The 51,125-nt window shown below is 39.7% G+C and overlaps 2 protein-coding genes across 2 annotated transcripts; both read right to left on the reverse strand.

Annotated features, from left to right (window-relative positions):
* Positions 1-14,324: 14,324 nt before the first annotated feature.
* Positions 14,325-24,537, reverse strand: LOC100564195 (placenta-specific gene 8 protein). Its single transcript, XM_003221228.4, has 4 exons — positions 24,441-24,537; positions 20,348-20,480; positions 15,990-16,114; positions 14,325-14,827 (listed from the first exon to the last, which is right to left on the reverse strand). Exons 2-4 carry the CDS (start codon positions 20,454-20,456, stop codon positions 14,723-14,725), a joined length of 339 nt encoding a protein of 112 aa, XP_003221276.1. The 5' UTR covers positions 20,457-20,480; positions 24,441-24,537; the 3' UTR covers positions 14,325-14,722.
* An 8,510-nt stretch (positions 24,538-33,047) lies between these two features.
* Positions 33,048-48,533, reverse strand: coq2 (coenzyme Q2, polyprenyltransferase). The gene is made up of 7 exons (XM_003221232.4): positions 48,255-48,533; positions 44,093-44,259; positions 41,574-41,695; positions 37,552-37,637; positions 35,082-35,215; positions 33,902-34,090; positions 33,048-33,653 (listed from the first exon to the last, which is right to left on the reverse strand). Exons 1-7 carry the CDS (start codon positions 48,493-48,495, stop codon positions 33,465-33,467), a joined length of 1,128 nt encoding a protein of 375 aa, XP_003221280.1. The 5' UTR covers positions 48,496-48,533; the 3' UTR covers positions 33,048-33,464.
* Between the last annotated feature and the right edge of the window lie 2,592 nt (positions 48,534-51,125).

The following is a 51,125-nucleotide window of genomic DNA, read 5'->3' on the forward strand; positions in this document are numbered from 1 at the left end:
CATTGTCAGTGATTCCCAAAAGGTAATACTCGGGCTTTAGAGAGAAGGTTGTCTTTAGAATTTTCTGGGTCTCTATGTGCACCATTTTCCAGAATTTTTGAGTTTCCTCACAAGACCACCAGACATGAAAAAAGGATCCCACCTGTTTCGAGCATTTCCAGCATTTGTTTTGCACGTTTGGATACATTATTCCTAATTTTTCCGGCGTGATGTACCACCTATGGAAAATTTTAAACCAGTTTTCTTTCAGGTCTGTAGCATAGGTATAATTTATTTTTTTTTTCCATATTAACTCCCACTCCTCAAATTTAATTTGTCTGCCAAGGTTCCTTGCCCATTTCACCATACATGCCTTTACAGTTTCTGTGTCTGTCGACCATTCTAGTAGCTTGTTGTACAGTAACGTGATACCTTTCTTCTCACTTCTAAGCAGTTTATCCCATATAGAATCGGTTTCATTAAATCCTGTTTGGCAGTCTTTTAAATATTGCTCTTTTATTTGGGCATATTGGAACCATGACATTTTAGTATAGATCTTCTTTAATTCGTCTAGATCTTTCAAATGATACCGTCCATTGTTTTTTAAGAGAATATCCTTGTAAGTAGGCCATTTTTCCCATCCAAGAATTTTCCTTTGATTGGCCTCCAGGGGGGAGATCCATAGTGGAATTTTGAGATACATATATTTTTTATATTTTTCCCAGATCTTTATAATTGGGGATCTTATGAAGTGGTCTCCAAAATTCTTTTCCACCGTTCTTTTATCATATCCAACATATGCATGCCAACCCCGCCTTAAGTTGAAGCCTTCTAAGTCTAGCAATTTCTCATTCCTTAATAGTGCCCACTCTGTTGCCCATATTAATGCAGCGGCTTCCGAATATAGTTTTAAATTCGGGAGTCCAAATCCTCCTCGAGTTTTTAGATCAGTCATCACCACATATTTAATTCTGGGCTTTCTCCCTTTCCAGATGAATTTGGAGATTTCCCTGTTCCAGACGTTGAAAATCTTGGCATTGCGAATAATAGGTAGATTCTGAAAAAGGTAGAGCATTTTGGGGAGGACATCCATTTTGATGAGCGCAATTCTTCCCAAAATGGATATGTTTAAATTGGACCAGTTCTTGAGATCTTTGCTGATCTCTTTCCACTTCAGATAGTAGTTATTTTCTAGTAGTTGTGCGTTTTTGTTTGTTATCCAGATCCCCAGATATTTAATTTTTGACGACACCTCAGTGCCTGCTTCCTCTTGAAGGGCCTTTTGATTAGATTTTGTAATATTTTTGGTCAATATTTTTGTCTTTTTTTTGTTCAGATGGAAGCCTGCTAGGTCTCCAAATTCTTGCACCTTGTTTAGCCATTTTTGAATGTTTTTCCTGGGTTCTTCGACAATGCATATGAGATCGTCGGCAAATGCTCTCAATTTATAGTCCTTAAAATTGATTCTCGCCCCTCTTAGGTCCTTATCAGCCTGGATATTTTTTAGAAGAATCTCCAGAGCAAAAATGAAAATAAGTGGTGACAACGGGCACCCTTGCCGGGTCCCTTTCTCAATCCTAATTTCATCTGACCAACACCCATTGATTGAAAGTTTGGCAGTCTGATGGTCATAAATCTTATCGATCGCATTATAGAAGTGGAATCCAATATCCAATTCTTTGAAAAGTAATTTAAAAAAAGCCCAGTTCAATTTATCAAAAGCCTTTTCTGCGTCGATGGACAAAAGTGCCAGTTCGTTTTGGTGGTTTTTATCATAGTATTCTATAATATCCAGAATGCACCTTACATTTTCTCCTATTTTTCGGTTTGGAAGGAATCCAGTTTGTTCTTCCGCGATCCATGTACATAGGAATTCCTTGAACCTATTTGTTAATACTCCTGTGAATATTTTATAGTCCACATTGAGAAGTGATATAGGGCGATAGTTTCTTATTTCAGTGGGGTCCGAGTTTTCCTTTAGTATTGTAATAATATCAGCAGATTTCCAGGAATCTGGAATTTCATTACCTAAAAGAATCTGATTCATGATCTTTTGCAAATGTGGAATTAATTCGTTTTGGAAGGTTTTGTAAAAGCACGCTGGGAATCCGTCTGGGCCCGGTGCTTTATTGCCTTTCATTGCCTTTATTGTTCTCCTTATTTCATCTTGAGTTATTTCTTTGTTTAAAAATTCTCTTTGGTCCTCCGTAATTTTCTCTAGCTTTTGTTTTGCTAAGTATTCAGCTATTTTTGAGTAATCCACTTGTTCCTGTTTATATAATTGGGTATAAAATTTGTGAAATTCTTTTGTGATACTTTTATCAGTAGTAAAGTCTTCATTGTGGGCTCTTATTTTTGTTATGAATTGTCGTTGTCGCTTCTTTCTGATTTTCCTAACTAGCCACGTACCCGGCTTATTGGCATTTTCAAAGTTATACTGCTTGATGAATTTTAGACTTTTCGCAATGTCTTCAAGATCAATTCGTTCCTTATCTTTCTTCAGTTCTTTTAGTTTTTGGAGGGCATGTTTATCCTTGGAGTTCTGTTTCAATTGCTTTTCTGTGGTATCAATTTCTCTTTTTAAGTCGTTAATTTTTTGAAATTTTAATTTATTCTTTCTGGATTTATGCTGGATTAGGTGGCCTCTCAGGACTGCTTTATAAGTGTCCCAGATTATTTGAAGTTTAGAGTCCTTCTGGGTGTTGAATTTAAAGAATTCCTTTGTGATGTCTTTATATCTGTTTATATCTTCTTCTGATTTGATTAGGTTGTCATCTAATCTCCATTTGTGGTATGCTGGTTTATAGTTAAAGTTCATAGAGATTGGGCAGTGATCAGATTTATCTCTGGGTAGAATCTTGATCTCAATAGATTTGGTTAGAAGGGAACTCGACGCCCAAACCATGTCGATCCTCGACCATGAATCATGCCTATTTGAGTAAAATGTATAGTCTCTTTGAGTTGGGTTGTGGTAGCGCCATATGTCATGTAAATTGAATTCCTCTTTCATTAGAAACATGTTTCTAGGTAGTCTCCCACAATCGTCCTTCTTTGCTCGTTTCGTTTTCCGAGTTTTGTCTTGGGCAGGGTCCAAGACTCCGTTAAAATCGCCGAAGATCATGATATGTTCCGCCTCTGATTTGGTAATCTGGTCTTTTAGCTCCTTTATAAACTGAGTTTTAGGGCCATTTGGAACATAGACGTTGCATATCAAGATCTTCTGGACGCCCAATGAAATTTCGACTCCCACGAATCTCCCTTCTGTATCTTTAAATTTTAGTTCTGCTTCTAACCTTTCTTTGATATATAATACTACCCCTCTCTTTTTCCTCAAATCTGCAGAAAAGAATTCCCTCCCCAGTTTTGGATTTTTCAAATAAGCCACATATTTTTGTGCTATGTGTGTTTATGGGAATTGAATGTTTGCCCTATGTGTGTATAATGTGATCCGCCCTGAGTCCCCTTTGGGGTGAGAAGGGCGGAATATAAATACTGTAAATAAATAAATAAACAACAACTTTATTTTTGCACCCTGTCTCCATCTCCCTGAAGGGACTTGGTACAGCTTACATATGGCACAAGGTGCCTAAAATAATGTATAAAATAAACACATAGTACAATACAAAATAAACCACTAGAATATAAAAACAACAATTTGAACTCAGAACAGCGTCCAATAACCTATAGTGTCAGTAATGTCTGGGCAGCAAAATCAGGCAATTCCGACTGGATGTCCCACATGAGGGTCTGCCTCCAGCGGCAAACCAAAAACAGGCAACTTGGAAGTCTCTGAACAGACTCAGAAGTGGTGTTTGGAGATCAAAAGACAACTTGGCAAAGCGGCACTACCTAGAAGAATCCTTCACCTTGTGCAACTGTGGAGCAAAACAAATAACTTAGCATCTGTATGCTTGTCCACAATGCCCTGCCTCGTGCACAGAGGAAGAACTGTTTAAAGCTACAGACAATGCAGTTGCTGTTGCCCATTTCTGGTCTACAGTAGAGTCTCACTTATCCAACATAAGCGGGCCAGCAGAACATTGGATAAGCAAAAATATTGGATAATAAGGAAGGATTAAGGAAAATCCTATTAAACATCCAATTATGTTATGATATTACAAATTAAGCACCAAAACATGTTTTATAAGTCTGCCACTTATTTGGGAGGAGGGCTGCTCTTGTATTGTTGTTAGGCATGTTTGCCCGCAGCACGTTGCTGCCTAGAGAAAAGGTTGTGGATCCGGGTGGGAGGCAGACTGTGTTGGATAATACAGAACGTTGGATAAGTGAAGGTTGGATAAGCGAGACTCTACTGTAAATCTATTTAGCTGCTTGTGATAATTTTGCATCCGATCAAAATGCTACTCCTGAGCATCGACCAAGCCATAGCTACCTATGGCTTACATGGCTAAACTGAAATTTGAACTTGGATCTTGTAGTATCCCAATTCAACATTTATTCAAAAAGGCTTAGGATCAGAAATGTGTTGGATTTCTGATTTTGAAATATTTGCAAATGCATCATGATATGTAAGATCACATCATGATGTATTTGCAAAGACAGTCATACTCAGCCATGAGCGATCGCCTATGATGATAATGATATATCTTGGATGTGGAACCCAAGTCTAAATAAGATGTTTTGGAGATCAAGCCCAAGTTTCAACTAGCCTTTATATCTATGGCCTGAAGGTTATTTTATACATGCATGAAACAACGTTTGTGTACATTGAACCACCAGAAAGCAAAGGTGCCACTATCTCAGCCACCCATGTAGATAATTTTGGGTTATGGAGAATTTTGGATTTAAGCTTTAGTTTAATTATCTTTTAATAATAACTTTTTATTGTTTCTTACTTACATATGTTTATCTGTACATGTTTAAATTCCAGGGAAAAGGAAGGCAATTAGTGAAGAAATAGAACTAAAACAAGAAGTTGTTGAACTTGATAAAGTTGTGGATGACTATGATTGGTTTTTTTGTAGGCTTGCATGTTGCTTTAATGCTGATTTATACCTATATGTTAAGTAGTGTGAGCCAGTGTCAATGTATTGGTTTGAATGTTGTATTGGTTTGAATGTTGAATTTAGATTCATTAAAAAAAGGGTCTGAATCCTTGAGTTATGGAAACCCAACAGGTGACTATGGGCAAGTGGCACTCTCTCAGGGTCCTTCCACATAGTCATATAATCCAGAATATCAAGGCAGAAAATCCACAATATCTGCCTTGAACTGGGTTATCTGAGTCCACACTGCCATGTAATCTAGTTTAATGAGGATTCTATACAGCTGTGTGGAAGGGGCCTCAGTCTCAGATGAATGCAATGATAAAATTCCTAGTAATAAATATCTCCAAGAAAGCCCTATGATAGGATCACCGTATGTACAAGTCAACTTGAAATTATACAAAAGCAAATAACATATGTACCGTATATTACGTATGATTTGTAATGCCTGCATTCTGCTGCTATGTTAACTTTCAAAGAGAAAGCAGCTCAAAGCTTTAATCCTATTGTTACAGTAAGATTATTGGATCAATGGAATATACACAGAGTGTAATTAAAAGGGGCCACGATGAGACCAAAGGAAATTTTAATGGGGTGGGAAGAAGAGCAATGGGGAGCAGTGTCCTCGTTTGTCTCCGCCGCTCCCAAAAGAGAGTTCTTTTTATTGCTGTGGCTCCTTTAAGGCTCATAGTTTTGTTTTAACACTAGCTTTTGTGGATTCCCACTTGCTTCCTCTTTTCATGCACCTCTGTGAATTAATACGTTCTCACTTCATTTTTATTTTATCACTTTGGATCATATAATAAGTATATAGTGTTAATTTGTGTGCCTTCAAATCACTTGTTGATTTATGGTGACCAATGACTTTTATAGGCTTATATGCCAACGTTAAAAACTGTGGCATAGACACTGAGAACTGGGAAGCCCTGAGCCTTGAGCGCTCTAATTGGAGGTCAGCTGTGACCAGCAGTGCTGCGGAGTTCGAAGAGGCACTAATAGAGGGCTTAAGGGAAAAACCTGCCAAGAGGAAGGCCTGTCAAGCCAACCCTGACCGAGACTGCCTTCCACTTGGAAACCGATGTCCTCACTGCGGGAAAATAGGTCTCTTCAGCCATCTACGGATCCATCCCCAAGATAGCGAAGACGGAGGACCATCATCCTTGAACTATGAGGGATCGCCTAAGTAAATCCCAGGATGGCATTGTTTGGAGCCATGATATGATATTTAAACTGCTATAATTATGCAATGTGGATACACCTTTATAGACTCTTCACTTAACTCATTAATAGAAGATCACATATATGATGAAAGCTACTTTGGGTCCTGCACAGAGGGAAAAGTGGCATATGAAATAAATTAAAAAGTAAGTAATGTTATTCTTCATCCCACTTTTTAGAAAGCAAATAATATGGATAGATATTGAATACTGACGTTATGGATTTTTAACTTGGGAAACTATTGGATCCAGGCAGGGGCGGTTCAACCATTAGGCGAAGTATGTGGTTGCTGAAGGCGCCATCCTCTAAGGGGCACCTAGGGGGTGCCGTTGAGGTACCTCCGCCCAGGCGTGGCCTTCCTGCCTCCGCAGCGGCCGGGCCACCATGGCAGTTAAAAATGGCGCCGAGGTGCCTTCACTTTAAAGCAGAGGCGCTGAGTCACTTCCTTCAAGTGCTTCCCAAGCTTCGGTGGTGACCCAGGTGTTTTGGACTCCAGTTCCCACCAACTCTGAGCATCAGCCAAAGCAGTGAGGCTGTTGGGAATTGAAGTCTGCTCCCTGGGGGCATGGCCTGAGGAGGAGGCCATTCAAGTTCAGGCATGGCGGCCGCAGCTTGCTCCCAGCGCTGGCGAGGAATGGAGGGCAGCAGCATGGAAAGCGAGGACCAGGGAAATGGAGGCACCTATAGAGTGGCCAAGGTGGGCAGCCCCTTCAACCTGTGGCACTTCCTGCAGCAGCCCCAAGTCCTCGCCCGACTCCTGAGTGCCGTAAGCTGGGACTCGCGGGCGGGGGGTTCGGGAGGGGGTTGAAGGAGCTCTCTGAGCACTCCTGGGGAGGGCTGAGGTGCGGCCTGATTGGTTACTTCAGATACCTGGGCTCGAGGGAGGGAGTCACTGGCCCAAAGACTTTCTGAAACTCCCAGGATTTTATAGCATTGAGTCATGGCAGTTAAAAGTGCTGCCAAGTTGCATTTGTTTACTTTACAGCAGGCATAGGCAAACTTCTGCCCTCCGGTTGTTTTGGACTTCAACTCCCACAATTCCTAACAGCGAGGGGCAACCATGAAAACTATTTGCTCAACTATCTATGGCAGGCATGGGGCAAACTTTGGCCCTTTGGGTGTTTGGACTGCAACTCCCACAATTCCTAACAGCCGGTAGGAGTCCAAAACACCCGGAGGGTCGAAGTTTGCCTCATGCCTGCTGTAAAGTATACAACTTGGCAGCACTTTTAACTGCCATGACTCAATGCTATAAAATCCTGGGAGGTTCAGAAAGTCTTCGGGCCGGTGACTCTAAGGCAAACAATTGGCATACTAAAGCATACTGGATTCAAGTTAACTAGCAAAGAAAGTGGGATGATGGTCATATGGGGAGTCAAGGCTCTTCTGGACTCTTGGACCAGTTCTTAAACATACTTGTGGATTATCTGCCTTGATATTCTGGGTTATATGGCTGTGTGGACGGACCCTCAGCACTCTTCCACACAGCCATATAACCCAGAATATTAAAGCAGAATAACCATAAACAATATCTGCTTTGAACTTTGAATAGCCATAAACAATATCTGCTTTGAACTGGGTTATCTGAGTCCACACTGCCCTGTATCCCAGTTCAATGTTTGCTGCTGAATTCGCAAATATAGTAATTCCTACATAACATTAGCATGTATTGAACTGCTTTTTCTGTTGAATTGTTTTAAAACATGTTTCGGTGCTTAATTTGTAAAATCATAATGTAATTTGATGTTCAATAGGCTTTTCCTTAATCCCTCCTTATTATCCAACATTTTCGCTTATCCAACGCTTTTATTTTTCAGTGATTGTTCAGGGGGAGTGGTGCCAAAATTCTATTCACTTACACTTGAAAATTACCTAGGGCCAGCCCTGGATCCAGGAGTGAGCTGTATTCAGCCTTAACCTTTATATAAGTCACTTTAAGAGCATCAGCTGGATCAAGTTAAGGAAGTCCATTTAGCTTCTGTTTGGACACAAGAAAGATGACCTTTCCACCCACACTTGCACCATCCTCTTTGCACCCCATTGGAAACTGCAGGGATCTCTTTCATCCAATCCAATGTTTGGAATTGTTCAGACCAAGAGAGTATATTAAATAAGGCAGGCTAAACTAAGTAGCCACTGTATGATGTCTGAGAAAGCATGGAAGTCATTATAGTGTGTTGTTTGAGCCCCAAGATACAGTTCTGGTTTGAATCCTTGCTTAGCCGCAGAAACCTACTCAGCACCCTCTGGCAAGTTATCTTCGGCCTAAGAGAAAGGCCATAGTAAAACTCCCTCTGAAGAATTTTTCCCAAGAAAACTCTATAATAGTATTGGCATGAGTGGAGGTTGACTTGAGGACACATAAAAACAACTTATGTGAATAGGTGGGAATAGTGACTCACAGCCAGTGCTGTGGGGTAATGTCACTGTAAATATTGTTGCCATTTTATTGCCCAGAAGAAACTGTGGTTAGTGTTGCTTATGGCTTCTTGTATGCTGCTTAACAAATGGTCACCAGCTATTGCAATCTAGCAGTACTGAATACAGAGAGAAGCCATTGCACAAGGAGGAGAAAATTCCTGGCAGTTGTGAAAGCCAAAGGCTCTTTCAACTCTTCAGAGAGGAAGTTGTAGTAATAACAGGCCACTCTTTCCTGAGGGACCCCAAGCGTTGCATGCAGCAGTTACAAGAATGAGACTTCACCTTTGCAAACTGGCTAGGGCTAGAAACATGGTGAGGCAGATGTATTGCACAAGCATTTTGATAGCAAACAGCTGTAACTGCTGCCTCTTGCAAGAATAAAAAATAATTCCAGGCGAGCTCTGCTTACTGAAGTGGAGAACAATACGGTGTTCTCTTCTCATTTCCTTACATTTCTAAAAGCCAACTGGGCTGTTGGTTGGATGTTTCCTCACCATTGGGAATTGGACAGCATTCTCTATGGCTCGTGAAGGTGACAGGAAAGTGTAGGAAGGCTGGCTTATCTGCCTCTGAAGATGCCTGCCATAGATGTGGGCGAAACGTCAGGAGAGAATACTTCTGAAACATGGCCATACTGCCCTGAAAACACACAACAACCCTAAGACTAGGACCATCCAGGAATGGAAGCACCCGAGCCTGGGCAGGATGAGGCTTTTCAGGAGAAAGAGCGGGACTTAACTCTCCCCGCTCAGCTTCAACCTAGAGTTGACGCTATCCAGCTGTGGAGGTCCAGTCAGCTAGCTCAAAAGAGAAACTCACAGCTGAAAGGACTTTTCAGGAGCAGCAGAAAGGGCTGCTTGTTGGAAGCAATTGTGTTGGCGCCAAGTTCTAGTTCTTTGCTACTTCCTATGTACTAGGGAATTTGTACGTGATCTTGAAAACATACTTAGTGTCTGTGTAAAATTTGAGGAAATGAAAGTTATGACCCACTCCTGGACAAACAGCTGATTTCTAGGAGGAAAGATGATGAGCTAAATAGAGCAGAGCAAGCAGAATGAAAGTAGAGTATTTCTGCTTGAAGAATTGTTTTTGAGGAAATGGGATCACATGGATTCTGCTAACAATCATTTCTGTGCTCTATAAGGGGGTTAAAATGTTTGGAAACACCAAAGCATGTGTCTGTAGGGTATTTCCATTGGTGGGGCACTGAGAGGGGATTTGTGACTTTGTGTAACTGGGCTGTTTTAGAGATGTTAGGCACTGACTGCAATTCTGTTTGGTGCAGCATAGTTTAGCTGTTTTTCATGTAGAAAAACTACTTTGCGGCATTCTCCTGACCGACCACACTGAAGCCACATGTGCCTTGAGGGATGGTGTTTGTGTGTGTCCCTGAAGTCCATTGCAAAGTTATTATATCTTCACCTGGGGTTCATCAGTGTCCTCCAGCAGTTTCATTCAGCTAGTGTATCCTATTTGCATCTGACTACAGGGACAAAGCCAAATGTTTCTGTGGCTCTGATTCCTCCTCTCCTTCAAGCATGGAATGCTTGTTACTGAGAGAGTTAAAAAGTTATGGTAGGTCTGGGAGAGTTTTGCTTGCTGCAGGGGAAGAAAGGCAACACAAGCCTCTGCAGTGATCAAAAATTGGAATTTAACTTAACACCTGCAGATGTCACTAACAGAATGGCATCCATTTATTAGAACAGTAATTAAGAACAGAGATAAAATTGCTTATTAAGTAAAGGTAAAGGTTTCCCCTGACGTTAAGTCCAGTTATGTCTGACTCTGGGGGTTGGTGCTCATCTCCATTTCTAAGCCAAAGAGCCGGCGTTGTCTGTAGACACCTCCAAGGTCATGTGGCCAGCATGACTGCATGGAGCACCGTTACCTTCCCGCCGGAGCGGTACCTATTGATCTACTCACATTTGCATGTTTTTGAACTGCTAAGTTGGCAGAAGCTGGAGCTAACAGTGGGTGCTCACTCCGCTCCTGAGGTTTGAACCTGGGACCTTTCGGTCTGCAAGTTCAGCAGCTCAGTGCTTTAACACACTTTTTGGGGCTCAAAAAAAATGCTTATTACCGCCCCTCAAAAGCCTAATAGAGAATGTGTCAGAGGGAAAGCCTCTCTTCATTATGGCAAATGAAATGGCTTTGGTGGCTGATCAATTCCACATATTGAGGCATATTGAGGAAATAACACAGCAAGCCTATGCTGCTTAGTGATCTTTTGTTTTCATAGTCTGAAGAAACTTGCCACTACTCAGCCTTTGTTAGGTGAAAGACCTCATTGTTGGGACTATTGAAAAATACGTTTACTTCCATGAATTTGGATGACCAATTACCAAAAAGTGCAGAAATACTTCCCTTCTTTTTTCAGTCTTTTAACATTTGATGTTTTAACATTTGAGTCTCACTTATCCAACATTTGCTTATCCGACATTCTGGAAAATCCAATGCAGTCTGCCTTTTAGTAGTCAATGTTTTGTAGTCAATATTTTCAATACAGTGTGATGTTTTGGTGCTAAATTCGTAAATACAGTAATTACTACATAGCATTACTGCATATTGAACTATTTTTTATGTCAAATTTGTTGTAAAGCATGATGTTTTGGCGATTAATTTATAAAATCATAATCTAATTTGATGTTTAATATGCTTTTCCTTAATTCCTCCTTATTATCCAACATATTCACTTATCCAATGTTCTGCCGGCCCATTTATGTTGGATAAGTGAGACTCTACTCTACTGGTTTCAGCTCTCTCGCTTTAATACTGGAACAAACTATTGACTTTGTGGGATATCTCTGGTATACTAACTTAACGTGTTTTGTTTTTTTAGTGTCTTCAATCTCTTTCTGATTTATGGCAACCCTATCATAGGGTTTTTATTGGTGACATTTGTTCAGAGGGGTTTTGCCACATTCATCTTCTGAGGCTAAGAGAATCCAAGGACAACCCATTGGTTTCCAGGCCAAACAGGTATTCGAATCTTTGTCTCCAGAGTTATAGTCTAGTGCTTAAACCATTACACTACAGTGGCTTTAGTTTATATTAGTTTTCATTCTCATTTCCACATGAAGAATAGCGGAGATCACAACTGAGAGTGAAAATGCCGCAAGATTACTTTTTAATGGCGTTCACTCCATCCCATCTCTGTTATATGCTTGTCTGATGTGTCTGAAAGGGCCTTCTTGGTGGTTATTCCCAAACACTGGGGTTTTCTCCCACGGGAAGCTAAACTAACCCTTTCTCTATTGTGTTGTCGATTCTGCCACATTCCATGCACTGTGCTGATATGTAGACATATTTGGTCTGAATATCTTCCAACTCACAAATCCTCAGACTCTATTCTACACTTATTTGAATTGTTTGCCATTTTATACACAGAAGCCATTTTACCATGCCATTGTATATAATAGGATTTGAGTATCTGTGGATTTTGGTTTCCACAGGAGTCAAGGAAACAAAAATCAGTGAACACCAAGAGACCATTGTATGCATACAGTTATGCAATGTAGATAACTTTTGGTCAGTTTTTTCAATAAAATTGCCATTACTCTTTAGCTGTACTGTACTTTGTTTTAATCTGTGAAGTGAACTGTCTTGGTTCCTATGTTGGAAGAAAAGTAGGATCTAAATAAGATAGATGATACAGATTGATGATAATGATAAGGAGCTCCCCAACGTTTTTCATGCAGTGACAGAGTCCACGTTTCTTTAAGGAGAGGGAATTATTACTAGTGTCATGTCTACTTGAAATTTCAAACTATAACTAACAACCTGTAGCCTCCTTGAATGTTTGATATTTCCTATTTTATACATTTTAACAAATGGTTATTTTTTTAAAATATGTTGGAGAAGTATTGCTGTGTTCATGCTGTAAAAAGACTATGGGTGTGTTCCTGACATAATGAACTCCGGGCACAAACAGCCAAAACAGCTGACTTGGAGGGATTGATGGGACCAGATCTTAAACATCAAAAATCAGATCTTAAACCAAACCCTGAGGGAAAAGTGACAGGAGACGGTGAGCCTCATCTTTGTGTTGATTCATCTCTCCAGAATGAGGGTGGAAACATTTTTGTGATTGCCCAAATTGGAAATGAAATAGGTCAGAGACTTCACATTATGGCTGGAAGCCTGTGGAATGGGATGGGAGAACTGGATTGCTTGGTTTAAAATAAGAGGAAACATAAAGCAACTTAAAGTTGGAACACGGCTATCCCATGAGATACAGTCTTCTCAGTATAGCAATTCAACAGGAAGGACATTGAAAGGGATGTGAAGAGTGTGATTTCTCCATATATAAAAGTGCATTATGACATTGAAGAAAGCGGACACCTTTGAAACAGAGGCATTTTCATTTACAGAATCACTTTGGGTGCAGAAGAAAAGCCTGAAAGGAGACGTAATGGCCATGTATAAATATGTGAGGGCAAGTCATAGGGAGGAAGGAGCGAGTTTGTTTTCTTCTTCCCTGGAGACTAGGACACGGAACAATGACTTCAAACTACAGGAAAGGAGATTCCACCTGAACATTAGTAAGAACTTCCTCACTGTGAGAGGTGTTCACCAGTGGAACTCTCTGCACCGGTGAGTGGTGAAGGCTCCTCCTTTGGAGGCTTTTTAGCAGAGGCTAGATGGCCATCTGTCGGGGGTGCTTTGAATGGGATTTTCCTGCTTCTTGGCAGGGGGTTGGACTAGATGGCCCATGAGGTCTCTTCCAACTCTATGATTCCATTACTGTACCTGATCCAAAAGGTTTTCTAATACCAGGGATATGCTGAATTCAGTTATCAAAGCATTAACTATATACACCTGTATGTTCTGTGAGCTTTTCATACTATAGGTAAAGGTTTCCCCTGACGTTAAGTCCAGTCATGTCTGACTCTGGGGGGTTGGTGTTCATTTCCATTTCTAAGCCGAAGAGCCGGTGTTGTCCGTAGACACCTCCAAGGTCATGTGGCCGGCATGACTGCATGGAGCGCCATTATCTTCATACTATACAGTTATAATATTATTATTCTACTTCCACTGTCATGGCTGCATCCTACGGAATCCTAGGATTTGTTATTTGATGAGGCCCTAAATCTTTCAGACTAATCTGATACTCTTGATTGAATGATAAAGTCCAGAATTTCGTAGGATGGTACCATAGCGTAATCATAGTGTTAAATTGGTGTGCTGGAAAAGGACCCCCTCTCAGCTCTTCAAACTACAAGCCCAAGGGTTCCATAGGATGCAACCACAGCAGTTAAAGTGGAATGATACTATTACAATCTGCTAGTGTTAGCGGCACAGAAAATAGTGAAACAGTTCAAATAAAATCTAGAGATATGTCCTCTCAGTGAATTTCCAGGTCCTTCCTAGAGATACGTCCTCAGTGAATTTCCAGGTCCTCCACTGCAATGTTTTGGTCAACTTTCAGCAATGTTTTGGCTGTTAGGAATTGTGGGAGTTGAAGTCCAAAACACCTGGAGAGCTGAAGTTTGCCCATGCAAACTTAGAACATTTTAGCCAAATCCATGAATAATCAAATCTGCAAAAGTCAAACTTGTAAATGCGGAGGGCTAAATGTCTATGTGTGTAGTATGAAAGGGCCTTTAGGTAACCTTTTTCAATACCTTAAACAGCTAAGCCACTAAGTGATACCCGGGACCTATTGTGAGACTTAAATGTAATTGAACTGATTAGAAAGAGTGACCACAATATTATTGAATTTTATTCATATTAAAATTACCACATAAGACCAGTACTGTTACATTTCACTTCAAAACACACATGTTCGGGGGGGGGGGTATAAAGGGAAATGGAGGGAAAAGTTAAGAGGAACAGTTTTCTGGGGAAGGTATATGGTTGCTTGAACCAAGTAATAATAGAAGCTCTGCTAGAATATGAAGCATCAGTCCAGAGAGATGCCACCAACAAAGTCTGGGATGATACCAGGATAGAACATTTTTGAGAAAACAAGTCTTCCTTCAGAAAATGAAAAAACAAAAAGAAAGCCAATCAGGCAAAAAGATTTCCAAAAAGAAATTAGTTGCAAGTAACACTGAAACAAATTATTATAAGTAGTATAGAGATAATCGCAACGTGCTCTAGAATATCCCTAATTGTTTCCTTCTGTTGATATCGCTCTTCAGCTGGCAAAGATTACAAGGAGCGCAGCAAATGGCAACGAGGCAGTCTGAGCAGAGGGATCCCTGCAGAAAGTAAACACACAGAAATATCATTGGCCTTCATGTCCTCCTGAGCAATAATTTCAGAAGTCTAGAGAGGCTGCACACAGGGGAAAATGTTTGTTGTGCTGCTTGTATACTGTTGCATAGAAATGTCCCAAGGCATTCCCAACTACAATGATAGCAAACTGGAAAACAACTTTGGAAAATCCAATCTGATCTTATTAAAAAGAGGAGAGGAGATCTGTCTGAGGCAAAGCAGCCTCTATTGGTAAATGACAAATAGATTATTTGAAATTTAAATCTTTAAATCAACTGTCAGAAAATCTGTTGAAACAGGAGTAGATATGTTGAAACAGGCTTAAAATCTCCTATGTGTCCAAGGCACAGCAGATGTTAGATGAGTGCTCCGCAATCCCAATGCTGTAAAGTTTGGTGAAGCATCTTGCACAATTGAGCAATAAAAGTCATATGTGTTCACATGTATACACCATCTAATTGGTTGATTGCTGTTTGTGTGTAGTGAAAGATCTTGAAATGCCAAAATGTGCTAAAGCCAGAAGAACATCGTTCAAAGAGAGTTAAAAAAATGGACAATTCATAATATTAAGAAGCAACTGACAAGTCCAATTCATTTCAGTGGGTCTACTCCAGCAAAGACTGAAATTTTGTTTTGCGTAAAACATTGGGCCCGGGCTGTGGCGCAGGCTGGTGAGCAGCCAGCTGCAGCCAGCTGCAACAAATCACTCTGACCAAGAGGTCATGAATTCGAGGCCAGCTCAGAGCCTGCGTTTGTCTCTGTCATTGTTCTATGTCAAGTCATTGAATGTTTGCCTTATATGTGTAATGTGATCCGCCCTGAGTCCCCTTCGGGGTGAGAAGGGCGGAATATAAATACTGTAAATAAATAAATAAATAATAGCAAGAGTAGCCAGCTTCTTCATTCTCTGGAAGTAGTCATTCTATTCATTAGACACTGGTCAAAGTATATTATGCAGATCAATGTTGATCAAATGAACCACCACCATACAGGCCGTGTAGACAATAATTGATCCAGACCCAAGACTGAGTTTTATGGTAACTTCAAAAATAATCACAACATAAACTGGATTCTTAAAGAATTATACTATAGTTTCAAAAAATTGTCCACTGGATACAAAACTGCAATAATGATTGAGTAAATTACCGGTATCCTGTACAAAGTTCGATAGCGGGTCCTCATGGCCACAGTTGGACCACAGCAGCAGCATTCTTCCATGTCTCTGGCAATTTTGCATCCCAGGCAACAGAAGCAGAAGGCTCCACAGAGACCTAGAAAGAGATCGAACAAAGTTCGGCCCTTTTCTTTCACATCCATACAGCATCTCCAGGTAGGGATGGAATAGGCTCTTTACTGAAATCTTGCCAGTCAGTGCTGAAAATATTGCGCTACACGAAGATTGAGCAACCATGGAAGGAGTTGCATTAGTCTCCTGGGAAGGTTGAAATCCCTGCCACACCCCTCCTCCTTCCAACAGCAGTAACAACAAGAATTATTATTATTTTGGGAGAGTTCTCAAATGCACCCTAAGGAGCATTCTTGTGTTTTCAGATCTTCCGCTACTATTTGGGGCCTGGAAGTCACTTCCTGTTTCAAAAAAGGCATCTCTTTCCCCTTTAAGTTAAATTAGCCCAAAGTGGGCCCAAAACATGGTGAGAATGCTCCACAGAACTTTCTAGGGGCCAACATTTTTTAATGCTGTATGGCCATGTTCCAGAAGTATTCTCTCCTGACGTTTCACCCACATCTATGGCAGGCATCCTCACAACCTCTAAGGATGCCTGCCATAGATGTGGGCGAAACATCAGGAGAGAATACTTCTGGAACATGGCCATACAGTCCGAAAAACATACAACAACCCTGTGATCCCAGCCATGAAAGCCTTTGACATTTTTTTTTTAATTTTGAATTTTTGTGTGTCTTATTTCCCCTGGGGGACATCCAAACATTGTGGAAATCCCTTCCAAACGAAAGGGCTTCTGTGCTTTAGATGTCCCTGGGCAAGATGAACTAATGATGCCATACAGTATAATATAAATTTCTATATTCCTATACATATTAAAAAAATGCCTACCATCCTGAAAGGGGAACTGCATATTGCAGTGACTCATGGAGGTTGGGTGTAGAACAAGATTTGTATATAAGCACACACTGGAATAGAAGCTCAAGACAGATGGAGGGTCCCTTGGCCCCAAATGCAGCATTTCCTATAAATGAGAGGTTACAATTTCTTTTGATGGGAGTAGGGAGTGCATGTGATGCTATAAAATGAATCTGAGGTTTGGGCAACCTACCATATGTACCAGGCATGGGCAAACTTCGGCCCTCCCTCCAGGTGTTTTGGACTTCCAGCTGTTAGGAATTGTGGGAGTTGAAATCCAAAACACCTTGAGGGGCAAAGTTTACCCATGCGTGGTCTATATTCATCTAAACGTCAAACTTGTGTATAAGTTGAGGACAGATTTGGGGGACAAAATTACGGATATTGATGTGACTTATGAGTTGTGAGTCATTTCATGGAGAGGGGAAAGCACCTGTTTTAGGAAGTGAGCTACCTAGCCAACAACTATTACCATTTCCCCATCCAGGCATTTAAAAAGGCTAGAGGTGATACCAAAGTGCAAAGAGTAGATGGTGATGGTGTTTCTTGTAGATTTTCATGGAATGGACGAAGTTCTTGTCTTTCACTACTTTACTCAGAGAAGGGGACAGTTCATTTTTTCCCTAAGAATTAAAGTATCCACATTGACTTGTGAATAAGTTGTTCTAGGCTTTGGGGGCTGTTTTTTGACTAACATTTCTAGGCTTATACATGAATATATCGGTTACTTTCTATCTCAATGGGGCAGTTTTCAGTGTAACAAGACAGACTCTAGAACTGATTGTTGGTGGTCTGCAACACATTTAGATAATAGCCAAAGAAAAATGTATTGCAGCTCTCAACAAAGCTGGATCAGCTGAATTGAGGAGCCAAAAGCAGGCAAATTGATTATATGCATTGTTCCTTCAAGCCCGGATCCTCAGGTTAAGCAATTTGACATGTGAATCCTTTTGCTAGAGACTCACATGCCTCAGTCGCTAACAGTTGCCAAGTTTCCAAAGCAGCGACAGAGATAGTCAAAATTCATGACTTGAAAGCTGATGAGGAAGTAAATGTTAATATGGTGTGATCTGTCTAAATATTCAATAAAGGTTAATTTAGTTGTTTGTTAGAGTAATATAGTCTCCACACTCTCATCAACATACATTATGTGATGAACAAACTTCCATTTTTATGAAAATCAAGTTGTAATGTGGGTTAAAAACTGAATCTATTTTAACCATATCAAGAAAGGCTTGACGACTATGATTAAAAATGGGAGTAACCCAAACCTCAGATTTGGTTAGATTTTTACAGAAAATCTGTTTATCTCTCAATTTTGTTCCTCTTTTCTTTGACTTTTTAAATTCTACCCTATTTGAATCTGAGTGACAGAATGCAATATAAAATGAGTCATGTCATAGCTGTTGATCATTGGGAATGGATGAGCTTTGGATACCCCTTCCAACTCTCCAATTCCATAGAGATACATGATGAAATTGTAAAGTCCAGTTTAACTATAAAGACCAAAGTCACCATGAACCAATTATAACCTGCTAGTTAATCTACCTTACAGAATGTACAATAAGAAAGCAGTTGCCAAAGCAAACATAACTCTACTCCCCTCTTGCCCAATTTGATTTAATAGTGGGACACTCAGAAGAAAAATCCACTAGCTTTAATCAGAAAAGAAGTGGATAGGGTTATAATGGTGCATATTAGTTGTGAATTCCAAACATGCTTGCTTGCCCCAGCAAAGTAGATTAATCTTTTCTTAACAGGTCCATGACAACAAATCATTGGATTTTGGGCATCTCATTCATTCTACATAAAGTGTTGGGTTTCCAGCCATCAAATAAGGAACATCCCTTAAAATACTTGGTCAACTCATGCCATTTCCTCTACTTCTATAACCAATTATCAAAAGAAAGAGGCATGAAGATATAGAGTTAGTGTGGACAGAGAATTGAAAATCTAAGATGTATCAAAGTGCATGTTTTGGGCCAGTAGTTCTCTAACACTGAATCTCTAAATACTATGGACTTCGGTTTCCACAATCCCTGAAGACCAAAACCCTTTGTGTACCAAAGTTTGGGAACTACTCTTTTAAGCTCTTTAGGGTTGACTGAACCACTTTCTTCATGAAAACAGATTAGACAGTGTTGCACATTAGATTTGCACTCATGTGCTTGTCTTTCATCTTTGTGGGCTGACAAATCCCCCATACATTCTCTGTTTTTCTGTTGCTTCCATGTTTAGCACCCATTTTTGGGGAGGGAGGAGGTTTGCAATACTTCGCTGCAATTGTCTCTGGTTTTTGCCGAATCAGGAACTTCTTGTCCTTCAGAACTTCTTGCTGGACTTCCCCATGGGTTACATCTCTTTCTCCAATGGGGGAAGCTTCAAAACTATCCAAGAATTGATTTGTTTCTTGGGCACATTAAGGCAGGGGTAAGCAACTTTGGTATGCTAAAGGGCCATTTTGTTTAAATCCTGGAGGCCACACAGTTTGACAAAAATGTCCAGAAAAGAAGGAAGAAAAAACTAAATTGAACAGGAACAACTCAGAAAACATGTATATAAAATATAGTATGACTTATTTAAAATATGAATGGATTCTCCAGGGTGCAAAACAGAGTGGATAAGGCTACATATGGTCTTGGGAAGGCAATTTGCCTACCCTTACATTCAAATTTATGTTGGGTGTATCAGGGCCCCCAGAGATGTTATTAGGGTGGTGATGACGTGGAGCTCAACATTGGTAGGAAAGTTGTTATTAATAGGGAAATTGTTATTAATTTTGCCTTATTCCCAGTACTTGCAGGGAAAGGCCAAACTCCTTTCCCCACCCATTATCACTGAAATATCCTTACATGTAAAGGCTCTTACCAATACAATGTGTACTTAGAAGTATCCTCAGGGTCACTTAAAAGGTAAAGGTTTCCCCTGACATTAAGTCCAGTCATGTCCGACTCTGGGGGTTGGTGCTCATCTCCATTTCTATGCCAGCATTGTCCGTAGACACCTCCAAGGTCATGTGGCCGGCATGACTGCATGGAGCGCCGTTACCTTCCCGCCGGAGCAGTACCTATTGATCTACTCACATTGGCATGTTTTTGAACTGCTAGGTTGGCAGAAGCTGGAGTAACAGCGGGCGTTCACTCCGCTCCTGGGATTTGAACCTGGGACCTTTCGGTCTGCAAGTTCAGCAGCTCAGCGCTTTAACACACTGTGCCACCGGGGCTCCTAAAGGTTTCCCCTGACGTTAACTCCAGTCATGTCCGATTCTGGGGGTTGGTGCTCATCTCCATTTCTAAGCCGAAGAGCCAGCGTTGTCCGTAGACACATCCAAAGTCATGTGGCCGGCATGACTGTGTTATAAACTCCACAAAAACATCAAATCCAAATCTTAGCAATAACTCACAGATGCGACAGTCGTTGCCACAGTCACAGAGCTCGTTCTGCCATTCAAAGCTCCGCGTGCATCGGTGAGCTTGCGGCTGATGGACAATGGGATGGCGAGACATTTCCATCACTGCGATGTCTGATGTTATAATCTAGTGGGAGGGAAAATACACATTTTCACTACCTTACAAGATGTCTTTGTATCATGCGTAAACATGGGGTAAGATCTGGGTAAACAACGGGAACAATTAATAGAAACTGGAGATACTACTTGGGGGACAGCAACATCTATCCCAGGTTTTGGGCCGAGGAACTATCCAGGGTGCTGAGTATATTTGAGGGATGAAGCCCAGCACCTTAGTTGACAGCTCAGTTGACAATAAAGCCACCAGCTTTCCCTGGTTCATAGCAGAGGGAAATAAGCAGTGAGGCTCTACAAAGTCCAGTGATGGAACCAGAAACGATCTAACTTTCTAATAAATTATTTTTATTTAGGATTGACCACAAATATGTCCAACTTCACATATGTACTAGCAAGGTATCCTGAACTGGTGACACCAGGTTATGCAAACAGGGAACGAACATTGACAGGTTCTATCAATCTGGCAAGACTTTGTATCCAGCTCCAACAGCAAGTTGGGTGCCTGCTATTAAGGGCCAGCCTAGATAAGTACAGAGACGGTCAATGCCAAAGCATAGACAGGTTACAACAGTTAGCAATACTTGCCACTTGCCTTGGTGCAGTAACCACCTGCATGGATGAAATCCTGGCAGTTCACTCAATTCAAGATCAAGGTTGTATTCTTAGAGAAGATGGCTTGTTCTGTCCCCATATGTTAAAATAATTTGGCAAACTTTTGGTAAAATATCGCAGTTGGCTTCTCTGTTTCAGACACCAAAATGCCCTTGATGGTGGGAACACTGAGCTTTGGGAAGTTACAGTTTTTGAACCATAACTCTGAGAACCCACCTAGCAGCTTGGCCATAAAGGTGCCTAAAAGGTAATATCATATCGCTTTGGATGATTTTTTCCACAACCCCTGATTACCTTACTGTGGAAAATGGCCTTCAATGAACCCTGTGAAGTTGAAAGTCACTTTCTGACTCTGTTGTAGGGATTGACTTCATCAGGAAACTATGGGGTGAGCCCAAACCATAATAACAGCCTCGGCACCTGGTAACATTTTTACTCATTGCTAACTGGCATCCTGCGTGTGACCATTTTTGCCATCATACCAATTAGCACTGACAAAGTAGCTTTCCTATCATCTGAGCTGAGTGGTAAGATGCTGTATAGATGTTGAGTTAATATATCCCGAGTTGAGTTGATGTAACCTTGTAAATTCCTGTGACTGAGAATGGGGGGAATTTTTATGTTTCGTCACTGCTTCCAGAACATGTTGCAGGCTGGAGTTTTGCCATCAATGTGAGGTTGAGATTTTTAAAGAACAAAACAAGAACTAGAAGTCCACTTCAATTTTAGCCCTACTTTAACCCCTCTGGTATTAGTTAATTCCATGACACAATTGTTGCTGACTTTTAATCAGTTGAATGTCACCAGTACAAACAAGGAAGGATTTCAATTCACTTTTAATGCTATTCTAACTGAGCCAGAAAGAAGTCAAGATTTTTAAAAAAAATCAGAATAAAGTATCCTCATCCCTAGCTAAAATATTGTGAGAAGCAATATCAGAACTAATGAATCCATTAGTGGGGACACAGTTTTGATGGGCACAAAGCACACATATTTTAAACAGTTACATGGTGCAATATACTATTTTTTCTCTGTCTGCCTTCTTTTTGTTTGCTAGCTTTCTTTTTAGTATCACATCTGGCAGCAATCCTATTACCACCTGAAACTGAAACATTGGAAGCTGACAATGTCATTGAAACCCCAAGTGTGCTATGATAGCCAATCCTGCAACATCTAACCTTTTTTGGGTGTCCGGATTAGGAGTACAAATAAAATAGTTCTGTTTGCTTTGGCTGCAGCAGCATTTCAAGAGATCCAGCCAATTGTTATCACTATTTTATTCAGCAAAAAGCCCAGTGTGTTCCAATTGCTTAATATCCAAAATACTCCAAAATTCAAAACTGGCAGACACAGTTCCAATAGTATCTAACAATTCAATGTACTCAAATGATTTTAAATAGTGCATATAAAATTATCTTCAAGCTGTGTTTGCAAGGTGCATATGATTCATAAGTGAATTTCACTTCTAGACTTGGGTCCCTTCCCTAGAATATTTCATTATGTATATGCAAGTATTCAAAAACCAGGGGGGGAAAAATCAGAAATACGTAGCACATCTGGTACCATGCATTTTGGATAAGGGATATTCAATCTGTACTATGCTTTCCAAAGAAGGAAATGCATTCAAAAGATCAAAAACAATTTGAAACTTGACAATTTGCATTCTGATCTGTCTTCTTTATAGATTCCTTACTATAATATAGAATAAGTCTAATGTGTTTGGCTGCTAGACAAATAATCCAGCCCTGTTTTCTGCCTTCTTTCACATTTTGGATCAGATGTGTTCTCTCCTCATCATTGTTTTAAAATGGACAAGAGATGCAAACGTTTGGAAGCCACCAAAGAAAGATGGCACAGGAAAGAAAATATCGTTGAATTGAGACCCAAGGAGAAGTCAACCCCAGCTCTAGGTTCCTCTTCCTTGGAGACGATGAATTTGTGGAAGTCAGGGTGGCTAAAAAACTTGTCACACAAGAGCTTAGGTCTAGCACACCCTATATTTTAGATGCTATGTTAGGAAACCAAAAGTGATTCACAGGTAATGCAATGCTGAGGAGTGCGCTCTCCTGACGCTAATTTCCTCTGAGGCTTCCTGGCCTGGCTATAATTGCAAGGTCATCAGCATGCTTTGAACACAGGGCTTGCCTTTGTTCCTGGGCTAATCCCTGACACAACGCCAAGGCTGAAGTCCAGAATATACAACAATGGTGCAATTCGAGCAGGACTTTGAACAAATATCCAGGGCTCCATTCAATAGAATAAACCTGGGATTTCATCCCAAGTGTGTCAGGGTTCTTAGCACACCTTAAAATGAGTGAAATTATACATATAGTTGGCCTTCTGGGCTTAACTTTTGCGTACTTGATTACCCTGTCCACCACATATTTTGGTGCCTCAAATGTTAGTCCTTTTCTGGGTATATTTGACCTGCTGATTGACACCAGCTTTCCCCTATCAGCTCTAGTTTTTGAGATACAGAACATGTGTAATCTACCAGTCATCATCTGCTTGCCCACAGAAAACCATGATAACCATATCTAAGAAACTAGAGGTGTTGCGGCCTATCCAATGCATATCAGCACCCCAAGTAGCCCCAGAACAGGCCTAAAAACCAGGTCACCAAATTTTTTAAAAATGCAGAAAACAGTTGTTCTTTTGGACTATAATTTCCAAAATGCCCCAATGACCATGCTAGCTGGGTCATCCTGTTAGTTGTAACCCATTTGCCATCTGCTCACCATGATACAATTTGTTGCTGTGTGCCTTCAAGTCATTCTGACTTACAGTGACTTTGAGGCAAACCTATCACAAGATTTTAGCATACTGAATTTAAAATCTGATTCTATCGATTGCCTGTATTGTCTTCTCCAGTACTGGGAGAAAGCTGGAATATAGATGAAATAAAAACATATATTCAGCCAAAATGGTAAGCTAAGTTAACTTTAAAAAAGATCATTTTATATACAATCCTTACGAATGCACCGATTAGAGAACATTATGGGCACAATCCAATAAATATCCATCACAACTAGCAGTTTACAACTAGTTTTAATTCTTATTTATATGGTGGGTACATGGCTGAAATCTAAATACTTTCTTGGATGTATGAACTTACTTCAGGGTGAAATGTTTTAATTTGAAGCATTAAAAATAGCAAATAAATAAAATTAAACACACAAGCTCAGGCTTCCAGTTGTTACTAATGGCTCTTGTTGAGTTGCACCTATTTTCCCATATACTAATGTATTTGCTGATATGAATACATTTAACATTCTATTTATACAGTACTAATAAATCTGGAGATTTAGGAGAAAAACAAAAATCAGAGAGGAAAAGTCCCACTCCATTGTCTACATACCCTTCTGCTGAACGATTCGAAGGAGAGTGTTTGTTTCCTCAATGAAACTTCACTGAGGTGTCACTTATATAGAGAGCATTAGCATTGTATCAAGACACTGATATTTTTCAGAAACTGTCAGCAGCTATTTATGCTCAGGTAATTGCTGATTACAATATTAGATCTTCCCTTGCATGAAAACAGTCATTAGTCCTGCATGACAAAGTAGTAAGTTGGATACTGAAGTCGTTCTTCATGCACAACTTGGGAAACATCAAGGCTTGGCCCTACATTCACCAATGGATTACACACTCAGAAATGCCTCCAGGGCAATGTGTTTCTATATTTAGAGATGTTCAACCTGCAGGTCTACTATTGTGAGAAATCTAATAGGAAAGCAACAACATTAAATACATTAAAAATTAAAATAAGTTTGCATAACTCATTTGTCAGCATATGTCCCACCAATGAGCTATGTTGCTTGCACTGAAGATTTGGTTAGATGTTATTGTTTATCATGACAACCTTGTGACTAATGTCTAAGAGTCCCTGCCATCAAAGCCCTGCTTAGGTCTTGTTAATTCAGGATTGTGGCTTCCTTGATTGAACCAATCCATCTCTAATGTGTTCTTCCTCTTTTCTTACTGACTTCTATTTTTTCCAAACTCTTAGACTTTTCTACTGAGTGATGTTCTCTCATGAGATGTCCAAAGTATGATGACCTCAGTTTACAGATTTTTGCTTTTATGATAAAACTTGACTTGCTCTTGGGCACATTTGTCCTTTTGGAGAAAGTATCTGTACAACTCTCCTCTGGCAACATACTTCTAATGGGTTGATTTTCATTCTGGCAGCAATTCATCACTACAATGTAGAGTAAATATGTGTTAGTAGAGTTATGCCAGGCTAGTACTCTACAACTATAATAAAGAATTGTAACATTGTGCAGCCCATATGCACAATGTTAAATCATAGGCACAGACAAAATATATCATTTTCTGCATCACTATGCGCAACAGTTTCATGTGTAGAAATCAATTTCTGACAGCAAGATACTTCTGCTGGACAATATCAGAATAACCACCCTGCATGGTGTGTGCAACTTCTTTTTGTGTATGTTACTAACAAGATGAACACTCATCTGCTTTCTTTACTGCCCAGATTACACAACTATACAGAGAACCAGACATAGAATCATAGAATCATAGAATAGTAGAGTTGGAAGAGACATATATTATTTTGCTAAATTAGCTTAAAAGCAATAACAGTAGCACATGCTATCCAATCAAAAGGTACTCATAACAGCAACAAATATTACTTGAGCTTTTATTAGGGTGATGATCACAGCATCATAGAATCATAGAGTTGCAAGAGACTCCAAGAGCCATCCAGTCCAATCCTCTGCCATGAAGCACACCCCAAAGATGGCCATCCAGCCTCATCTTAAAAACATCTAGAGAAGGAGACTCCACTGGACTTTAAGACAGCACATTTCACTGCAAAACAGCTCTTACCATCAGGAGTTCTTCCAAAGGTTTAGATGGAATATCTTTTCCTACAATTTGAATCCATTGCTCCATGTTCTAGAATCTAGAGCAGCAGAAAGGAAGCTTGCCCCCTCCTCAGTGTGACATCCTTTCAAACATTTAAACATGGCAATCATTTCCCCTCTCAGTTTTCTTTTTTCCAAGCCAAATACACCCAGCTTCATATGCTGCTTCTCACAGGAATTGACTTCCAGACCTTTGACCATTTTGGCTACCCTTCTCTGGAGACATTCCAGCTTGTCAATATCCTTCTTGAATTGTGGTGCTCAGAACTAGACACAGTATTCCAGGAGAGGTCTGTCTAGAGGAGACTAGAGCGGGACTATGACTTTATTGAAGTCCATTTGTGTTTAGAGGACATTTGATGAAGACCTGAGAGAGGAGCTTCCTTGATTCCAGAAGCCCCTAATGAGGCAGGGATGCTTCACATCTTCACTTATGGAACTTATGGACTTATGGAACTACTCTTCATGATTTGCTTTTAAAAAAGGTTTTGCTCCCCCCCCCCCATTTTTTTCTGGTTACGGCCCTGTTTATGATCCAGTCTGCTCTACAGAATCATATTTTCTGTGTCCTTCCTAACTCTTTTATCTTTGTTGAACATTTAGTTTTTCAACCTGAATTCCATTTTTGATTGCCTCCTTAAAGCAGAGGGGATCGGTAGAAAATTAAAGCAGACATCCAGCTGCTCACCTCCTCTGCCTATCTAAACCCTAGCCAATCTGCCTCTGAGTGATTCACTTTTGCGTTTGAGTAATTAACTTTCCCATTATTAAAGGTATGATTAAGCTACATTGCACTTGTAATTTAAACTTCCAACACATGGAAAAGTTGCTTTTTAAAAATAACTCCCCAAATACTATACATAATATGGCAAGCTCCTATCCAGGCAGAAGAATTATGGTTGTTAAATGGCTTTTCCTGATTTTAATAACGCTACATTTCTTGCACTGTAACTGTATGTTTCTAATTTCTCTATGGTTCCATAGTTTGTGTTGCACCTTATGCTGGTGCATTTAATTGATTTTAAACTAAAAAAAATTGACTGTAATTATCCATGAAAAAATTGACTGTAATTATCCATGAATAGGAAAGAATCACTACTTTTTACAATATATAACTGTAATGACAACCAATGGCTTCTGGGGACTTAGATTAAGTAAAAGCTATGTTTGTGCAACTGACTTCATGGATTTCAGCCAATACTGCATTCTATTTAATCGATCGCCAAAATGTAGATGTACAATCAGGTGTGGAATTCACACCTAATATGCACCATTATAACCCTATCCACTTCTTTTCTGATTAAAGTTAGTGGATTTTTCTCCTGAGTGTCCCACTATTAAATCAAATTGGGCAAGAGGGGAGTAGAGTTATGTTTTTTATTGTAAGAACAATTCTGTGAGGTAGGTTAACTAGCAGGTTATAACTGGGTCATGGTGGCTTTGGTCTTTATGGTTAAACTGGACTTTACAATTTCATCATTGTATCCCCTCTTAGCCTTGAAAGTACAAGTTTCATTTAACCCAATAGTTAGATCCATGTGCCACCCAAAACTGATTTCTGGCCCTAAATCATTCTTCCTGGATTAGTGGTAATACCACAACATCTCCCAGAACTTACCTGATCCTAACCAATTTCAGGAGCAAAGCACTTTCATGTCTAGACAGTACTTGAGACACCAATTTTAGGTGATTCTAGGGATATTCAAATAGGACTAGAAAAGGAATCCTGGCTGAAACCCTATTGCCAGACTGAGTTGACATTATAGGGCTGGATTTACCAATGGTCCAACTCAGTGTAAGCCACCTTTCTGTGTTCCAAGTCAAATATCACACAGTGGAGCAGGGTAGCTGAAAATTGCTTAGAAACACAACATTGTAATACCCCACAACCTATAGAGAGCATTTTATGACCAGATTTGTAATGAGAAAAAAATTATACATAGGAAGCTAATTGTTATGAGTAAAAGGAAGTATCTCATTTCCCTTTCAAAAAAGATTAACCACAATGATAAAGATCTAACCACTGCTTACATATTTTTAACAGTCAACATACATAATATTGCTTTAGTAAAATTCAACCCACTAAACTGACTCCATGACTTGTTGAAGATAAGATCTTTGTGCTTTTCCAAAGACTTTCTTGAAATTTAAGTCAATTATACCCCCCTACAATTTTACTACAAAATTTTGGGAATTTTTGTAGTATTTCACATGTAAATTAATAGGAATGGTTCCCTTTTGTTAGCAATCTCCTATTAAAAACTAGTTCTATGAATCAGAACAACTGGTAAGTGGAGACATTTTATTCTAGTAGACCGTTTCTGTAACCACTTTCATTGCACAAAAGACGTGAAGTTCTTGTAGGAAATCCAGAATCCACCCCACAGGAAAACTGTTCCCGTCTGAAACTACAATATATATTTCAAGATACAGAAATACAATGTTTGATTTCTTCTGTTAAAAATATCTCAAGCAGCATTTATATATAAGATATATCTGAGATAGCTTCAACTACACAAGTATTATGGGCATAGCATGTCTATGATGTCACAGTTTCTTGCTCTTTCCAGTCAACAACTGAAAAAATTTCAAATGTTTATTTCGAAGTTGAAAGTGTTTTTAAATGAAAAATAATGTATACATAAACCACCACTGATTTTGCTTTGGTGTATATACATGTAATGTTACTTGATCATTCCTGACGTTTTTCAATCAAATGCTGTAATGAAGAGCTGCATAGAGGAATAGCCATCTATGTATGCAGTCCATACAGTTTCAGGTGTGACTTCTTGTAAATTTCATTAATGAAAACATTTTGATATGAATGGATATCTCTATCTTCTTGGCAGGCAGTAGAGCTAGAACAGGAATTCCTAATTGTCATTTCTTTTGATGCTAAAAGGTCTTCATTGATGCATCAGTGTAAACAAGGGAGGTTTCAAAATCTTTGTGAAACATAAGATTTGACAATCTGATGTTCCACTGATGGTGTGTGGCATTTACTATTATATGTGAGGGGGCGGAGGTGAGGAATGACGTAAAAGCAATGACTGAAACATTGTGAAAGGCTGTGAAATCATCATCCACTTAAAGAGATATTGTCAATGAGGTGTCTGATGGGATGTGTTATGTGACGCCAAGGCAAACAGACAGAAAGGCATAAAGGGAGACAAAAGAGCAAGTCTACAACTCTTGGTTTAGCCCTTTCTGCATCACAGACAGCAAAGGGTGCATCAGGGTTTTTTTTTTTTTTTTTACAAGACAGCACACCTGCTTTGATCAGCTTCAGCAGCAAAACTAGTTAAGCACTCCAGGAAATTGTACAAACCCAGTAGAAGAAATTCCCAGGGATGTAGTGATATCATTGCGACTCCAAGAAGAATGCACCTGCCACTCCCCAGACAAAAATTACTTCCAAGAACGATTGGGCAACATACAACCTCATTATGCAGGACAGCTCCAGCAGAGTGGGCGGTGGGGCGAGGCACATTATTACCAGAAATATTTATTCATATTTATTCATTTATATCCAGGCTACTGGAATGACGTACAAGAAAGCAGCTAGGTCCAAAGTCAATGAAATATATAGGCCTAAATCTAATTTGTTCCAGCTTAGAATGGACACACTAAATCACCAAAATGCTGACTTTCTATTTTCTTATCACTTCACTGAGCCTGCTTTAATTGGGATTAATACCTGGATTTAGGCAATTAAATACATTCTTCAAAAATGAATCAAAATAGCTTGGATTTGTTTTTTAAACCCATCATCAAAGTGAATATGAAATGTGAAATTTCCTGAGCTCGGTCTCTAGAGGCCTTACGCTGTCTTATGCTACTGAAACACTGGGACAACAGCCTTACTGAAAGCATAGTTAGCTCACAAAGCAAAGAACAAATTACTATACCAACCACATAATAGCTCAGGATTAATTAATCCTCTTATCCTTTCACCAGGCATAAAATACTTAGCTCCGAGAGCTACACGAAGGGTGCCTGAGATGAAACAGATTATTGCTTTTAGTTAAAGTAATATCTTCACTGGAGCCAGCGTGGTTTGAAGACTGGACTATGACTCTGAAGAAGAGGGTTCAGATTGCCACCCAGCTATAAAAATCCTTGGGCAAGTCACACACACTTAGCCTAAGAAAACCTCTTAGGATTGCTGTAAGCCAAAAACAACTTGAAGACACCCAACATCAAAATCACTTAAAGCAATGAATACATCTGCTCTGATGTTAAATTGTGAGCTTTTAATCTAGTCATTTCAATTAAGAGATTTCAGTGCTCAAGGTCTGTTCGGAATAACTGAAATCACCAGTTAGAGCAGTCACTTTGGGTTTTTTCTTGGATATGTGGTTATTGTTTGAACAACCATAATTTAAGGTTCGTAAGGCAACAGTTTGCGCTGCTAGGTGGCACAGATAAGAGAGAAATTTGATAATGCCTCTACAAAGGGAACAAAAGGTAACCTCTTTAGGCCACAATAATGCAAAATGCATGGATGAGACCACACATTTTCTCTCCTCTCTTTACTGTGTTCTTACTCCTCTGAAGACACAATTTAATGTTGTGCAGAACAACTCTTTTAGCAGTAAAGTCTTCTACAGCCCGCTAAAATTGCATCCTCATCTAGAAAACCTAATAAAAATACAGTAGAGTCCCACTTATCCAAGCTAAACGGGCCGGTAGAAGCTTGGATAAGCGAATATCTTGGATAATAAGGAGGGATTAAGGAAAAGCCTATTAAACATCAAATTAGGTTATGATTTTACAAATTAAGTGCCAAAACATCATGTTATACAACAAATTTGATAGAAAAAGTAGTTCAATACGCAGTAATGTAATGTTGTAATTACTGTATTTACGAATTTAGCACCAAAATATCACGATATATTGAAAACATTGACTACAAAAATGGCTTGGATTATCCAGAAGCTTGGATATGCGAGGCTTGGATAAGTGAGACTGTTATGGTTGAGCCTTCTGGCTCCGGTACTAGGAGAAGGGGTCGTAAGACTCCTCGAGAGTCAGACTCTTTTGAGGAGCGTGAAAGGAAACGGCTCCGGGATTTATTTGCAGAACCAACAGATGAGGAGGACTCATTTGAGGGTTTTACCGAGGGAATGGAGGAAGACATGGTCAGCTCGGAGGAGGATGACATGGAGTGGACTCGTGTGAGGGAGGATTTGGGTGTCACCGGCAATGAAAGCATGGGAGGCGATTGGCGGGTTGCAGGATCAGACCCATGGACGGGCTGGAGGGATGGAGCGGGATCCACAGCTGGGGATGCTGTGGGGCGTAGTCAAAGGTGTTTTAGCTCTGATGAGGATGATGATGATGGGGCACCTGGAATTGGGATGGCAGCTGACAGCGATAATGAGTTTGAAATGGGATAAAATGGGGTTTAGGATCAATGTCTAATTGCGTTGGGCAAGGTAATCTGGACGAACGCTTGGGCTCTTGTTGGGGAACTTCCTGAAGACGGGTGTGATTCGTTGCTGGATACGTAAGTTACCAAGGACACTGGGCATAGACGGCGGGAGGAACTGTGTGGGGTTTTTCTGTGCAACTTGTGTTTAATCTTGATAGCTTGGACCTCCGTCGTCTTTTTGACGGACATTAATTACCTACACTGGATTGACGCTGGACTGATTGACTTCGCCCCCGGATTATTCCTTCTGTGGCTATCGGTGAGACTTGTGGAATTCTAGACGTCTGCACTTGGCTTTCGACCTTGGACCGGATTGGGACCCTGCTGACCGCCGTTGCCCTGATTGATGTGCCTGGACCCGGATATCGCTCGTTGCACGGAGGAGTAAACAGCCTGATTTACTCATCTGTAGTTTTTGAGTAGCAGAGAAGAATCTGCTGCCAGTTTATTGTTTTCATCCTGATCTCTGTTAATCCTCTTTTGTTTGCTTTATTTGCCAGGCTGAAGTAAGCACTTTTGATTTAATCCGGATTTAACTCCTGTTTAATCCGGTTTATTCCTTGAACCGTTTTTAGCTCAAACGGAGCTGTTTTTTTGTTACTTTTTGCACTGAAGTCAAGTGTTTGCCTTGTTCTTTGTTTCCTACGGGCATTTTTAGTTCTGTAACCTCAATAAACTGAGTTTTACACTATTTGGTGGCGTTCTGTCTTTGACAGAGACTCTACTGTAGCTATAAAAATAAAAATGCATCCTCATTGATTGCAGCTTAACATCTGGCTCCTGGTGTAGCTCCATCAGTCACAATAAAAGTGATAGAAACAGCATAAAGTTGGCTAATACCAAAAAATCCAGGTTTAATATGAATAAATACTTTCACCATTTATCTCTCTCTACACAAGAGAGCCAAGCAGGAAATAGACTATTGCTACCCACAACATACAAATGTAGAACTGCTGCTAATAATTTAAGCACAAGGCAGGATTCAATTTCAAAGTTGGCTCAGATATCTTGCTTATTTGAAAGGTATATAACCACAGTTAATTGCAGTCCCTTAACTTGGTTTGCAACTTATACAAATGGAAGAGAAAAGCAAATGAGTTCATTCATATTATTACTTATAAAATCAAAATCTGATCATCTCATGATTGGTTCTTTTTAAAATTGAAAGAATAATACATCCAAAGGAAAGACAACAGCCAGGATTACATCAGCATGGCATTAGATTACACTAAATATATATTTTTCCAAAAACAAAAGGCTTCTGGAAAGCTAAGCTCTCATTGCCATGTATAGTGAAATAAATTTTATCAGGGGGAGAAGAAACATGAAATGTACCTGTTGTATACAAAATTTACATATTGTACTTGAGAGTCATAATTTTACTCAATACACAATCAAAATCAAGAAAGAATGGGGGGAGATTGTATCTTCTAGAAAGGGTTTGACCTCTTATACCTTTGATTCCTCAAAGTTTAAGATTTCTTTGACTCAAAAGAAAGACTGTAAAACGTACACAGAAATTTGTAAAGACAGAGACTTTTATCATCTATTAGCCAACACATCATTACATTTAATATCATCCTCACGGACTGCAAACAAACCACTGTCCTGGGCGAGATATAAACCAAATGAAGAATCAATATTAATCAGTCATACCTTTATTGGACATTCAAGGTATTCCAAATGAAAACATCAAGGAACCAAATATCACCTTGATGACTGTCACTACATATTTTAGTTTTAAATAAGTTATTATATACAAAACAGTTTCTGAGTCACAGCACTACAAAAATTATTTTCCACAAGTAGCCTTATAAACAGGGAATTGCTCACAGCCATGATAATTTTACAAGGTTTACAGGACAGGCCTTAAGACTTCACACCCATCAATATTTCAGCAATTAAGTTCTTGAAACAGTTTATTTATTTCCAAGATCCTATCATGACAGTAATAAGTTTAAAGGTAAAAAAATATAGTCGTTTCAACATGTCTCCTTTCGCATTGTATATTAAATATGAAGAAATCTCTTAAAACTGCACACATTTTTATACATCTTAATTATTTTTCCTGTGCATCAGTATTCATTTTTTTTGAACTGCTCGCTAAGGGTTTCTTCACATCTTCTGTGTTTTTCGTTTTCTGTAAGTTTCCAAATACAATTCCTATAAACAGTAAGAGTCCGACTGTACGGTTAGAAGAGAACTTTTTCCAGCAATCTTCAGGACTGTGAATGTCTAACGTGTATATCTGGGGAAGGAGACAGAAGTTTATAGAGGTTATTGTAATTCAGAGCTACAATATGACAATATCATCTCCTCAAATTCTTTTATCATCTCCATTTGTTAAAAAAGGACTTTAAATTCAATAAAGCCAAACTTATAAAACACAGCTGAGATTTCACTAACATGCAGCAGTGAGATGGTTAGGAATTTAACCCAGGTTTAAGCCACTGTTTGAAGGAATTATATAAATAAGCACCAATACTGTGATCTAACCTGCCGAGCCAAGTGGAACCCAACAGCAGTCACAGCTGCATAGTATGGGAAAGTCTGGTCACAATTCATTCCTGTCACAGTCAGTCCCAAAAGCATCATGGTGCTGAAGCCGCTGAGCCACTGCTTGGTGTTTTCCCTGAACCGGAGCGCTGTGGATTTTACCCCTATGGCAAGATCATCCCTTCGGTCCTACAACAAAAGGTTGCAAACAGTTAGTAAGACAGTCCAGTAAGGCAGTGCTCTTCCTCCCTCTTCTGAATATAAAAGGGACTGAATAATATAGAACAGTATGAAGGACAAAATGGTACATATAGGCAAGATCACAGAATCAGGATACAATTTTCAATGGCATGGTTTAGATTTACTGCTGCTTGTTATGTAATCCAAATGTGACAAAATTAATATGGCTCATCTGAAAGGAAAACAGCAATTTCAACAGATAATATACGCAACTAGCTTTGTTAAACAAACCAGCTTAGGATGACACATTCCATTGCAATTAGGCTGGGGAATGATATGATTATCCAGATGTTGTTGCACTGCAACTTACAGCATTCCTTACCTTTCATTTTGGTGTAGTGTTACTGGGACTTACAGTCCAACAAGATCTGGAGGGCCCCATGATTCCCTCAAGGTTGGAGCAATTGTGAAACCAGTTAGTTCTCATCCCCACCCTCCCATTTGAATGGAGGGGACAGTAGCACAGTTTTTATTTACCAAGTTATCAGTTTTGCAGAAGATGAACATGAGCAAGGCACTTTGATCTTTTCTATTTTTGTTTATGGACAGCAAGCATTACTAATGAGGTTTGGAATCCTTGTTCCCAAACTGGGGGGAAAGGTATGCCTATGCATTATTGAATGCTCACATTATCAAGAAGAAGAAGGGAAACTCCAATAAAAAATAAAAAAGAACTCCAAACATGGACAGATAGTGTTTGCTTTTCTTTTCTTTTCTTTTTTAAAAAGACTGGTTCTATGTCCAAATACATCAGATAACAAGAGCAGAAAAAGAGCAACAATGAAAACAACACTAAAGTTTTTCAAGCAAACACAATTTAAAACTCATTTCCAAGTTCAACAGAAACAATAATGTCAAAGCAGTGCAATTCACCAAAGCCACTCAGCACCAGCCCTCATTTCAAAGGCCTATTTATTAAGGAATAATAAAGCTACATTACCTGGTGAGCATAAATAGTGTCATACGTCAATGTCCACAAAATCCCTGAGAAATAGAGTGGCAAACAAACAGACCAGTTGCAAGAGCCTTGAATAGCAGACCAGCCAAGTAAGGCTCCCCAGTTGAAGGTGAGGCCTGAAAGAAAGACTGAAATGTAACACTGACCTAATACCGAGATTGCAAAAAATATGTTTGAAATCTAGATATGAGGTTTAAGTGCAAGGCACTTAGATATAAGTTTACTTTAAGAGTTTACTTTAAGGACAAGATATTTATTTTTAAACTGAGCAATTCTGAAGCAAGAAAACAAAATGATCCCATAGCAAACATAACACATATGGTTTTATTGTAGGGTAAGATTTCTTGGTAGAAATGTATGACTTCTTTTTTATAGCCTTTATGTTATAAACTAAACAGAAATACCACATACCCTCTCTAAATTATGTAGGATATGTATTTCCATTTGCATCAATGGATGGATGTAACGTAAATCTTCTGGAAAGGTAGCACATTATTTTGAGTGCTTCAGTCTGCCACCTGAAGGTCACAGCATTTCCTCCATATGAGAAACAGGAGATTAGGAAAGTGGTGGTTTTCAAAACAGCATTCTGGAAATTGTAATACAAAAATGAAACTTTCCCAAGCTCAAAAGGAGACACACAGGGAGGCGTATGGGCAAGGACTTCCAGTTATCTCTACTGACAGTTTTGTGAAGGAATGTAGAATTTTCCACATTTCTGGAAGAAACATATCCTAATCCAGAAGATAGGGAGTTATAAAACAGGGACTCCAGGTGAAAACAGGGATTCCAGGTGGAATATATATCACTACAGTGTTCAAACATAGTTGGAACTCTGTGGAAGAAAAGTGCATTTTTTTCATAGTACATCCTCCAAGTGAGTCAGATTTACGCACAAGGAAGGTTATTTGCAACAGGAAAGGTGTTATTACATTTCTGGCACTCCCATTTCTGAACCCTGTTTGCATGTGCTGCAACGTTTTATGATAAGCAGACACAAAAGACATAAAGGACAGCTTACCTTTAATGGCAGGGCAAAAGGGTGAAGTTTGGCCAGCTATAAACCGAATGTTGGAAGCAACTGCACTGAACATTCCTTCTTCCAAATAACAATTAAAAGGTACAGAAAGCTTACATTTTGCTCAGTCACCATAGTGGGTGGTGTATTTAAAAAGGGCAACATTATGGGGAGTTTTAAACTGAAAAATTTGGAAACAGCAAAAGATTCCTGAACGCCACCTAGTGGCTGTTTTAGACATTTACACAAATCTGTTGTACAGATGGACTCTGAAGAAGCTGTTCTTCGTAAAAAGGAAAACCGGCCTGCTTAGCAAACCTTGCAAATGTTGGGGTGTTGTATGTTTTCCGGGCTGTATGGCCATGTTTCAAAAGTATTCTCTCCTGACGTTTCGCCCACATCTATGGCAGGCATCCTCAGAGGTTGTGAGGTAACCTCTGATGATGCCTGCCATAGATATGGGCAAAACGTCAGGAGAGAATACTTCTGAAACATGGCCATGCAGCCAGGAAAACTCACAGCAACCCAGTGATCCCTGCCATGAAAGCCTTTGACAACATCTTGCAAATGCTGATTTATTATCAGTAAACATTTGATTTTATACCTATTTTATATACATATATACCCAGGTTCTTGTAAACATTTCTTGTGTGGAAAGGGGTCACAAGTGGGGAAGTTTAAGAAGCCCTGCTCTAGGCTAAGCTCAGCTCAGCTCTAAAGATTACATTGCCCAATTACTTTTGTGTTACTGTGGGACACAATCTTTTGTAATGCATGTAATACTTTAAGCCAGTGTGGTCCAATCTTTAGTTACCTGAGGGCCAATAGCATTTTAGTATAGGAATGTGAGGCTTCAATATGGCCGTAATATGGCAGTTTATTAAAAACTTAAAGCAGTAAGAAGGGTAAACGATTTTTTTCCAAATGTTAAATTAATTTTTTTCCCAGAAAGAAGGGCAGGGGCCAACAAAAATGAATTGATGGGCCGCATGTGGGCCGCAGGCTGGACCACACTGCCTTAAGCAATTTGACTACAATTCAACACAAGAACCTTGCTTTGACTTTTTCAAGGGAGCATAACACATGACAAAATTGGGTGTCAGTACCACTCCCCTCATTAGTTTTTCCACTGCCTCTCGAAGTATGAATAGTGAGAAGTCTGAAAATGAGAACTTCGTATATCTGAAAGGGTTCTCCAGGTAGTTTTCCAGGATTCTAAATTGCATGGAGAATGTCTCCATGTAGCAGAGGCTCTCCAGTTCAGACCTTTCACCTTCCAAACATACGAAGGTGACAGAAATGATAGAGAAGGGAGTGGAACTAACATGCCCCCTCTCTTCACATGAGTAAGCACGCATTTAAACTTCTGAACTGGACTAAAGTTAAGACAATCAATATTTATGAAAATGAAACTTCTGGACTAGAACAACTCACCCAAGAACAACTGTGGCCAATATGTTACTCTCTTCATAAGGGGGTAAGTCACCACAAGAGATAAGGAGGCGGCTCCTAAAGCAATACTGTGAAGCAAGAAAAAACATATTTCAGAAAAAATTGAATGCACACACTTTGCTTCCCCAAAGACTATTTTATGGTGTCTCACTTGGCACCAGAAATCTGGGGAAGACCAGATATATCTAGATAGAAGGTTCCTAGTGGCACAGTGAAGCTATTTCTTGAGAAGCCTTTCCTAAAATGATTTCTCTTTCTTTTTTTCCTGAACAGATGTTCCTCAATTAAAAACAAACAAACAATGGACTGAAGTAGTGGGGGGAGGGAGGATTGCTAGTGGGTAGTGACATCATGTTAAGTCATTTTCTAAAATTTTAGTAAATGGAGGGATGGAGTTACCCAACAAGTATGGCTATCTAAAATGAGAAGTCCTACATCTAGGTATTACATATCCATTGAGAACTATAATCAAAATACATTAAATTTAATCCATTCTACATTTTTCTGTGAGGTATGCAGTCTACTCAGGTAGGGTGGAGGTGGTGAAAGAAAAAAGATTGTATTATTCTAGCTCAAATTGTCTTACATCGAAACAAAACAAGCAAAACTTAAGAAAGGTAGAACAGTAATAACATCAGCAATGACCCACTTTAATTAGGGAAAGGACAGACCTGTTTCAAAGACATCAAGACCTTTCTGCCTCTTTAAAACCATGAGAAGAATCAGTTTCTTCTGACTTCTCTGATTACAAGGCTATCAAACTTAGCTAAATCAGCAAGTGAAGGCCATCTCATAGTAAGGTCAAGTAAACAAGATAACTAAAGTTAACTCTACAACTTAATCTAAAGGGCCTAGAAAAACTGCAATTGCACGTGGAATTTAAGGATCAGTGAAATTCTAGAAACAAATGAAAAAGAAAATAAATTTCAGTAAACGAGGCACAGCGTCACTCTTCACTTAGTGGAATCCCTGGTGGCGCAGTGGGTTAAACCCTTGTGCCGGCAGGACTGATGACTTGAAGGTTGAGTTGCTGACCTGAACGTTGCTGGTTCGAATCCAACCCAAGGAGAGTGTGGATGAGCTTCCTTTATCAGCTCCAGCTTCATGCGGGGACATGACAGAAGTCTCCCACAAGGATGGTAAAAACATCAAAATATCCGGGCATCCCCTGGGCAACATCCTTGCAGATGGCCAATTCTCTCACACCAGAAGCGACTTGCAGTTTCTCAAGTCGCTCCTGACACAAAAAAACCCCTCTTCATTTGGAATAGTTTATAATCTCATGTTCACCAATAAATATGGACTGTAACATGCAAAATATATTTCAGTAGAGTTAGAATGGTTTCAAACACATTGTCTGACATCTTGTTAGTGAAATATAAATGCACACAAAGCACATGTATATTATTTTATTTCAAGATGCATCAAAAGCTTCCCTGTTTTTAGCTGCTGAGCCCTGGGGAAAGGAGGAGACCGGCTAGTGGAAACTCATCTATTTCACTGTGCATTGCATGTGGGCTCTCAGCTAATGTTGGTCTTTGAACAGGGACACTTCATTTCTCACATTGCTCAGTCTTGATACCTATTTGGTGGCCTTGAGCTCTCAGCTTAATGTAACTTACAGAAGTCTTGGAAAAATCAATTGGATCAGCTTCATGTTTGCTGTCCAGAGCTGTAAAAACAACAAAATTATTCAATCTAAGCTAAACTTAATTGTGCTCAAAAGTGATGACTGCAACATAATGTTGTAGCACAAAGCATTCCTGTTTAGCATTTCAGTGAACCAGCAATGTCCTGCCTCAATATTACATGCCAATGAGCTGATTTACATGGCAATGAATTTTTCCAAAATATTTTCGTATTTCTTTAAATCATGTGAGGGATCCAGTGCCATGCAAGGCAAAGCCACACCACCTCTGAACAAATCTTCCCAAGAAAACCCCACAACAGACTTGCCTATCTGACTTAAGGCATGTTTTAGTGTTGCCATAAGTCAGAAACAATTTGAAGGCACTCAACAAGTCACCTGATTTATTTAAAGGTGCTGGTACTACTTGTTGTGTATATATCAAGTAGTTTTGCGTAATTAAGGGTCAGTACCAAGACTTCTTTAATAGTATAAGTTTTTAACATACAGTGGAGTCTCACTTATCCAACCTTCGCTTATCCAACGTTCTGTATTATCCAACGCAGTCTGCCTTTTAGTAGTCAATGTTTTTGCAGTCAATGTTATCAATACATTGCAATGTTTTGGTGCTAAATTCATAAATACAGTAATTACAGTAATTACTACATAACATTACCATGTATTGAACTGCTTTTTTTGTCAATCTGTTGTAAAACATGTTTTGGTGCTTAATTTGCAAAATCATTACTTAATTTGACATTTATTATTATTATCCAACATTTTCACTTATCCATCGTTCTGCCAGCCTGTTTATGTTGGATACGCGAGATTCTACTGTATTTTAATTTTTATTATTTTAAAAATGCATTGTTTTTTATTTTATCACTAGCATAACTTTCCAGTAATAATCTGTCTGTCAGTCAATGTATGTCTGTCTATATGTTGTCTGTACCACAAAGGCTGTCGCTACATGACCATTCAGTGGCCCTCTGTAATGTCACTGGGAAAGAAAGGTGACATGTGTATGAGGGAAAGAGAAGAAGGAAGGAAAGAGCTGCCAAAAATATTTAAAACTAATTGAATATTTTTAATTACAAAAATGTGAGTCGAGCACTGAAAGGGTTAAATGAGCTAGCATCGCTCTGAGGAGAGTGAATAGTCAAAGCGTGTTATTGGTGGGCTAAAGCTACTGTTGTCCTGAGGAGGGTGAGAAGGCCTCCATGTGAGAAGCTTCGGTGAGAGAAGCCCCAGATTGAAGGCTTCTTTGTAAAGCTACTCTGTGAAGCTCTTGTGTAAGTCTGGTATGAGAGGAGGCACTGTGAGAGAGAAGCTGTTTATCTGCATGAGAAAGAAGCCCAGTATGGAAGCAAAGAAGGAAGTATAAAGAACTCTATTTGTTTTATGGAAACCTTGTTTTTGTAAATAGTGCAACCATATTATTTTGCTACAAAGAAAAACTTCCAAGGGAAGATATTACATTGGTCTGTGTGTTTTGTTCTTTTTATCACTTTTGGATACTGGTGCTGGGTCACACTGCTGCTAATAAGTTACTCTATTGTGCATTTATGGGGAGGGTCTTTTGTTAATAAGCCCACTCATCCTAGGAAAAGCCACAAAGAAAGCCATGTTGCCATGGATACATTGTGAGGTAGGCCCTCTTAGAGATGGAGAGGGTAGAAAGGGGAGTGGAAGGGAAAGTAAAGGAAGGGAAAAGGGGGGGAGGGGGAAGAAAGAAAAAGAAGAGAAGGAAGGAAGAGAAAGGAAAGGGGGGGAAAAAGGTATAATGGGTGTGAAAGAGAAAGAAGGGTTGAAATCAGGAGGGCAGTAGCCCCTATGATATCAGGGCAACACCAAGTAGATATGCTAGCAATGTATAACTGAAATACAGCAAAGTACAATCACAACAATTTTCCTTTCCAGCAAAATTGTTCTGAATGCAATCCTTCACTCTTAGCCTTATTTTTCTGCTTTTGCTGCTAGGATTTGGGAAAACATTACCTGACCCAAATATTTCCTTTAAAAATCCACATGTATCCATTCAAATGCAACTATTTCTGCATTCATGTCTCTGTCAGAATGATTCCAAAATCCACACCCCACGAAGGCAGCCTAAACAGAAACGCCCTAAACAACCAACTATTCATTTCCTTGAAAAATATACATAATATTAAGCTGACAAACAGCAACAGTTAGCCGTGTAATACAAAGATTAATTTTAAATACAGCTGTATACAAAACAATTATACAAAATGATTTCCAAAACATAACTAATTTAAAAAAGATGAGGTCAAAACAATTGCTTATATGTGGTGGACTATGATATTAATCTTCTTGATTTATTAGTATGCTACAAGGGGCCTATTCATTTTCAACTTACCTATAATAATTCAAACATAACAGGACACATAAGGCCAGACTAAGCTGTCCCCCAAGAAAAACCAGGGAATGAAAACTTGAAATCTCTCCAGCTGCTAGTGGCCGACTTGCAGTTCTCTCAACCTAAAATACAGCACATTATTTCAATCATTGACAGTATTACTAAATGAAATATATAATTGAAAAAATGCAGACTTTCAAGATATTTAAGTCATTTTGGTTTTCTGATGCATTGTACCCTCCCACCAATGTATGTTGTACACTTGAAACACTAGCTATGTATATTTGCACACGAACCATGGTTTCATTTTGTGAAGATGCATAAAACTTTTGTGGTCACACTTTCCCTTCCAACAGAACTGCAAGGAATTTGGAATCTTCTGCTTCCATTTTAGATTAATTGTGGATTATTGTGATGTCTGAACCTGGGAAAAATAGCTAGCTTCATCTATAGATTAGAAGAAACATCAATGTCAAATGACAGTTAGAATTACGGAACCAAAGATTTGAAAGGGACTGCAAGGGCCATCTACTCAATCCCCTTGCCACACAGGAATACACAAAAAGGAATCTAACACTCTTCAAGGTGACCTATTCCCCTGTTGGACAGCTCTGACAGGAAATAGATGAAATCTCTTCTTACAGTATGATTACACTGATTTGTGTTTTAGAGGACCCTAAAACAATCTCACTCCATCTTATATGTGCCATCCCTCAGGTTATTTCAATATGACCATCATATCCTTTCACATCATGTGACATGCAGGGCTTGATGAATCCAAGGCTGGAGTTAAAATTGCTGGAAGAAACATTAACAACCTTAGATATGCAGATGATACCACTCTAGTGGCTGAAAGTGAGGAGGAGCTGAGGAGCCTTATCACCAAGGTGAAAGAAGAAAGTGCAAAAGCCGGGCTGCAGTTAAACATCAAGAAAACCAAGATTACAGCAACCAGATCGATTGATAACTGGCAAAAAGAGGGAGAAAACGTGGAGGCAGTGACAGACTTTATATTTCTAGGCATGAAGATCACTGCAGATGCAGACTGCAGCCAGGAAATCATAAGACATCTACTTCTTGGGAGGACAGCAATGGCCAACCTCGATAAAATGGTGAAAAGCAGAGACATCACACTGGCAACGAAAGTCTGTATAGTTAAAGCAAAGGTATTCCCCATAATAACCTATGGATGCAAGAGCTGGACCATAAGGAAGGCTGAGCGAAGAAAGATAGATGCTTTTGAACTTTGGTGCTGGAGGAAAATCCTGAGAGTGCCTTGGACCGCAAGAAGATCCAACCAGTCCATCCTCCAGGAAATAGTGCCCGGCTGCTCACTGGAGGGAAGGATATTAGAGGCAAAGTTGAAGTATTTTGGCCACATCATGAGGAGACAGAAAAGTTTGGAAAAGATCATGATGCTGGGGAAAATTGAGGGAAAAATGAAGAGAGGCTGACCCAAGGGCGAGATGGTATTCTTGAAGTGACTGGCTTGACCTTGAGGGAACTGAAGGTGGCGACGGCCGACAGGGAGCTCTGGCATGGACTGGTCCATGAGGTCACGAAGAGTCGGAAACGACTATGTGATTGAAGAAGAATCCTTTCACATTTCAACATACTCTTCTCCAGATTGTGAAGTTGAATTGCTTTCAGCAAACACAGTTATGATTAAGTGCAGTTTAAGTTTCAGATGGAATAGTAAACTGTGATTAATCTAAACCTGAATTATAGCTACTTTTTAGTATTACACAGAGCTTGTGGGGGAGTATTAGTTTGTTTGTTTGGAGTACAATTCCCAAATCCCATGATCAGCAAGGACTACACTGGCCATGGAATTCTGGAAGATGTAGTCCAAAAATAATAACTTTTCCAAACTCTAGTCTGTGTTTTTAAGTTCTTGTCAGCAAGTTTTCAAAGTTGTTTCTCCAAAGATGGAAGAGAAGCTGATTCTTGCAGAGCTGTGACTTGGTATTATTTGCAAAATAGGTCAAAAAGGTTTTATATGCAAAGGCATCACTAACAGCCCATTGTGATAGGTAGCACTCATAGCCCTCATTCTGCCCTGGTCCAATCTGTCCAACTCATGGCCATATTGCCAATTCCATTCAAAATACTTATAATGTTACAGCCAACAGGAGAAGAAGACAGATATGTATGGGCAAGCAACACGGGAGTGTGGTCAAAATAGCAAAAGTTATTAATGTGAAAATATACAGAAGCCAGGAGAGGCTGTTGCTTTTGCCTGAGACTATTGTGAAGGACAAGAATCCCCTTTCTTCTTCTCTCCCCCTAAGAATTAATTGAGGCAAAACTGTGAATTCAGTCTGCAGCAAGCTTAGAACCAAGGGGGAAAGCAACTGTTGAGAAGAACATTTTAAAAGTAGCTGGAAGATTATGGAAGGATTTCTGCACCAGTTGGAGAATATGTTTCAAGGATAGGTAAGGGAACTGCTTTACAAAAAGGTCATTTACTTACTGAGCAACCATAATGAGCCTGCCTGTTCTTTTCAAGTCCTCTCTACCTTTTTGTCATAGTCCCGATCCCACATGTCGTTAATTGTACAGCCAGCTCCACGCATCAGTACTGCACCAGTGCCAAACAGGAGTAGCATGTCCCAGGCGGGTAAACAGCCTGGTTCTGCTGCCAGGGCTATACTCCAAGTGCAAGGAAGGTATAGCAGCCATGTCCCTAAAATATAAATTGCAAAATGGATTAGGATGGAGACACATAAAGCAATCCATATTCATAGAAGCCAGTCATTTCCTTCTTTGGTTTTCTTTCAACTTGTTTTGCTTTCTGGCATGTCACTATGTGAACATTTTGTTCTTTAACAGTATAACCGGAATGCAAATGTCTGACTTGGGAAGAAAGACCACATCCAAGACCAAGAGAAACTTTATAATTATTTGATTACAATTTAATCATATCTACTTCTTAAAATGTGTAAGAGCTTGCAATATTTTAGTATTGCATAACTGAAAATATGTATCTATTAAATAATTATTCATAATGCTATAGCCATAATTATTCATGTTAGTGATTCACTCCCTCTGGAGGTCAAAGACAAAATGAAATACAGTTAACGTTGAATATTCACTGGAGTTAGTAGAATATGACTCCTATGAAAGCGAAAACTGTAAATAAAGAAATCACATTTTTTTTACTTAAGAGAACACCTCACTTAACAATTTTGAAATATTCTAGGATTACGCTATGGTCAATTCCACTGGAAGCCGAGCATAAAATCACACTGGAGGACTGAGCAAGTCAAAGAGAGTACATTTTTAATCAAATCCACAAATGTCAAAACCATAAATATTGAGAAACTCTAGTACAGAAACAGACACATTCAAAAAATGTGACACAACTACATAGCAAACAGAAAAATGGTTCACAGTCACACACAAAAATTACTGAAAAAGGAACTGTTTGTGAAACACCTTCAAAATAAGCTCCAACATTAATTTCTATAGTGTTTTAAAATCACTACAAATGAAAAAGCTCCCAGATACAAATAATAATTATTATAGCAGTACATACACACACACACACACACACACACACACACACACACACACACATAAGGAACCAATCCTATCACATCTGTAGGACTAGGGCCATTGAAGACATCAACAGCAAGCTTCAGAGCCTCATGAGCAGTGAAAATTTTGGTACAATAACTGCTATCTTACTGTGATATGAACATAACAGCCACCTAAAAATATCACTTGGAATAAAATCTATTTGTGTAGATGCCTTGATACAGCATGGGAAACCCAATTGGTTACAGTGTGGTAACAACATTGGTTGAGCCATATTTCTACAGAATGTGCTGGGGATAAAAAAAAATTTTCACCAAAATTGAACTGACAGATTAACCAAAGATTTGGTGCTTCGTTCTATGGAATAAGCTATTTATTTATTTATTTATTTATTACAATATTTATATCCCCCCCCTTCTCACCCATAGCTATACTTTGTCCCCCTCTGCTGTTACACCTGTAGTATAGCAAGAAAAAATAAACAAATGCCCAGTGCACTATGTGTAGGCAATATGCTTGCAAAGGACAATTACAGCATGGTGATTTCACTTTTACAGCCATGGATGCATTCAATTGAATGCTGAGGTTTGTAAATATGTGGCTGAAACTTTTAAATATCCCTTCCTAAACTATAAATCCCAGGTTCCTTAGAATTGAACTATGGCAGTTAAAGTGTTATAACTGTGTAGTGTGCAAAGGCTCTCGATTTTAAGGCAGCAATAGAGATGCCTGACTCAAAACTCCTACTGTCTTTAATTATCAGTTACACAGAGTACCCTTCCACACAGCCTTATCACCCAGAATATCAAGGCCTACCGGCTATTAGGAATTGTGGGAGTTGGGAGTCCAAAACACTTGGAAGGCCAAAGATTGCCCATGCCTGATTTAGCTGCTTGTGTTCCCCATTATTTTATCAGTTTTATGCTTGTTAATTTATGCAATGCTTTTGACACAAAAGAAGTAATCCTCTAATACAACCTAATAAAATAAACACTGGGTTGTTGTGCATTTTCTGGGAAATATGGCCATGTTCCAGAAGCATTCTCTTCTGACGTTTCATTCACATCTATGGCAGGCATCCTTAGAGGTTATGAGGTATATTGGAAAACTAAGCAAGGGAGGTTTATACGAGGGTTAAATGAAAAGTAATGCCTCCACCTTCGTAACTCAACAGATGGCAGTACTGGTACGCAGCAGCTACTGGCTTGTTCAGTAGACTCCCCTATACAGTTCAATTTGGCGGGAAGCCTTAGCATTGAATGGTTGTGTTGTTAAATTGCGAAGTATGGAACCCTGCACAGATGGTTGATCAATGTGACTTAAACAACGTGCAGTCATTGAATTCTTGACAGCAGAAGGTATCACCCCAAAGGAGATTCATCAGAGAATGCAAGCTGTTTATGGTGATTGTGTTGATGTGAATACTGTGCGTTGCTGGGTGAGTAAGTTTAAAGATGTTGAGGTGGAAACATCTGACTTGTGTGACAAACAAAGAGTTGGACATCCTGTGACAGCAACTACCGAGTTTCACAAGCAAAAGGTTCACAGATTGATTCAGAACAATCGTCATATCACTGAGAGAAATTTCAAGCATAATTGGGATTTCACAAGAGCGTGTGGGTCACATTATTGCTTTGCTTGGCTATCGGAAGATCTGTGCACGATGGGTACTGTGAGGACGTTGGTTGTGGAAACAGTGTCAACTTCTTCTGTGACGGCTTCAGAAAACTTGTTCATCATTGGCAGAAATGTATCCAGTTGTCTGGCAGTTATGTAGAAAAATGAATAGTGGTAGTTAAAGAGCACATTCTAAGGATTATTTTTGTGTTTGATTTATTAAAATATTCCCATCCAAACCCAAGTAACGAAAGTGGAGGCATTAATTTTCATTCAACTCTCGTATATCTGTGGAAGGTCCAGGGTGGGAGAAAGAACGCTTGTTTGTTGGAAGCCAATGTGAATGTTATGATTAATCACCTTGATTAGCATTAATGGCCTTACAAGCTCCATTCCTGCCTGGGGGAATCCTTTGTTCTGAGGTGTTCGCTGCCCCTGATTGATTCATGTCTGTAATTTTTCTGTTTTCAGGGTGTTGTTCTTTATTTACTGTTCTGATTTTAGAGATTTTTTTAAATACTGGTAGCCAGGTTTTGTCCATTTTCATGGTTTCCTCCTTTCTGCTGAAATTGTCCACATATTTGTGGATTTCAGTGGCTTCTCTGTGTAGTCCGACATGGTGGTTGTTAGAGTGGTCCAGCATTTCTGTGTTTTCATATAATATACTGTGTCCAGGTTGGTTCATCAGGTGCTCTGCTATGGCTGACTTCTCTGGATGAGTTAGTCTACAATGCCTTTCATGTTCTTTGATTCGTATTTGGGCAATGTTGCGTTTGGTAGTCTCTATGTATACACGTCCACAGCTGCATGGTATCCAGTAGATTCCTGCAGAGGTGAGATAACATGTTCCAGAGTTGTTCCAGAACATGTTCCATGGCCATACAGCCCGGAAAATGCACAACAACCCAGTGATTCCGGCCATGAAAGTCTTCGACAACACAACATTGTTACAATTTAATGGTTTTTTAACTTCTGTTTTGCATTTTTTAAACTTGTCTATTGTGGATTGTCAAGCCACCTTGATTCCCCACGGGGAGGAAGGTGGGATATAAATACAGTAGAGTCTCACTTATCCAATACTCGCTTATCCAAGGTTCTGGATTATCCAATGCATTTTTGTAGTCAATGTTTTCAATATATCGTGATATTTTGGTGCTAAATTCGTAAATACAGTAATTACAACATAACATTACTGCATATTGAACTACCTTTTCTGTCAAATTTGTTGTATAACATGATGTTTTGGGGCTTAATTTGTAAAATCATAACCTAATTTGATGCTTAATAGGCCTTTCCCTAATCCCTCATTATCCAAGATATTCGCTTATCCAAGGTTCTGCCGGCCCGTTTAGCTTGGATAAGTGAGACTCTACTGTAAATCTAATAATAACGAAAATAACTGCTTTCCCATTCAGTTTCTCCCCTTCTTCATACAAAGTGGAGAGTAAAATAAAGTGGGCGGAGAACTCCCTTGCGGAACGGAGCCTCATTGGTCCAGCACTATTGATTGACAAGCGGACTCACCAATGGGCTTGTCCAGCCTCATGAGGCGCAGATAGGGCTGGATGGGACCGGGAGCCGCTCGGACCAAAGCCGCCGCCGAAAGAGTCCCGGTGGGACGCGCTCTTGATTTAGAAGGACAAAAAGGGCCGTGGCCTATATTGGGGTCGGATAAAATCCAGAGCGTGGCTGGCGAGAAGCGAAGCGAGCCTCCTTGGGCACGAAGCGGCCTTCTCAGCCGGGACAAGCAACGAAGAGCCGCCATCTTGGATCGCGTCAGTTTCTCCTCACACGGCGTTGACGTCACATTCCCGTAGCCATTGAAAGAGAACATAGAATTGTGATATAATCAATACTTCCGGGAAACATTTGGTGCACCATTCATTTCCAATGGAGAGATGAACTGTTATTGAGGCATCTGTCCACGCTAATGGCGGCATCCTAATTTTTCCGGAAGTTGGTGGGATGGTATTAGACTGCTAGTGTCCTGCCTCTGAGCGGACCCCAAAGAGATAAGGATAGAGAGATTTTAACACACTACTCTGGATGTGTTCAATCGCAATCCTGGAATCATTCCACTAACTGCAGCCATGGCTGTTAAAATAGAATCACCTCGATGTAATTGTATAGTGTGGAAGGGCCCCAATATAATAAAGCCTTTTTTGGCGCTTGGGTGCATCTGTAGAATTAATGCGAGTTGACACCACTTTTAACTTCAGTGGCTCAGTGTTATGGAATAATGGAATAATAGGAGGTGTAGTATTGCAAGGTCTTGAGTTTACAACTTATAACAAAGTGCACTTTAGCTAGTCTGTTACTCAACTTCGCTGTTTTTAATTCCGTGTTTATTAAGTGTGTTTTCATTTTCATAGGTTAATGTTTAAATTTTATAATTGGTGTATGTTTTGTTTACTGTTGTACTGTTTATTGTCACTGTTTTTATCTAATATTATCTGTGAGCCGCCCCAAGTCCCCTTCGGGGGAGATGGAGGCAAGGTATAAATAAACAAATTATTATTATTATTATTACTATTGACACAACGACATTGTATGACACAGCAAACAAGATAGATATGCTGGATTTCGTTTCACAGAATCACAAGTCGAACACTTCCCAAGTGTCTAGGACTGTGTGATGTATTTTCGGATGATGCGTGCAGATCCCAGTAAGGTGGCCTTTTGCAGTTGGCAGATCGTAATTTTGTCAATGTCTATTGTTTCCAAATGCCGGCTGAGATCTTTTGGCACGGCACCCAGTGTGCCCATCACCACTGGGACCACCTGCACTGGTTTCTGCCAGAGTCTTTGAAGTTCAATCTTGAGGTCCTGATAGCGGCTGAGTTTTTCCTGTTGTTTTTCTTCAATGCGACTGTCACCTGGGATGGCAACATCAATGATCCAAACCTTGTTCTTTTCCACAACTGTGATGTCTGGTGTGTTGTGTTCCAGAACTTTGTCAGTCTGAATTCGGAAGTCCCACAGTATCTTTGTGTGTTCATTTTCCACAACCTTTGCAGGTTTGTGATCCTACCAGTTCTTAACTGCAGGGAGGTGATACTTGAGGCATAGGTTCCAATGAATCATTTGGGCCACATAGTTGTGCCTCTGTTTGTAGTCTGTCTGTGCAATTTTCTTACAGCAGCTGAGGATATGATCAATGGTTTCATCGGTTTCCTTGCACAGTCTGCACTTTGGGTCATCAGCTGATTTTTCGATCTTGGCCTTGATTGCATTTGTTCTGATGGCTTGCTCCTGGGCTGCAAGGATCAGGCCTTCTGTCTCCTTCTTCAGGGTCCCATTCGTGAGCCAGAGCCAGGTCTTCTCTTTATCAGCTTTTCCTTCAATTTTGTCAAGGAACTTTCCATGCAGTGTTTTGTTGTGCCAGCTGTCAGCTCTAGTTTGTAGCGCGGTTTTCTTGTACTGGTTTTTTGTCTGCTGTGCTTTGAGGAGTTTCTGATTTTTGACTTCAATCAAAGCAGGTTCTTCACTTTGTTTTACATATTCTGCCAGGGCATGTTCTTCTTCTTTGACTGCTTGTTTTACTTGCAAGAGTCCTCTGCCCCCTGATCTTCTAGGCAGATACAGCCGGTCAACATCACTGCGAGGGTGCAGTGAATGATGAATGGTCATGAGTTTTCTTGTTTTTCTGTCCAAATTGTCCAGTTCCATCTGTGTCCAGTTTATAATGCCAGCAGTATATCTTATGACAGGTATGGCCCAGGTGTTTATGGCCTTGATGGTGTTGCCTCCATTGAGCTTGCTTTTGAGAATTTTTCTGACCCTTTGTGTGTATTCTTTACTGACCACAGTTTTCACATGTTCATGCTTGATGTTGTCCAGCTGTAATATGCCCAGATATTTATAGGCCTCTGGCTGGTGACACCTTATTGTTTGGCCATTGGGCATATTTATGCCCTCACTTTCAGTGGTTTTTCCCTTCTTCAATGCCACTGTCGAACATTTGTCCAAACCAAACTCCATGTTGATATCAGTGCTAAAAATTCGGACAGTGTTGGTCAGAGACTGGATTTCAGTTTCCGTTTTCCCATATAGCTTCAGGTCATCCATGTACATCAAATGTGAAATTTTGTGAGAATTCTTAGATGTTTGGTAGCCGAGATTTGTTTTTTGTAAGATTGTTGACAGAGGGATCATGGCAATAATGAAAAGCAGAGGGGACAATGAATCGCCCTGGAAAATTCCTCTCCTGATGTTGACAAGTCCATAACTTTCATTTCCAACAAACAATTCAGTTTTCCAGTGCTCCATCATGTTTTCAATGAAGGTGCCAACGTTTTTACTAATCCCGATGGCGTCCAGGCACTTGATGATCCAGCTGTGTGGGAGTGAGTCAAAGGCCTTTTTGTAGTCAATCCACGTCATGTGAAGATTAGC

This window comes from Anolis carolinensis, chromosome 5, assembly GCF_035594765.1.
Source record: "Anolis carolinensis isolate JA03-04 chromosome 5, rAnoCar3.1.pri, whole genome shotgun sequence".
NCBI lineage: Eukaryota > Metazoa > Chordata > Lepidosauria > Squamata > Dactyloidae > Anolis > Anolis carolinensis.

Coding starts and splice junctions, on each gene's coding strand:
- LOC100564195 (XM_003221228.4), bottom strand. CDS start 20,456: ATGGAAATGTCTCGCCATCCCATTGTCCATCAGCCGCAAGCTCACCGA. Junction 16,115..20,347: donor TGGCAACGACTGTCGCATCT/GTGAGTTATTGC, acceptor ATCTCTTTCTAG/GTCTCTGTGGAGCCTTCTGC. Junction 14,828..15,989: donor GAACTTTGTACAGGATACCG/GTAATTTACTCA, acceptor TACTTTCTGCAG/GGATCCCTCTGCTCAGACTG.
- coq2 (XM_003221232.4), bottom strand. CDS start 48,495: ATGGCGGCTCTTCGTTGCTTGTCCCGGCTGAGAAGGCCGCTTCGTGCC. Junction 44,260..48,254: donor GAGGCTGGACAAGCCCATTG/GTGAGTCCGCTT, acceptor TTTATATTTTAG/GGACATGGCTGCTATACCTT. Junction 35,216..37,551: donor TTGGCCACAGTTGTTCTTGG/GTGAGTTGTTCT, acceptor TCTTTCTTTCAG/GCCTCACCTTCAACTGGGGA.